This window comes from Meriones unguiculatus, chromosome X, assembly GCF_030254825.1.
Source record: "Meriones unguiculatus strain TT.TT164.6M chromosome X, Bangor_MerUng_6.1, whole genome shotgun sequence".
Lineage (NCBI taxonomy): Eukaryota > Metazoa > Chordata > Mammalia > Rodentia > Muridae > Meriones > Meriones unguiculatus.
The window spans coordinates 34,978,845-35,037,828 of NC_083369.1; the positions used below are offsets into that span (position 1 = coordinate 34,978,845).

The following is a 58,984-nucleotide window of genomic DNA, read 5'->3' on the forward strand; positions in this document are numbered from 1 at the left end:
AGATACAAGGGATTATTTCAATCTTCTTGTATCTGTTGAGGCTTGCTTTGTGACCAACTATATGGTCTAATTTGGAGAAGGTCCCATGAGGTGCTGAGAAGAAGGTAAATTCTTTTGTGTTTGGGTGTAAGGTTCTGTAAATGTCTGTTAGGTCCATTTGATTCATGACCTCTGTTAGAGATATTGTTTCTTTGTTTAATTTCTGTTTTGTTGATCTGTCCTTTGTTGAGAGTGGGGTGTTGAAGTCTCCCACTATTAGTGTGTGTGGATCTATATGTGGTTTAAGTTTTATCAATGTTTCTTTCACAAATGTGAGTGCCCTTGTATTTGGGGCATAGATGTTCAGGATTGTGATGTCTTCCTGGTGGAATTTTCCCTTGATGAGTATGAAGTGTCCTTCCCCATCTCTTTTTATTAATTTTGGTTGACAGTCTATTTTATCAGATATTAGAATGGCTACTCCTACTTGCTTCTTGGGTCCGTTTGCTTGGAAAGTCGTCTTCCAACCCTTTACCCTCAGGTAATGTCTATCTTTGTGTCTTAGTTGTGTTTCTTGTATGCAACAGATTGCTGGGTTTTGTTTACGTATCCATTCTGTTAATCTGTGTCTTTTTATTGGAGAGTTGAGTCCATTGATGTTGAGAGAGATTAATGACCAGTGGCTGTTAGATCCCTTGATTTTGATGTTGGCTGTGGTCATCAGGTTGTGTGCTTGGTTGCTTTTTGTTTTACTGAAGTGAGGTTATTTATTTCCTGTGTTTTCTTGAATGTAGCTAGTTTTCCTGGGTTGTATTTTCCCTTCTAGTGTCTTCTGTAATGCTGGATTTGTTTGTAGGTATTGTTGAAATTTGTTTTTGTCATTGAATATCTTGTTTTCTCCATCTATGAGGACTGAGAGTTTTGCAGGGTATAGTAGCCTGGGCTGACATCTGTGTTCTCTTAGGGTCTGCATGATATCCGTCCAGGCCCTTCTGGCTTTCATAGTCTCTGTTGAAAAGTCAGGTGTGATTCTAATGGGTTTGCCATTATATGTTACTTGGCCTTTTTCCCTTGCAGGTTTTAGTATTTTTTCTTTGCTCTGTATACTTATTGTTTTGATTATTATGTGGCGGGAAGATTTTCTTTTCTGGTCAAATTTGTTGGGTGTTCTGTAGGCCTCATGTATTCTAATTGGCCTCTCCTTTAGCTTGGGGAAATTTTCTTCAATGATTTTGTTGAAAATATTTTCTGGGCCTTGGAGAAGGGAGTCTTCTTCTTCCTCTATACCTATTATTCTTAGGTTTTGTCTTTTCATATTGTCTTGGATTTCTTGGACGGTCTGTGTCAGGAATTTTTCGGATTTAACATTTTCCTTGACAGATACATCGATTTCTTCCATTGTATCTTCTACACCTGAGATTCTTTCTTCCATCTCTTGTAGTCTGTTGGTTATGCTTACCTCTGTAGTTCCTGTTTTCTTCCCTAGATTCTTCCTTTCCATTATTTCCTCCATTTGTGTTTTCTTTAATTTTTCCAATTCTATCTTCAGGTCTTGAGTTATTTTGTTTACTTCCTTCACCTGTCTGATTGTACTTTCCTGTTTTTATTTTAGTTCCTTCAACTCTGTTTCTTTTATTTCATTCAGTGTTTTAAGCCTTTCCTTTCTAAATGCCATAAACTGTTTGGCTGCAGCTTCCTCTATTTCTTTACCAATGGCAATATTCTGTTTGAGTTTATCTTCCTCTATGTCTTTACGTATCTTATTTGTTTCCTCTGTTATCATCTTCATGAGCATAGTTGTTAGGTCATCTTCTTGGATTTCAGTTATGGTGGGGTGTCCAGGGCTACTTGCCCCTGGGTAACTGGGTTCTGGAGATGCCATATTGCTCTGTCTTTTGTTGCTTGAGCTTTTATGCTGGCCTCTACCCATTGTGCTATCTTAGGTGTTTGGGGTTATTTTCTGGTGGTTCCTGGGGATCCTGTGGTGGAGAGAATCCCCTTTGCAGAAAGCTGGTTTTTCCTGAAGGATGTCTTCTCAGCTTTTTGGGTATAGTCCCTGGATGGCTGGTGTTTTTTCAGGAGTTGCTCATCTCAGGGATATAGACCTGAGTGGTAACTGTGGTCTTTGTTAGTCGAGAGGGTTCTCCTCTCACCCAGGGAAGTCCTGAGGGCAGCTGCCCTGTTTCTGGGTTTCTTGTTGTAAATTTAATGATCAGCTGATGTGACCCAGTTGGACATCAGGCGCGCAGCAACTGTTTGTGCCTGTGTCTGGAGCACAGCTGAGTGGTGGCGCCTTGGCCCCACTGGTCTGCTAGACTTTTTCTAGGGAAGGATTGGGTGATTTAAGTCAGTACAGTTTCCTTCCTTCCCTGTGGATTCTCTGGAGACAGGGACTTCCAGTGTCTTTTTTTTTTTTGCCCTGGTGCACACTGCTCAGTGTCCGCCAGCTGGCTGGCCGCAGAAACTGCCTGTGCCTGGAGCACAGTTGAGTGATTACGGCTCAGTCTCCACCAGCTGTCTGGTGCGTAGAAACTGCCTGTGTCTGCCTTTGCGGCCTTTGGGAACCTGGGTGCCTCCCTAAGCTAGGTAATTTTCCAGGGACCTTTTCAGGCTGGGGGTGTCGGCTGAGTGCTCTGAGATCAGACCAGCCTTTTCCCTCCATGTGTGTTTGCACCGGACAGTGAAACTCATTCGCTGGTGCCCTGGTGCCCACAGTTCTATCTCAGGAGGCGAATCAGGTGCGCAGGCAGGCAGGGCTCCGTGTCGGAGCCTGGGTCTCGGGCTCTGGCTCTGGGCTGGCTCCTGGGGTGCCCGTGGAACCCGAGTCTTTTCCAGGGGATGTCTGGGTGACCTAAGGCCGGTCCCAATCGTTTCCTGTACCTTGGGGTTATCTCTCTCTGAAAATTCCAGTCTCTGATAGTGTGGTGTGCACGGTTCAGTCTGGGACCGTGACCAGAGACACTGGCTTGTGGCTCTGGGCTGGGGCTGGGGCTGGTGGCCGGCAGCCAAGTATCTGGCAGAACTGGGATCTCTTCCGAGGTTTAGCCAGGTGAGTTAAAAGCTGATTGAATCCCCCACCGTGGGGTATCCTCTCACCTGGGAAACACAATGACTGTGTTTTATGGCCGCGAGTTCTGATTGCTGGTCACTGTGCTGATCCTGCTGCTGCTGCTCAGAATGAGAGTCCTCCCGGCGCCGCCATCTTGCCCCTCCCGACTCCTCAGCTTTTTGGGTATGGTCACTGAATGGTCAGTGTTTCTCTGGAATTGCCACAGCTCACCTCAGGCTTATATACCTGAGTGGTAACTGTGGTCTTTGTTAGTTAAGGGGGCTCTTCTCTTACCCACAGAAGTCCTGAAGGCAGCTGCCCTGCTGCTGGGTTTTTTGCTTTGGATTTACTGAGCTGCTGCTGTTGATTCTACACTGTTTTCTAGGCAAAGCCCTCTTTAAGTACCTAGGAGCCCCACAGTTTGTTCAGTTTTGTTAGGTATAACTGGTTGCCCCTTGGAGCAGTATCTGAGGGCTGATCTTGGGGATCCCAGTTTTCTGTAGCTCTGAGGTTGGAGCTCTGTGCCTCAGTACTCAAGCGGTAATCAGTGACAGGTGAGCACTGTTCTCATGCATGCAGCAGGAGGCTAGAGCCTGGAGCTTGCAGAAACCCAGAAACTGCAGTCAGACTACCTGCTTCCCTAACAGGAGTGGTTTGTTGGTTTTTAAAAACTGTTTTAGGTCGTGGTGTTTAATATTTAGAAGACTAAATATAAAGGAACAATGAATCCACTCTTTTGGGGAAGGGATTACTGTATTTATACTTTCATATGTTTTATGTTACCAATTAGCAACTTATATTACAACTTAAAGTACTCTGTTTAACACTTATTTTTAAATACTTTTTAAATTTTTGAGATAATCACATCATTTTTTCCTTCCATATTCTCACACTAAACCTTCCCAATGTACCCCCTAACTTGCTCTCTTTCAAGCTCACGGTCTCCTTTTCTTCAATTGTTGTTAGGTGTGTGAGTGTGTGTGTGTGTGTGTGTGTGTGTGTGTGTGTGTGTACGTGCGCAATGGTGCCTGTGTTCACACTCATGCACACATAGGAATCTACATTTTTAAATATATACATACACCCCGCTCAGTCCATATACCCTAACTTTTATGCATATGGTTATGTTTTATGTGTACAGGATTGAGCATTTGCTATTGGATGCCCAATGGCTGTACTCTTCTGTGTGGAAGACTATTTCTCCCTCTCTCTATTATTCCTAGATTTTTATTTTGCTATTATGAATGAGAGTGTATCCATTCACTCTTCTTTTGTAGGTTTGTTGTTTGTGTATAGAATAGTTATTGATTTGTGCAAGTTGATACTATATCCTGACATGATGCTGAATTTATTGTTTTTTGAGGCTTTCCGGTATAATTTTTGGGAACTCTACTATATAGTATTATATCATTACATATTGATTGAGATAGCTTGACTTTATCTTGTCCTATTTGTATCCCTTTAATTTCCTCCTCTTGTCTCCATGCTACTCATTTCTTTTTCTTGTTGCTCCCAGTATGCTCTATTCTCAATTTTTGACCATTTTATTTTGTATCTGAATGCAGTTTGGAAGTTGAATCTGAAAAAAATTTTCCTGAGATTATTTCTTTTTTTCCCTTCACACATGAATACTTTTAAGTTTTTAAAGTCGCATCTAGCAACCCTATCACTATCCCACTCCAGTTCCTCCCAGATATCTCCCTTAATCAGTGTTCCTTGTGCCGAGCTCTGATGAAAATAGAATTCCCTTGGCAGATATTGACTATGTGTAGCTTCTCAGCTAGGTATGGAGCCTTGTTAGCCCTCCTCTATCCATGGTAGAATATTGACTAGACTGATCTTCTACACATCTTGTGTAGCAACCACATCTGTTGATAGTTCATATGTGTGCCTACCTTTTATGCTCCAAAATCACTGTTTTGCAGTTTTCCTCCCTGACTTCTAGCTCTTACTTTCTTGAGCCTTGTGAGGAATCAGTATGATAAATTTGAAATTTGTTCCTTTTAAGGATAAGCACCCAAATTCACTTATACTCTTCGTGTTGATGATTTGTGGTTCCCCATATTAACTTCTGTCCACTGCAAAGGATACTAGCACCTTCTCTTCTAGGACCTCAGTAGCCACAAGTTCTTGGCCAAGTTTATAGAACATGATATGAATTCCCTCCTACTGAACATGCCTTAAATCCAGTCAGAACGCTGTTGACTACCCTTCAATATTTAATACCACTATTGCAAGAATGGTCCTATTTTGCCAGATGAGTCATTATTGTAGTTCAAAGGGTTTAGAGCTGAGTAAGAATACTTTGTCCTTCCTGGCAACCTGCCTACAACCTTGCAGTACTATGAAAGGTGGCCATCAGAGAAGAAACTTCTGGGTCAGATCTAGCTCAATTTCTTCAAGTCCTATGCCCAACGTATATGCTGTCTGAAACAGTAATGTCCTACCCTGAACTTCTGGTGGGCACCCAAGTGAAACAATAATAGCCTATTGTTTGGGAAGAAGCCTAACTCAAAGGGAGCAATTCAAAGGGAAGTATGCCATACCTAGAACTGTTTTTTTTGTTTGGATGCCTACAGTTTCTGAGAGAGCTTTCTATCATTTTGCCCTTTTTGTTTCCTTAAAACCTACAATGCAAACACATGAACTTTGGATGATTGCCTCATATATCTTGTAGGTTTAATTTATTCCTTTGCATTATTTTTTCTGTTCCCAAGACTCAATGAATGTGTGTTTAAATTGAGCACAGCACCATACACCTATAATCCCAGCACTTGGGAGGTGAAGGCAGGAGAACAAGAATTTAAGGACAGCCTCACCTACACAGCAAATATGGAGCCACCCTGGAATACACAAGACTCTGTCTTAAGAAAGCCAAAAAATTATTAAGTAGCCCATTCTCTAGCTCATTGATTCTTTTTACATTTAATCAGGTCTCTCTGATACAATTACACTTTTCCCTTTAGATTTTTTTTTTATAATTCAATGACTAGTGTTGGTCAACTACTGCTTTACAGATTTCATTGAATTATTTCTCTGTGTTTTCCTAAAGTTCACTGAGCGTCTTTAAGGTGCCTATTTTGAATTCCTCAAAAGGCATTTTTAAATATTAAATCTCTTTTTCTTTGAGTTTGACGAATAGGTTATTGTTCTGTTTTGGTAGTTGTGAACTTTTTGGAGGAGTAATATAGTGAGTTGTTTTTGCTTTCAAGATTTGTACTTATTTTGTATGTATGGGTATTTTTGTATGGATGTGTGTGTATCACACTCCTGTAGTACCTGAAGAGACCAGAAGAGGGCACCAGATCCTCTGCAATTGGAGTTACAGATAGTTGTTATTTGTCCTATAAATTCTGGGAATCAAATTCTAGTCTTCTGCAAAAGCAGCAAATGCTCTTAATCTCTGATCCATCTCTAAAACCCCATAACTTGCTGTTTATATTTCTTGTGCTCCTATGGTGCAATGTGTGTTTCCATTAAGATGGATATTTCTTTTTTTAACTTATTTATTTATTTATTTATTTATTTATTTATTTATTATGTGTACACGGTTCTGCCTGAATGTCAGAAAAAGACACCAGATCACATTACAAATGGTTGTGAGGCACCATATGGTTGCCAATAACTGAACTCAGGACCTCTGGAAGAGCAACCAGTGCTCTTAAACTCTGAGCTATCTCTCCAGCCCCCAAGATGGATATTTCTTAAGGTTTTATGTAAGACCATCTTTTTTTATTGATTTAAATTTATTTTTTTAATTTATTCACTTTACGTCCTGATCGTAGCCCCCTCCTTTTTCTCATCCTGGTCCCACCTTCTCCTCACATCTTCCTTTCTATCCTGCTCCCCTAGCCCACTGATAGGGGAAATCCTCCTTCCCTGCCATCTGACCCTAACCTATCAGGTCTCATCAGGACTGGCAACATCTTCTTCCTCTGTGACCTGGCAAAGTCGCATTGCCAGAGGGAGGTGATCAAAGAGACAGCCCCTGCTCCCCTTATTACAGAAACCACATGGAACCTGAGCTGTCTATAGGCTACATATGAGCAGGGGGCCTAGGTCCTCTGAAAGGACCATCTTAATGTACAGCATTTGAGCCCCACTATCACTCAGAAGGGGAGAAAACATGCTACAGTAACAACACAATACATCAAACAAAATAATGAAAAGAGTAAAAAAAAAGTTGGAACTAACAACCACTCTCCTAGTAAGAATAGAAAAAAGGTAAGATAAACTAGAAAGTTAAAACTGTAATAAGAGTAAAAATATTAATGAGATGGCTTGTGCCTGATTCCGGAATTTTTGTTAGTCTATGGTTCATTGAGGGAACATTGTCAGTATAATTTTAACTAAATATTGATGATTCCTTACGGATTTATCAAACAACTTTGGTGTTGTTTATGCCTCATCCTTCGTTTTCTTTCTGTACGGATTTCTCACTCTCCTGACCCCCTCCCCATTCTTCTATTTCCCACTTCCTCTCACCTGTATCTTGCTATTCCCACCTAAAGCAAATCCTTCCCTCTCTATGATACTTTATGGTTTCCTGGTTTCTGTGGTTACTCCATGTTGTGTACTCACATCTAAGGATTCAGAGCATACACCAGACCAGAACAATGGCAATACCAATGGACTTGTTAATGTAAAATAAGTAAAGTTTCGTGGGGTCTTATCCCTAGACAAAGAACTAGAGGTGACTAATGACTGCTGGGAGAAGGATAATAAGCATCTCCCAGGGACGAGCTCCTTATTGGTTTCCAATACAAAGTGGTCAGCCCCGAAACCATTTACAAAGAGCAAAACAGACTCAACCGGTTGTATTTTTATATATTTGTACACAAGTGTGTGTGTGTGTGTGTGTGTGTGTGTGTGTGTAAAACATCAATAGAAAAAAAGAGACTATCAACTTGAATGACATAGGAAGAGTTTGAGGGAGGATAGCTGGGAAAGGCTGGTTAGAAAAAAGTGGGGGGAAGTGATGATAAAATTCTATTCCATTTTGAAAGCATGAAAATATTTTTAAGGTGTTAATAAAAAGTGGAAATTCAAGAAGAAAGAAAACAGATAAAAGAGGGGAACTGTATGAGATGAAGGTAAGAAATTATGAGGAAAAATTAATAACAATTACAACATATGTGTATATACATTATATATAATTTAAACCAGTCACTAGTCCATCTTTGCTGAGCTACAAGAAGGGAATCCTTCACTTTTTCTTTTAAAATTACTAGCAGTAGGTGTAATGCAGTGAGTCATTTTCTTTCTCAAATGCAAACAGTTGAAACCAGAAGACTTCATTTAGACTGAGCCCCATTTTATCTTGCTGGTAGGTCTGTGATCTAAGAATAACTGCTGCTAGAATGAATTTGTGTCCACAGTTTTTCTAACAGTGAGTACTAGAGCCACTTTTGCACGCTGAGCCCAGGTCCTCTCTTATGTGCTCCCTTGTACAGAGTCACTCTCAGTGTGCTCCAGGTATTGCAAATTCCCAACTAGTGCCTGTTTCCACAGAAGTCTGAAGATCTCAGACTAGAGAAGCCAATAAACCAAGGTAATCTGTACTCAGACAGGGGACACAGGATATGAGGCAAGGACATAGAACATAATGCACGCACCCTGAGTGATCTCTGCCACACCATGCTTGTCTGCACCCTAACACCAGCCCCATAGCTGCACAATTGCTCTGATTCCTCTTCCAAGTGGTTCTCCAATGTTCCAAACTGGAAGCAATGTCTGCTTTGCCCTGCATCCAAGTCACAAGTTTCCTGTGGCCTTCAGTTTAGTTTGTCAGTGAAGAGTAGTTGGGACTTGGAGTGAACACAACTGAAACTACCTTTGACCCCTAGGTATGATGGTGAGACTCCTCTTTGTGACTCTGTGCTACTGTGCCAGTGGCAAGCTGAAAACCCAGTAAACTCCTTCTCCAGTGTTCTCTGTGTTGGTCACAGGTGTCCCGTTTTCTTAAATTTTTTATTAATTACACTTTATTCATTATGTATCCCCCCTCTAGTTCCCTCCCTCCTCCCCTCCCAACCCCTTCCTTCTTCCCCCTTCTCCATGCTTGCCCCTCCCCAAGTCCATTGGTAGGGGAGGGCTTCTTTTCCTTCCTTCTGATCCTAGTCTGTTAGGTCTCATCAGGAGTGGTTGCATTGTCTTCTTCTGTGGCCTGGTAAGGCTGCTCCAACAACAGAACCAAAAAATCTGAGCACAGGAGTCTTCCCTGAGACTGATACTCCAACCAAGAGGCATGCATGGAGACAACCTAGAACCCCTGCACAGATGTAGCCCATGGCAGTTCAGTCTCCAAGTGATTTCCATAGTAATGGGAACAGGGACTGTCTCTGACATGAACTGATTGGCCTGCTCTTTGGTCAGGTGTCCCATTTTTTTAAGCTCTATTTTCACAGAATGCAAGAACTGTGGAGTTCACTGAGCTTCTTTTGCTTCCAGCCCCACTGAAGGGCATTTTGCCTTCTTGCCTAGGGTGTTGTCAAATACCAATGCAAGGTTGTTTCTTTCTCCTCTCCTACACCTCTGAGTCAAGGGCTCAAAATGTAGTCTCCCAGCTATTCCAGAGCTCAAAGTAATCCACCACTCTGCCTAAGTGCCAGGATTAAAAGCATGCAACACCACACCTAGCCGTTAGGGTTGTTTCTTTCACCGATCTAATGTCCAATAGTTCTGGATTTCACATGGCCTCTATTGTTGCAATCCAGTACCTTTCCATGCTACCCCCCCTCCTTAAAGACATATTCCTGCTTTATTTTAATATAGAAAAGATGTAAAACAAAATGCTATAAATCTCCAACCCACCACTTTTTGCCCTTGATACTGTTCTTTGAAACAGTGCTTTAATCTTTTGAATAAAATAACATATTTATACTATAAAAAACTACCCATATTTTTTCATTGTCATTTGTTCTTTTTGCATAACATCTAAAATAACTCATTGAAGCTCACAGATACTACCATTTCTTTTCAAGAATTTTATGTGTAGCCATTAGATTAATGTCTTTGATATATTTTACATTAGGTTTTGGATGTTATGTCAAGTGGGGATGTAGCTTCATTCTTTTGCATGTGGATGATCACTAGTCACAGCACCATTTGCTCAAAACACCATTCTTCTTAGTCTTGTTTGGCACCTTTTCAGAAACTGTCTATAAATATGACAGCTTATTTCCAGGCTAATCTTATTTCATCAATCAATACATCTATCCCACACCGTTTTTGCTCATTGAACTTCTGTAGCACATTTTCAAATCTGGAAAAATAATCTATTCTAAAAATGTTTTAGCTTTTTAAGTTCCATTGCTTTTCTCTGATTTTCAGATCATCTTGGAACTTCTTTAGAAGGCAGCTTGAACTCAGAAACAGGTTACACTGGATATATTAGAGACTGGCATCATCTGTAGAATACTGAGCATTTGGACCCATAACATGCCTATCACCAATTATCATTTGGTTCAAGAAGTCTGTGACTTGTGGTTGTAATGCTTGTGTTGGTTCAATAGTTTTAAAACTCAAAACTGCAACAAGAAATAGTGTCTTTAATGTACTTGCTCAGAATGTATTAATTATGCATAGTGTAACTCTGGAATAAAAATTATTACTGAATAATTGTGGTTTTGTTTTTCAGATTCCTTCTTTTTGGGGCCAGAGACTAATTTCAGTGTTCTGAATCAAATACTCACATTTCACACTTTTTCAAAAATATTTGTCAGCTTTAACTGCTTATTTGAACACATTATATGACCATTTTATATACGAACCAATAAGTGTGTTTATATGTTGCTTTCAGATACACTATGTACCCAGAACAATGTACTTTCACTTTATTAGAGTTCAGAAGATAAGATTCTCCTTTTCTTTCTTTCTTTCTTTCTTTCTTTCTTTCTTTCTTTCTTTCTTTCTTTCTTTCTTTCTTTCTTTCTTTCTTTTTTTTTTTCAAGACAGACTTTCTCTGTGTAGCCCTAGCTGTCCTGAACTTACTTTGTAGATCAGGCTGGCCTTGAACTCACAGAGATCCACCAGCCTCTGTCTCCCAGAGTGCTGAGATTACAGGTATATGCCCAGCTCAGGATTCTCCTTCTCATGCCTCTGGCTGACAGTTGTTACAGTGCATACACAACATTCCTTTGAATCTCTAATCCTGTTTCCCAAACACTATTTCTGCTTTAGGCTCTGGCAGTTTGGAAGATTAAGTCAGGAACTTCCACTTGTTAGGCAAGTGCTTTACCAGTCAGCCACATACCTAGCCCTTAAATCCCAAATTCATGAATAATTAATGAACAAGTGTAAGAATTCGCTTAATGTAAAGTTTGCCCATATTATGTATGGATTCTGCCACCTAATACTTATAAATGTTTATAATTAAAATACTGATTGTGTTTAATTCTGATCATTCTAGAAGTAGCAAAGTATAAAAACAAGCACATAAAACATCTTGACCAAGAAAATAGTTAAGATGTAGAATACAGAATGAGGATTAATATGATATGCTATACATGACATAAACAAATTGGTGATAAGGGGTTGCTTAATGGCAATCCAAGTATTTCACCCATTCACTTCTTGGCATAGTCACACTACAGTGATAATTAGATGGCTGTCTGTAGGAAGAAGGTCAGATTTGGGGACTAATTTTAGTAATATTTTATATTTAGATTTTTTATGAAATATGTACTTCAAACTCAAAATTTAGTGCATAATGACATATAGCTCTAACACAGCAATAAGACAAAACTTATTTGGACATAAACAGATTTATGCAATTTTAATGTAATACAACAAAGACTGGGTATCAACAAAAAAAAGCAATGATTGGCTTCTGCAGGACAATCTCAAGGGCATTACTTGCTTTGGTGAGTTTACCATGATATACATACACACCATGGCCTTCAGTCCTAGAAGTATACAACCTGATCTTGCCCATGTCCTAGATTCATCCAAATTCTGGAGGTGAAATCTGTCATTACATCATAATACTGAAAGATATAAAAAGAAGGATATTCATTTACAATGAGAAATGCAATTATACAGGTCAAATACACATGTTCAGAAGACTTCAAATTCCCTTCTAAATAGATTATGGGAGAAACAGATCATATGATACTGATAATTTGTGAATGCTTTGTACTTAATACATTTGAATGCAAAAAAGGCTTTTGTATCAACTAGATGTTTCTGCTTCCCTCAGCACAATTTTCTCCCAGAAAATGGCTGTAATGCATATTTCAGTGGCTCTTGCTATTCTGTGTATCAATCATGGATCACCTAGGCCCAGTTCACTGCCATCGCTAACTCTTACATTGTTTAGAAAATTCATATTTAAACAACGTAGACAAAAATTCTCTTGCCGCCATTCTTTACCATTCTTCAGTTTTTACCTTTCTCTAGAGAAAAACATCAGAATCAATCACTTCTTTACCATTGTCTAAGTCTTTAAATATATATATATATATATATATATATATATATATATATATACATACATACATACATACATATATAGTGGTCACAATAAAATATCTTATATTTGAGATTTAAAGTAGAGATTAGATCATCCATTCACATACTTCTTTACCATTTTTTTTTTACTCACTTCAGTTCTAGACATTTTTCTTTCTTTCTGTGATGATGTCTCATTATCACTGTACAACTCAGGCTAGTCTCAAACTCATAATTTCCTTCCTGCCTCTGTCTCCCAAGTGCAGGAATTATGATGTGTACCACAATGCCCAGTTTCCTTTAATGATATTTCTTTATAAAAACAGGCTCTCCTCACTATTTCAGTTGTCTCATAATGCTCTATTACATGACAGTATTATCTTTTAAATTATTCTATGAAATGGCATTGAGTGTAATTGCAACTTTTACTTATGAAAAACAATTTAGTCAACTTATTCGTATGTAGGAGCACTTTCATAAACTCTACAAAGACACACAGGTCCAAATACATACATGTAAAAATGTTGATACTTTTACAATACTTCAAATATTTATATTTTCATTGTATATAATTCACATATTTTATATTTAGCACTATCATTTGTAAAACTGAGCATTATGGAGAATTAATCTTTTCATGTGTATATACGGTGTGTGTGTGTGTGCACATGTGTGAGGGTACATGCCCACAATGTACATGTGGGCATCAGAAGATAATCTCTGTGAATGCTGGTTCTCATCTTCCACCTTGTCTGACACAGGGTCTCTTTGTTGTTTACAGCTGCAGTTGCCAGGCTAGCTAGCCCAAAAACTTCCAAGGATTCTCCCATTTCACCTCCCATCTTGCTGTAGGAGTACTGGGATTATAGCTGTGTGGTTCCACACCTAATTTTACCTGGTTTATGGGGATCCAAACTCAGGGCATGCGTCACACTCATGCAGCAAGCACGTTACCCACTAAGCCATTTCTCAAGACTCTTGACTACTACAAATGGAATGAACTAATTGTGATTTTGTAAAATTGAGGTTTACCTTTCCATCTCTGCTTACCAAATTCTGGGATCATGGCTGTATACTACCATGCCCACCTCACTTAATGAGCATTATTCATAAAAATAAACTAATATTGAACAATCTTTCATTAGTCTCATAAATATTACTTTATATGACAATGTTAATTTGTTTAACCATTCCATTGAATGGCATGGAGTATGATAAAGTTAGTACAGATTAGGAAATGATCTACAGTAGTTGATTTATGACAGAATTTGGTGGCTCCTGTTTGTATGTTCAGTTTTTATCTCTTAACTCTAAAGAAGTCACAAAGTCATTCATCGTGGCTGACCACACACATTCTGTCTTTGATGATCTGCCTTTTTTTTGACCACTTTTTAAAATCATGTTTTTGTACTAAAAGGCAAGAGTGTTTGATATTTAGTAGAAATAATTAATGGTATATCCATTATACATGATTGTATGTGAATTAATATAACCAGAGTGTAAATTAACTGTCTCCATGTTTGTTTATGATTTCTTTAATACAAGTCTGAAAGTTTTATAAAAACTATTTTAAGAAAGCTATAGTAATCAGGGCAAAATATAAAATATATAAAGGCAATATTAGAAACTGGGTGTGGTAGTGCATCCAGGCCTATAATCTCATTATTTGTGAACTAGAGACAGGATTATTAGGAGCTCAAAGCAAGCCTGGGCTAAATGAGACTGTATGTCTTAAAAACACAAAAGAAAGAAAAAGTTTAGTAATTTTTTCCAATAAGCCCCATTCACAATCTCTGCAGGTTGACAGATGTAGTCTAGAGTACCTGTTCCACATTTTTTAATTTTTTAAAATTTATTACAATTTATTCACTTTGTATCTGAGCTGTAGCCTCCTCTCTCATACACTCCCAATGCCACCCTCCCTCCCTCCCTCTTCTCTTCCCATGCCCCTTCCCAAGTCCACTGATAGGGGAGGTCCTCCTCCCCTTCCATCTGACTCTAGCCAATCAGGTCTCATCAAGCCTGGAGACATCTTCCTCTGTGGCCTGATAAGGCTTCCCCTCCCCCAGGAGGGAGATGACCAAAGAGCCAGCCACTGAGCTCATGTCAGAGACAGCCCCTGTTCCCATTACTAGGGAACCCACTTGGGGACTGAGCTGCCATGAGCTACATCTGTGCCGGGGTTCTAGGTTATCTCCACAAATGGTCCTTGGTTGGAGTATCAGTCTCAGAAAAGACCCTGGGCCCAGATTTTTTTTATTCTATTGCTCTCTTTGTGGAGCTCCAGCCCCCTCCAGGTGTTTCTACTTCCCTGTTCTTTCATAAGACTCCCTGTACTCTGCCCAAAGTTTGGTTAAGAGTCTCAGCGTCTGTTTTAATTGCCTGCTGTGTGGAGTCTTTCAGAGGCCCTCTGTGGGTAAGTCCTATCTTGTTCCTTGTTTTTACCCTCTACTGATGTCTATCCCATTTGCCTTTTTGAATGATGATTGATCATCTTACCAAGGATTCTTCTTCTTGCTTAGCTTCTTTAGGTGTATAGAGTTTAGTATGATTCTTCTATATTACATGTCTAATATCCTCTTAGAAGTGAGTATATATCATGCATGTCTTTCTGCTTCTGGGATACCTCACTCAGAATGATCTTTTCTAGTTCCCACCATTTGCCTGCAAATTTCATTATTTCTTTGTTTTTGATTGCTGAGTAGTAGTCCATTGTGTAACTGTACCACAATTTTTGTATTCATTCCTCAGTTGAGGGACATCTGGGTTGTTTCCAGATTCTGGCTATTACGAATAAAGCTGCTATGAACATGGTTGAGCAAATATCCATCTTGTATACTTGAGCATCTTTTGGATATATGCTTAGGAGTGGTATAGCTGGATCTTGAGGATACAGAGCAACAGTAATATAAACTGCAAGGTACTAGCATAGAAACAGGCTGGTGGATCGATGGAATCAAATAGAAGACCCAGAAATTAACCCACACACTATGGACACCTGATTTTATAACAATGAAGCCAAAACCATACAATGGAAAAAAAAAAAGATAGCATCTTCAACAAATGGTGCTTGTCTAACTGGATATCTATATGTAGAAAATGCAAATAGATCCATAGTTATCACCCTGTATAAAACTAAAGTCCAAGTGGATCAAAGACCTCAACATAAAACCAGACACACTAAACCTCGTAGAAGAAAAAATGGGGAATACCCTAGAACTCATTGGCACAGCAGACAATTTCTTGAACAGAACACCAATAACACAGGCTCTAAGAGCAACAATCAATAAATGAGACCTCATGAAACTTAAAAGCTTCTGTAAACAAAAGACACTGTTATCAGAACAAAACAACAGCCTACAGCTTTGGAAAGGATCTTCACCAACCCTGTATCTGACAGAAGGCTAATATACAGACTATATAAAGAACTCAAGAAGTTAAACACAAACAAACCAAGTAATCCAATTAAAAAAATGGGGTACAGGGTTAAACAGAGAATTCTCAATAGAGGATATGGAATGGCAGAGAACCACTTAAGGAAATGCTCAGCATCCTTTGTCATCTGGGAAATGCAAATCAAAATGACCCTGAGATTTCACTTTACACCCATCAGAATAGCTAAGATGAAAAACTCAAGTGACAACACATGCTGGAGAGGATGTGGAGAAAGGGGAACCCTCCTCCATTGCTGGTGGGAATGTAAACTTGTACAACCACTTTGGAAATCAATCTGTTGCATTCTCAGACAATTAGGAATAGTGCAACACATTTCTATTGCCATCATAAACACATATTGAGAAATATATATATATATATATATATATATATATATATAGTTCTTCATTTGCTATTAAAAATGAGTTTACATATTATACAATGTTTTCATTAGTATCTCATATTTAGTAAGCATTATAGATTCAATATGATCTTTTGAATATGTGTACAATAGTGTACCAAAAGATTTTTACAGTATAACCAATAATTCTGTAAGTAAAGGATACTGAATATCTTTCCAATTGTTTTCATAAATATCCAAATATATTCTCAGCCTGTTAGATTTCAAAGCAAACCAAATTTCAAGATTCCCAAAGTATTTGCCAGAAAATGGATCCCAAACTCTGTTGATGCTCCACTCCCTTATATAAAATGACATCGTATTTCCATATAAATGACATCCATGCTTATATTCTCACATATATAAATATCATAGATTACTTTTAATGCCTAAAATGATATGCATGATATGTAAATAGTGGTTATATTGTTTAAAACATCATATAAATTGAGAAAAATCTCCAAGAAAACCAATCACAGATTCACTACAATCACAGCGAAAAAGGAACCCTGTGGATCTAGGCTTGGGGCTAGTTGAATCCACAAACACAGAACCGTTAATGTAGGGCCAACTGTGGTCTCTTAAAATAGGTATAATAATCCATTCTCTACATGTTTTAGACAGATCTCAGATAGAGCTAGTAATTCATACTTTCAATTCATGAAATATAAAATAAACATAATATATTGATTGCTATGTGTCAGCACAATTATGAGGTTATATAAACAATTTTTAAATTTACCTTTAACTTTTTTAAAATGTAGTATTTAATGTTCAAAAATGCACTTTAAGCAGGGTGTGGTGGCACATAACTGGAATCCTAGCACTTGGGAGTTAAATATAGGAGGATCACGGAGTCTAAAATCAACCTGAATACCATAGTGAGTTCCAGGCAAGCCTGGGCTCCAGAGCAAGATGCTATCTGAAACAAATTATACTTAAAATCCCATAGGAGTAAAAGTTACACTAATCTACTAAATAGATTTAAATTTTCTTTCCAAATACAATATTTTAAAATATGATACAGTGGGGTCTTATGTTTATGTTTTAGGAGACTTTGTGGCACTATGAAGCAAACCCAGGGATTCAGACAAGCCAGGCATGGTTTTTATCAATAAACTACATGCTTAATCTATGATGCACTATTTTATGCACTAATATTTTAATATTTTATTTTGTTTTTCAAAAGTTGCAAAGCCAATAATGCCCAAAGAAACAACACAGAAAACAAGCAAAGGGAATAAAAGACTATTAAGAAACACATTGTAGAGACAATTAACCCAGACCCATGGGAGCTTTCAGAGAGGAGACATCAACTAAGGAGCATGCATGGTCTGGGCCTAGGCCCCTTGCACACATGTAGTCGATGGGTGGCTTGGTCTTCATGTGGGTTGCCTGGCAAGTGAAGGGGGAGGGGCTGTTTCTAACAGGGACTCTATTGCCTGCTTTTGGATCACTTTCCCTTGACAGCACTGCCTTGCCTGGCCTCAGGGGATAGGGATATGTTCAGTCCAGGTGTGGCTTGATGTGTTAGGGAGGGTTGATGGGGGAGCTTCCCATTTATGAGAGGAAAGAGAGAGGGGAAGGGGGAAAGAAGTGAAGGAGGGTACTGGGAAGAGAGGAGGGAGAGTGTACTTTGGGGATGTAAAGTAAATAAACTAAAATTTTTAAAAAAGAGGGAAAAAAATCACGTTGTGGTTGATGTACTAGTGAGAAACTCTCATTCTTACTAAGTAAATGTCAACCTACACAGGCAACATGGACAAATCAGAAAAAGTATTCTTCAAGTAGAAAAAGTATCAATGTGCACAAAATATATGGGATGAAATAAAGAGTAAGAGGTACACTAGAGTATGCTTTACACAAAAGCAGGATAAAACCATAAAAAGGATGCAGAGATCACAATTATTTTTAAAAAAGAATATGTGACACTGAAAGCAGGAATTCCACTATTTGTTTGTCCAGATCCCTGTACTTCTGTCCAACTCTTATCTCCCACAGCTAAAGTGATGGCCTTGGAACTAGTACAGATTAGGAAAAGTTCCTCCGTAGTTAATGAATGACAGATAAGAATGGCTCCTGTTTATGTGTTTAGTTTTAATCTCATCAGATTTAACTGCTATTCTGTTCTAGTAAAGAATGCACGGCACCCTTATTTCTCAATTCAAACAGTCCACAAACCGGTGCTGTTATGTGCTGGGAGGATAGAAGGAGAACTTTCAAATTTGCCACGAAGTTCAGTGCACTCCTGGCCTACATTTCCAAGGAGGTACAAGTGAAGAGAAAATGTTGGGCATACTGAAGAAGCCACCAACACTTAGTGTTATAGAGACAACCATCACCACCAAAGGCACTACCCTATAGTTCTCACTTCAGCCTCCACCCATTCCAGAGGCTAAAACATAGGAAGACCCAGATAACTGAACATAACAAAAGTGCATGTCCTTGGTGTGCATGAAAAAAAGTAACTGTCATTTCTCATCCAGTGGATACGGATGGCACAGACAGCAATGATATTTGCCTTCTGCCAAAGGCCAGACATTAGGCACTAGAGTGAAAGACAGCTAGAGCAGATTCCAACTAAGCCTGAGATCTCCTGAGTCAGCGGCACTACCCATAAGAATCCTGCATACCACTGTGGTCCACAGAGCCTGTAGGCACTGAAAACCCCTCAGGCAACACAGGCAGCAGCATGGAAGCCAAGCAACAGGGTTAGGCTATTGTCCAATGACTTAGGCATTGAGGCCATGACACTGGTATCCTTTAGGAAGATCTGCAGTGGACCCATTCCTGAGAACTACAGCCATGTTGGTCCAGGTGTCTCCTTTCCTCACAGGAACACAGGAGAGCTCATAGTGGTAAGGCATTTGTGCTTGGCACTTCCAGGCCTCTGCCAATGGAAGCCTACCACCAGGTCTGCCTGCTCTTTCTCGAAGTGCTCCCAAGCAGTGGAAACAAGGAGCCTTCCCATTTTGTGATAAGCACAGGTAACTGTGCAGGCCAGGGAGATGCATTCTGGTGCTTACTCTTTGCTTTCTATTGGTGGGTTTACAGCAGCTCTTGTGCTAGATTGGTTGTCTCCACTTACACTTTCCTCTGGATAGAGATAGATCATAGATCACAGCTAAAACTCTTACCCTGTCCATCTACTACTGTGGCTCTAGAACCTTTCAATCTCAAGAATAAGCCAAAAAAGTCCTGAGCAAGGAACTAAGAAACTAAGGACTAGAAGGCTGGAGGCTTTATAAGGAATCCTGTTCAGGCAGCAGACTCCCTCTAGCCCTCTCCATTTCCCTTGGCTCTTGCTCTTACAAGAAAAAAAAATTAAGTAACACACACACACACACACACACACACACACACAAATTCTGAGATAAAGAGCTCACTGTGACCCCATAGGAAAACACAAGTCGTAGTCACGGTACTGGCTTGATCATAATTTTGCTTCAGGATTTCTTTCCACTAGGCCTGTAAATTCCACTGGAGGCCACACCATCTTGGACTGAGCCAGCCAAACAGCCAGAAAAGGCACCCAGAGGGTAAAAGAAGGGAGTGTCTCCTGTGTGAATGAGCACCAGGCAGCTCCCTCTTGTCTGACTCTGAGTAGGATGAACTGATCATCACCAGAGAAAGTCACCAGGTACCTCAAAGGCCCATAACCTCTCCTTAGAGCATTTCTTCTGCCCTGCTCTGTCCTCTGACTAGTTAAGAGTCCCAATTCCTAGGATAACCAGAGGATGCTAAGTACAGGCCAGAAGGGAAAGAATGGGACTAAGAAGCTTGTGGGGGGCTAGTAAATTCATACTCACTGGGTGTTTCCTGAATCCAGTCCTTTTTAATGGGTGTTAACTCATATTAGTAGTGAAAACACAATACAAATAAGTGTCATAATATCAAATGGCCTCTTGTTGATGTGTTTCCCCTTTAGTAAGTACAAGGGCATTGATCCAGCTGTAGGCCTGAAAGAATTAAAAATGGCAAAAGACGAGATTGAATTTTGCTCATTATGTCATCAGCACACTTTAATGGCATAAAGACTGCTGTGTCCTTAGACCCAACTTTGAACTTCAGTGTAACTAAACAAACAAAACAAGTAGTATTTGGTTTTACCCTAGGTCACTGTACTATCTAGTCTTAGGTTCTTAGTCACCCAAGCAGTGTTGGGAATGGGTTCCATCTCATAAATGAGTCTTCAGTCAAATCAGGTATTGGGTTACTCTCACAGGCTTTGTGCCACGATTGTACAAGCATATCTTAAAGCCAGAACAGATTGTAGATCCTTTGATCTGTGGTTCAGCCAGTGTTTACATTGCTCCTTTGGTAGCCTGCAGAGTACCTTCCCATACAAAAGACACTAGCACATAGAGTTCTATGCAGGCAACAACTAGACCTCACCATGTTTAATGAGTAGTGTGTTTTCTTCAGTGATAAGACCTTGCTGTTGATTTGTGGAGAGCAACTTATCATCTTGGAAACAGCCTGGGATCTTTAGGAATTTCCTTGGGACTCCTTTTACTGGTCTTTAAAAAAAAAAGTGTAGTAATAACATAACTTCTAACAATAATCTACTAGATCAATCATCTACTAGATTATCTAATGATAATGCAGAATACTGTATAAATAATAATTAAATAAATCTTTAAAAATAGTGAAAATTATTCCAAGTACTACATCTTATATCTTAGATTTAGAAATCACTTAACTTCCCAAGTGATTTCACTTAATACTAGATTATCTAATGATAATCTACATAGATCAATCAGTAGCCTGCTCAGTCATGATCGGAGAAGCTTCCTCCTGCAGCAGATGGGAACAAATACAGAGACCCACAGACAGACATTATGCCGAGAGTGAGAAACCTTGGAATACTCAGCCCTAAATTGGACACCTTTATAAAATCTCTCCCTCAGAAATGAAGAAACCTGTTGAAAGAGGTGTTAAGAATGTAAGAAACAGCTGTTCTGTGGTGGCGCATACCTTTAATCCCAGCATTCAGGAGGCAGAGACAGGTAGGTGGACTCTATGAGTTTGAGGCCAGCCTGGTCTGCAGTGTAAGTTCCAGGACAGCCAAGGCTACACATTGAAACCCTGTCTCAAAAAATCAAAAACAGCACATGCAAACATCAACATTTGAGACTGTTTTAAACAGTGTAAGAGCCAGAGGGGATAGAGGATAACAGGAGAAAAGTTCCTCTAAAGTTCATATAAACTCAGAGACTGTGGCAGCAAGCACTGGGCATGCATGTGCATGGTTCTGCATCAAGTCCTCTGCATTTATAATATGACTTCCCGTTTAGTGTTTTTATGAGACTCCTGAGTGTGGAACAAATGGGTCTTTGACTCTTGTACCTTCTCGTAGACTCTTTTCCTTCTGATGGTTTATCTTGTCCAACTATGAAGTGAAAGTTTGTTTTATCTTATTGTATTTTGTTTTTGTTGTTCTTATCTCATTGAAACATGTTCTTTTCTAATGAGAGACAGAAAGGGAGTAGATCTGGGGGAGAGGGGAGGTAGGTAGAAACTGGAAGGAGAGGGAAGGAAGAATGTAATCAAAATACATTGTATAAGAATCTGTTTTCAATAAAAGGGTGAGAGGAGCAAAACCAGCAAAGTTCTGTTGTTTATATGACCAGTTTTTCAAAAGCAACCGGGTGGAATTGGCAATACTGAGATTTCAGAGTATGTCTATCATTTTGACTTCTGACAGAAATACAAATACTGGGATCAGAAGTAAAATAACAACAAAGATGTAACAAATAATGGCTTCTTGAAGAATAGGTCAGGGGATTACACATCTTCTGAAGACATAACAGATAATCAAGTAAAGTCAAAAGAACCATAGTAGGATAAGAAATACAACAAAAGGCTTATATACAGCTGGAATAAGTTGGAGAGCTTAATAGTCATACATAAGGCTTAAGAGACATGTTATATGTAATTCTGCAAGCCATTTTAGATTTTATTGTAGAAATAAAGAAATCATTAAAGGATTTTAAGTAGAGAAACAATATGGTTATATGTATATTACAGATATCATTTTCAAGGTTGTGTGAAAAGTAAAAAGGCAACATTGAAAATTTTTTCAATATTAAACCTTTGCCATATAGGACACTGTTGCTTTCTGACTTTTCTTTAAAATCAGGACATCAAACTCGACCAGAACCTCTCCTCCTCTTTCCCTTTGTTCATCCTTCTCTAGGTACTCTTGAAATGTTGGTAATCCAAGAGTTTTACTCATACAGTTTTCTATAAGAATTTGTGTTTTATTTACTCCCTTGGCTTTACCTATCATTCTTGATATTGGCTTGTAACCTAGTTATCAAACCTTCTCTTGCCATCTCAGATCTTTACCAGGCTTGCCAGGAATCTCCACTTAGACAGCTTAATTAAAATAGTGAAAATTAGGGGCTCGAGAGATGGCTTAGCAGTTAAGAGCATTGACTGTTTTTCCAAAGATCCTGAGTTTAATTCCCAGCAACCACATGGTGGTTCATAATCATCTATAATGAGATCTGGTGCTCTCTTCTGGCTTTCTGGCATATGTGCATGCAGAATACTGTATAAATAATAAGTAAATAAATCTTTAAAAATAGTGAAAATTATTCCATGTACTACATCTTATATCTTAGATTTAGAAATCACTTAACTTCCCAAGTGATTTCACTTAATACTAAATCCATATACTTGAGAATTGGCTTCCTTTATGTATTAGTCTTATCTGTCATGAATTATTTGTCAAGTTAATTTTGGCTAAGTTAAAATCCACAGTTACTCAAACAATGACCCCAGCTTTGAAGGTATTTTTTTTTGTACTTGTGATTGACATCTATAATCAGCTGGCTTTAAATAAGGAGATAAGAGATAATCTACATAGATCTGACTTAGTCTTTTGATAGGCTTGAAGAATAGGTAATACTGAGATTTCAGTATAGGTAATAGAAAAGCTTTCCTGAAAATGTGCTTATCAGTGTTAGCCTGTGACTGAGAATTCCAACCTGCCCTTCCTCTGAGCCCACTAAACAGATTTCAGACTTGTTTAATCAACACACAATCAATACACCACAATTGTATAAAATTTATTATTATGTAAATTTATTATTATGTATCTACTACTGATTATGTTTCACAGGTTAAATCCCAATTAATATACCATCTTATCAATATTTCAAAAATATTTCTAAAACCCATTTCTTTGTGTTTTATCCCAACTCTCAGTGGTTGAGCTCAGAGTTTTATTACTTGAAAAATTATTCACATTATTAACCATTTTTTTTCAATCCAGTCTCTTCTTATTCTATCTTCTGCATGAAGACTGGTATGATGTATACAGATATACATGTGAACACAGCACTCTCCTTAAAAGATTTTTGTTCTTTTTGAGGCAGGGTCTGACATCTCCCTATGTAGCTCTGGCTAGCCTGGACTTCGATATGTAGAACAATTTGGTCTTGAACTCACAGAGATCCACCAGCCTCTACCTCCCAAGCGCTAAGATTAAAAGAGTGGGCCAAACTTGCCTTTCCTTAAAAGCTTTTAATGACTTTGTATTTCTTATTGATTTATCGGGAAACTACTTAATAAAGAACATAAAGTCTTCATATTCATGTTCCATGTTACTCAGCAGGTTCATCCCTACATCCCAGGAAGTTACATGACTTGCAGATCTAGCTACTATTATCTGTACCCTCTAAAAGAACAGCTGTCTTGAGCTCTGTACTTTTGGTCACTACTGTCTCACTACTTAAAATATTCTCCATTTTACCTTGTGATGGTTTAAATGAGAAATAAGCCCTATATTTAAGTACTTGGTCCCCAGTAGATTGGTGCTGTTAGGAAATGTTATGGGCCTGGTGCTACTTGCCTACAATTCTATCAACTTAGGAGACTGGAGCAGGATTAGTGCTTGAGAGTTCAAGGCCTGCCTCCTGAGTTTCATGAAATACTAATGGAACCTTTTTGGAGGTAGGGCCTTTCTGGGGGAAGCAAGTAAGTAGGGGTGAGCAGTGAAGGGTAATAGCCTTGCCCACTTCCTGCTATCTCTCTCTGCTTCCTGTGTGTCTGGATAAAATGTGATCAGGCAGCCTCCTGCTACTGCTGCCAGCTGCCATGCATTCCTCACCATTATGGGTTCTACCCCTGTGCAACCTTAAACCAAAATAAACCTTTTCTTCTTTAAGTTGTTTTTGGTCATGGTATTTCATTGCAGAAACAAAAAATTAATATATTCTTTCACCCTTTCCCACACTTAATACTTAAGGCTACTTTTAAAGAACCAGCACAGTCATTGATCCACACAAAATCATCCATCTTGGTACTTCTAATCTAGGCAGAATAGCCTCTTGCATTCTATTACAGCATTGTTTGCCAATCCCTAAGGAACTTACCAAACCAGTTTATGGCTTTAGTGGGTAAATTAGACATCTTTTTTTTGTTTTTTGCAGTATCGGCACCTGATACAATATCTGTAATACATGTTCACTTCAATATATGTTTTTAAAACTATGTTGGTTGAATGAAAGAATGCATGATCAAACACTACGTATTAGATTATAGTGAGCTGCTATAATGGAATGTGAGGAAAGCAGAATCATAGCTGCATAAAGGAGTTCCCATCATAATTCCCAGACCTGGCAACTGTATCAACTTACAAGGTAAAAGAACTCTGCTGATGTAATCTGGTTATGCATTTCAAGAGAATATTGCTTCAGGATTTATTGGCTGGCATGCTCTGACTGAATGCATACTTAAATACAGAAGTCCTTTCCCTATTTGAGCCAGAGAAAAGTTGGATGAGAACAGAAAATGGGGAAATTTTATGTGTGAGAAGGACTCAACTTGTATTTGGCTTTGAAGACAGTGAAAAAGGATCACAAATGAAGGGATTCTAAATGCTGGGAAAGCCCATCACCAGATATCCACCACAAAAGGAGGTATCTCACTCTTACCTTCATAAGAAACTCAATTCTGCCAACAACTTAAGGAACAGAAAACAACTCCTCTTCCAGAGCCTCTGGAAAAGAATGCAGCTTGCCAGCACTTTAATTAATCAGATGAGACTTACACCAGGCTTCTGATCTATAGCAGTATAACATAATAAAGTTGTAGTTTCAGACTCTAAATTCATAATATACTAAAGAATGCAAGAAAATATAATATATGGCAAAAAAGGGATGGGGCAGGGCATGGTGGTGCACACCTTTGCTCCCAGCACTCAGGAGGCAGAAGCAGGAGGATCTCTGAGTTTCAGACCAGCCTTGTGTACATAGGGAGTTCCAATCCAGTCAAGGCTATGTCAGTGAGACTGTCTCAAAAAAACAAAAACAAAAACAAAAACAAAAAAGGACCCCCAAAGTTTCTATATGTTATGATAAAAGATCAGGAAGTATGATTGCTAGGAAGACCTGATCATTGTAAAGATAGTTAGTCTAAAGTTGCATAACGAAGTGAAAATAAATGGGCTGATGAGATGGCTCAGCTATTAAGAACATTTGCTGTTCTTCTAAAGGACCCAGATTCAATTCTCAGCACTCATATGACAACTCACAACTGTCTGTAACTCCAATCCTAGGGAATCTGATGTCCTCCTCTGGCCTCTGCAGGTACCATGTACACAAATTGGTATATAGACACATATGTAGCTCAAATACTCATACACACAAAATAAAATAAAAAAATAAATATTTACACAAAATAAAAAGTGTGTTAAAGAGACTGTGCATAACTCTGCTCTAAAAAAAAGAAGCAAAAACAAAAAAACTCTAATGCAACCAGTCTAAATAAAGCAGGAAAACATGAAGGCAGAATATGAGAACATTGACTGTGTCTGCAAAGAAACAACCAAGAGGAACGATACCGTATTAAATATAAATTATATTTCTATGTGTATCCCAAATGTTAAACTACATATGAAAGAATAAGATAAAAGTGCCTGCCTAGCTACACATGAGATTACCAAAAGCATCAAGATCCTTGTGATAAACTACCATTTGGCAACCCCTCATGCAATGTGATAGTAAAAACAGAACATCAACCATGTAGTCTTCTTTCTAAAAATGCTTAAGTTATTCATGGTAAATTAAACAATCAGACAAGCCCAGACTGTGGGTATATACGGACAACTACCTGGATACAAGAATGCCCATATCATGAAGAATTGAAAACAGGAAAATGTTATTCTAGAATTTAGAAGACTAAAGATTTATGATAAGTAAATACAATGCATGATAATGTAAACAAAAGAAGGCTACACAGAGCATTTTTAGAAAAACATGATATGGAAAATATCTTACATAGCAATACTGTAGAAATGTTACATTCCTTTAAGAGCAATAATGCCAATGCCCTTGTTCTTCAGAATCTAAAGAAGTATTTAAAGCTAAAATATGGTAATGTCTAAAGGTTACTCCTAAATGGTTTGGCAAATGTATATATGTATATATGAATGTATGAATATATGAATGTATGTATATAAGTTATGTATATGTCTATAGTGTATATTTAGAAATAAAGAAAGACTTTATATGGCAAATTGTAAGAAACTAAATAAAAAATTTTAAACATATAAAAAAGTTTGTCCTTACAGCTATATATAATTTTTTTGATAAATTAAAAGACAAATCACTGCATTCACATTTATGGCAGAATGTTTCTGAAAAATACAATAAACAAAATACGGTGTAGGTATTTTTTGAGCAAGATGGCTCAGCAGGTAATGGCTCTTACCACCAAACCTGACAAAGATGTGAATTTGATTATGTGGACCTATAAAGTGAAAGAAGAAAACATGTTTCTTAATGTTGTCCACTAATCACCACAAATGAGCCATGGCACACATGCCCTCACACACATATGCGCATACCCCTACCAAACACATACACACACAAAAAAATAAACAAATCAATGTAATCTAAAATACAGAATGGGACCAGGCATAGCAGTTTACACTTTTACTCTCAGCACTTGGGAGGGAGAGGCAGATGTATCTCTGTGAGATCGAAGCCAGCCTGGTCAACATAGTGAGTTTCAGGCTACCCAGGGCTACATAGAGAGACCATGTCTCAATGAAAAGGTGACTAAAAGAACTGAAAAAGAAATGCCATCTCAATAACAAAAACCTGCTCTAACTGTATCAATAGCAAACAAAATAGATTTTAAGATTTAAGAAAAGGATCACAAAAAATGATAAAAAAAGATGTATCTTATACTTTACTAGGGATATAGATTTATACAACAAAGTAATACATTTAACAGGTATTTATAGATCCTTATGTATAACAGTTGGAATATACAAACCCTTTACAAACACACAAGAAACAATAATGATTATGTTCTCTAAGACATAAGGCAAATTCAACAAATATGAAACAATGTTTGTACTCTGAAATTAAATGTAAAATGAGAAAAGATAAAAAGATGCATAGATCCACACCTCAGTTTGTAAATACGATCTCCCAGTAGTACAGTCAAATAGAGAAATGGTCAATGGGGTAGAAAATATAAGATGAGCCTGAAAGTAAGGAAGAAAAGAAATGTTAAAATAAATCGAAGTATCTGTCAAAGAATAGTGAACCTGCTAGAGGATAGAGAAGTCAAATTGAATAAAATAATTATGATAGCAACAGGCTACTTATGAAATAACACAAAAATGTAAGTGTCTAAATATAATAAATAGATAAATGAAGAAAAAAGCTTTCTCTTCAAGTAGATATAAACTAGTGAATTCACTAAAAATGATGGAGCTTGAAACATAGTTTTGTAGTCATAGTAAAAACATTTAGTGAAGAATAATCAACAGATGCAAGAACCACTAGAGGGCAAGTTGATGAGAAACAGAAAAACTATAAAATCTCCAAGTAATCACAGCAAAATAATTGACTGCAAAGAGAAAACAACAGTTTAATCTAACAAAACCCCCAAAAACTTGACCAAGAAATCAATGTTGACAGATATATGCATCATGAGCAAGCTATGAATATGATGCCAAGAGATAAAATTAAAGTGACTTCTGCTGTGGTCTTCTTGCCAACATACATCATCAAAATATAAAAATAAGGATATGATTCACACACCTAAATTGAGGAACCCTCTACAAAATAATTGTCTTATGTTTTGAAAAACTGTCAATGTCAACAAAGACAAAGAAGACTACAGAAACTGAAGAAATTTCCTGATCAAAGAATGGAAAGAGACAAACACAAAAACTAAGTGTAATAGATCATCCCTGGATTGCAATTCCAGCCAAGGAAAGAAAACAGGTAATATATGTGAAAGTATTTATTCCAAGTAAACACGGTGAAGCATTAAGAAATAAAGCAGAAATGCAGCTGCAAATTTCTTTTAGACAGCAGAATGAAAGAACAACTGTGGCAAAATATTAGTTGATAAATGTAGATAAAGGGCATGGAAAATTTTCTGTAATGTCCTCATAGTTTAACCAAGGACTTAAATAATCAATAAACATTCTAACTGTGATTTTTGTATTTAATGAAACGAAAAAGCTTTCAGTTTTTGTTTTGTTTATAGACAATGTGTCACTACATAGCCCAGGCTGGCCTGACTCACTATGTAAACTAGACTGTCTTAAACTCAGAGATCCACCTGCTTCTGGATACTGGAATTAAATGTATGCAGCACCGTAACTGGCAAGAAAAAGTTTTAATATTACCAAACTATATCGAGATGTACAGCAAACATATAAATTTCTTTTTTTGCTGCAAGAAGGATTAAAAATACTTTAAATTAGTGAACCTGAAATTTAATTAGTTTGGTTAATGGTTTCATAATAATTGTTTGAAAGAATGCATAAATAACTTGAAATTTAAAAAACAATAATAAGATGTCGTAAGCTGAGGCTGAAGAGATGGTTCAGTGGTTTAGAGTACTTGTTGCTCTTGCAGAGAATGGGGTACAGTTTCCAGCACCAACATGTCAACTCACAGCCATCTGTAACTGTTTTCTAGGGGATCTGACACTCTCTTCTGACATACATAGGGACCAGGCATACACATGGTACATACATAAGTGCAGATGAAGCACCCATACATATGAAATGCCCAAATTAAAAAAAAAATCATTAGCGACATTAGAAAGTGATAATTGTTGAAGTATAATAACAAAATAATATATACAAACCTGCAAGATTCTTACAAACTTTAGAGAATTTTTTGTAATTTTAACTTTTTATTTTAGAAAAGAATTATTAATGAGCTAGAGTCCAATCCACTCAATTAGAAAATGAACAACCAAAAGGACTAGAAGAAAAAGCAAGATAGATAAAATAATGAAAAGATAAAGCAGGTCTGGGAGATAACTCCATAAGTAAACTGCTTGTTATGCAAACACAAAGCCCTAAATTCTGTCTCTAGCACCGAAATAAAAGCTGGGCACGGTGGCCAGGCTTGTCAGCACTCTGTCTTGTCAGAGGAGACGACAGACTGATCACTTGAGCTCACAGGCCAGGCAGCCCATCCCCTGATCAGGTCTCAGTAATAGCTCTATTCTCAAAACAAAACAACAACAACAAAATACTCAATCTAACAAAAGACAAAGAGTAGATCTGCCCGGGAGGTGAGGGGTGTGTGTGGGGTGAAATGGTGAAAGGGGCTGGAGGTGCCTTTAACCCCAGGAGCCAGAGGAAGGTGGATCTCTGTGAGTTCAAGGTCAGCCTCCTCTACAAAGTGAGTCCAGGACAGCCAAGGCTACACAGAGAAACCCTGTCTCGAAAAATAAGCAAACAAACAAAAAAGTGGATGATTCCTCAAGACTAATACAGGAGGCTAATCTCTGCCCTGGCCACACCTCCAAATAATGTGAAAGCCTTGTCAAAATTAAAATAAGGAAATTCATTAAAATTATTGTAATTTATCACATTGTCATGTCATATGAATGAGGAAAATATGTTTATGCAAGTAGATTACAGACAAAATATTTGGTTGAAAAAAAACAAAAACCTCCATATCCATTCACAATAAATCCTCTCTGCAAATCAGGAACACAAACCAATTTTCTGCCAGACTGTGGTGGTCCGTGCCTTTAATGCCAGTACTCAGGAGGCAGAAGCAGGTGGTTCTTTCTCTGTGTGGAGGACAGCCTGGTCTACAGAGTGAGTTTGAGGACAGCCAGGGCTACAAACAGAAATCCTGTCTTGAAAAACCAAATAATAAAATAATAATAAAAAAATAAAAAACAAACTTAACTAATTTTCTTGGACAAACTATAAACTTAAAAAAATACATATTAGAAAACAAGGCAGTGCCATTAAGATATAATTTTAAAGTAGCTCAAGATAATTTATAAATTACTTGAAAAAATATTTCAGAAAGGATGTATATTATAAAATTGATATAAAAGTACCAATTATTTTCCTGTTTACTAGCAACAATTAGAAAATGGGGTTCTGGGGCTGGAGAGATGGCTCAGAGGTTAAGAACACTGCTTGCTCCTCCCGAGTTCCTGAGTTCAATTCCCAGCAACCACATGGTGGCTCACAACCATCTATAGAAATCTCTATAGAGATCTGGTGCCTTCTGGGGTTCAGGTGTACATGCAGACAAAACATTGTATACGTAATAAATCTTTAAAAAATAAAACAGAAAATGGGGTTTTAAAAGATTCACTTTCCAGTAACTACTGAAACTATAAAGTAACCTGGAGTATATTTGCCTTGCAGATCTACATGGTTATTTTTTTGGTGCATGATTTCATATACTCTAGAAAACATTTCAATTTTAGCATTAATGCTAGCTTTTTGCGTTCTGTCTGTTTATTTTGAACGTGCCATTATAGACTCCTTTCTTCCTCCTTTACCTGCATTTTCAGTTACAACAACAACAACAAAAGATTACCTTTAGCATCACGACTTCCAGGTGGTGCAGTACACCAGCAAAAGCAGGGTTGCATTGGAAAGAATCTTCATGGTCTTCAATGAATGAACTATTTTACAAATGCACCAAGAAAATGGAGTCATACTGCAATCCCTCAAAGACTGAAAAATAGCAAAACAAGGTGAAGTCATTTCTTCTGTCACATGTAGTCTGTCTCATTTTCTCCTGACCTTTTCAGTTCCTTATGTTCCTTTCAGCTCCCAAATCAATGGCATATTCCTATTAAATAATTGGGTACACGGTGTTAAGGATTATGTTCTGCACACATCTTACAGCATCAATTCTGGAAGTAAGCATTTTCTTTTTTAAGCAAATCTCAACATTGGCCAGTTAGTGTCTTCCAACTTGTGGCAATTCATAGGCCTACATAAATATCCTTTAGTGAATTTGTGATTGAACTCAAAAATGCAAAGCCCTTTAGAAAAATATGGCACACACACACAAAAAAAAAAATTCAGCAAGTACTTGCCAGTTCAATTTTCTATTATTTAAATCACTGGGGAAAATTGTGTCTTTCCTACAGACTTATTGCCCTGAATAGCCTCCTTTGTTTTCTAGGTGAGTATTTCTTTCCCTATAGCCTGCTAAATTACCACATTTTCCCTTTGAATAGAGGTAAAAATGAGGGAAGGAAGGGCCTATGGAATGACAATCAACTGCTTGTAAGGTGAAATGGGACTCCCTTTTTTTTTTATGCTTTAGCAACAAACCTGATACCCAGGACATTCCCCATTGCCAATGTTATTCACTGACTTGCTCAAATATCTATTGCTCTTATGCTATGTAATAGCCCCTGTGCCTTGGTCATCTATCCTCCACATCCCCTTGTGCAAGGCTTAACCACAGTAAGGATTCCACAAATGGCTCACGGTATGAGATGAAGAAGGGATTATGAGACTTGAGTCAAACTTGTTTTTTTTTTTTTAACATTCTAAAAGGCTCATTTGAACTGGCTATTGGTTTCCTGAAGGGAAGAATTAGTCTTAAAACACAAATACTACTTATTTGGAAATACTACGCTATTCATTCTTCAAGAATAAACTGCTAAGCAAAACAGTCAAGGCCTACAACCCTAATCTCACTTCTTTCACAGATTTAGAATTCCAGACATGCTGCCCCAGAACAACCCTGCCCTCTGGCTTTCCTTCTGGAAAACATTAGGCTTAAAAAACATTGCATCCCAGCTGTCACTCACCCTTTAAGGCCCACCCAAAGTTCCCCTTTCCTCTTTGATGGCTCTTGATCTCTAACAGGCATTGACTTGGTCCATCCTCCATGGTTCCTGAATACCTTGAACAAGCACATTTTTATGGTACGTGGGTTTGACCATCATATTATAACTTTTGTTTTTGCTTATTAAATCCCATCTTACAAAGAAAAAAAAAAACTAGTTCTCAGAGCTCACCTGTCAATCTCCTCTGGGCACAGGCATTAGGCCTTGAGTACATCCTTTCTCTTGGTCTTGAACTAAGCATTTTTTTAATGGAAAAAAAATTTCCAATATACACAAAAATAAAGAGTATAGTAAATCCCCACCAAGTTTTAACTTATCAGGCAGTGAACATTTTCTTAGTATCTCCTTACACCTTGGCCCCTCCACGAAAATCAAAATACTGCAGCTTATTTTTAAAATTACAATTATCTAATGGAAAATATCTTAATTAATCAGTGCACTCAAACACCCATTTCATTCAAGCATACTTTGTAAAAGGGCTTTTCAACCCCTGTTTGTTGTTGTTTCTTTTTCTTTTTTAATTTGTGGAAAGAACAGGAAACAGGGAAAAAACTGGGGGAAAGCATAATTAAGTTTCAGAGAGCCTGGATGTCCCAGATGAGAAAGAAAGAATCTGACCTGATTTAGGCTGGGGAAAAAAAAATCTATTTCACTACTTCTCCGGAGGAGGAGGGTGAGACTTCAGTCCAGCAGATGCAGGAGGAGGCGCCGAGGGGAGAGTGGTACTACCTCCACTGGGAGTCCCTTCTGGATAATCCCACCGCGGAGCCAGGAGACAGCGCTTTTTTGGAGGCTTGGGTTCCCGCGTATTTCCTGGAGGGAGCGTGGATCTCCCGGAGGCATAAGGTTGGTCCCCCATAGGTATGACAGGACCAGAGCGTCAGTTTTCTCTGGTGGGCCCTGGCAAGGCCGAGAGATGTGAGATGGCGGATCCCCTCTAGGCACGGGGCTGGCTTCCTCCTGGTTTCGCTGTTACCGTATTTCCTGTATCCTGAGACGTATATCCCTTCTCCGCCTCCGCAGCGCTCCGTTCCCCAGCCCATTTTAACCTTTCTACGAGAATGGACTGCAGAAAAAAAGAAGTGCACATTTAATAAAACGCTTTTTCATAGCACGTCTCTCTTGCAGGTTAATTAGCTGTATGGAGAGTTTTATACAATTTAATTTTGAAAATAACAATTTGCCTGTGTAACTTGCCAGCTGGGCATGTCTTAATGAATGGGTGTGTGGGATGGTCAACGGGGTGCTGTAACCAAAGAATTAAGCGTTTTACAGTACAGTCATGTAAGCACATCACAGAGCCATGAAAGCGGGTACAACCATCTAAAAAGCTGTATACAAACATATTAACTGTTAAATTGCAAGCTGTGGAAAATGGATGCACAGAAAATTGATCATGTGTCATACAAACCAAGAACACTGTGTTTACTTCATAGTTTTGAATTTTTGTCATCTTTGAACACTCACTGCAATTTTTTTTCTCATTCCAACATCCAAGATCTCTCTGAAAACAGATGTACCAAGTTCGTGAGACACCAAAAGACCACCCACCATATCAGGAGTCAGAAATCGTCTGCAAAAGCAAAGAGCTTTTATTTCGGGGTTAACTTCAGACTCCCAGCATGAACTGACAGAAGCCCGAAGCCAGGAGCCCCTAGCCTAGAAAGAAGCTGATTTTCATAGGGTTTTCAGTACAGGGAAGGGGCTTCCAGACTCGGTGGCACATGATTGGGTGAGATTTAGCAAAAGCAGGCTTTTTACAGTGATTGGCTAAAGGCAGGTTGGAGTAACTATTTTGGCAACCACAAGGAAAATAATTGTTTTAAGAATCATAAGGACAACAGTCATTTGGACCTGTTTCCTCATTGACTGGTGTCAAGGTGGGCACACTGTGTCTTCTGTAATGTTATGGTTTCCCTCAAGTACAAACATGTTTTTCAGGTTCTGGGGGTGAGAGCTAGGTCAATTACAAGATGGAGGCTATTACCAAAATGAAGTTTGTTGTGCTCAGATTCTTCACAGACAACTGCTGCTACTCCATTTTTATTTGGCAAGATTTTATTTCTTTCTTGGGGCTATGAAAAACAATGACTCCTCTTACTGTTGTGGTATGTTATATTCTATGTTATATAATAAGGAACCAGAAACAGAAAGCAGAAGGTGTTAAAAAACTGAGAAAAGGCTTCTGAATTTCTTTGATAGGCATCACTAAATAACCTTAGTATCTATGCTACTTTGCCTGTTCACAAACTAAAGCATGCTTTTCCACTACTGTCCTAATTGTTTTCTAATGGAGAAATGTCAATCCATACTGTCACTAGAACTCTCTTCACAATCTGTACCGTTTACAAGCTCTGTAGTATTTAATTCATTAAATTATTGGAATTTTGTTTTCCAGCTATGATAATTTATGCACAAAATTATACCATATTAAGGATAATCCATTTAAATAAAAAAATTAAAATCTAATCACATCATTTCCTACCTCTAATATGCCCCCAATTAAGCCCTATAACTATAGATAGTCATATCAATTAATACCAGAAATCAATTAAAACCAGAAATCTTAATGAAAAAAAGTAAGGGGATATTAAGAGAGAGAATGCTTTAGAACCAGAAGAACATTTAAGCCTAAACATAATAATATAGAAGTCAACATCATAGAAGTTGAAGTTATGGGTGTGAGTGCTACCCCAAGAAAAAAATATAGGGAAAATAGAACTGGCTGAAATGGAATTTTGGTAGATAATGGCAGATGGAAGAAGAGCTGCTGCAGAGATTGAGGAGAAGTGAGCAAAATCAGAAGTCTCTGGCTTAAGTTATCTGAAACTTGATGCTGTTGACCTTTAAGAGTAGATCATTTTTTATGATGATGACCTGTCAGTACACTCTAGGATGTTTAGTAATATTCTAATCCATGGTCTACCAGTTGCACTTCCTACACATCACTTATGATAACCAAAATACACGTGACATTGCCAAAGGTCTTCTGGGTAGCTGATACGACCCAGTGAGAATAATTAATCTGTGCCTTAACTTCTACATTTGCATTTCAGTGTTAGTCCTCCACTCAGCTGTACACTGCAGCTGTTATATTGTTCAAATTAAAGACCATGTCATTTATCAATATAATTAATGTTTTCATAACCCTTTTACACACGGTTCTATTACAAATATGCAAGATCAAATATGTCAGAGTTAAGCTGTTTTAAAGCTATAGTTTTAGCAAGTTTAGAGAAATGGGTGATAGTTTTGGTAATATGACAAGAATGAAAATTTATAGCAAATTCAGGAAGGTTTGATTTATCATAAATTTGACTTGAGGTGATAAAGTCACATTAGACTGCTATTATAACTCTGGACTATTTATACTACAACTAGATTTGTTTTGTGTTTTGCCTTTCTTTTTGAGACAGGGTCTCAGTAAAGCTTGGAAGATGACCTCGAAGTCTTGGTCTCTTGCCTGTATCTCTCAAGTACTGGTATTACAGGTATTTACCACCATTCCTGGATTATGCATTGCCTAAGATGGAACCCTAGGTCTGTTGAACTGCACTCCCAGCCTGTTTCTTGTTTCTGATTGTGGTAAAAAGCATACTCTATAATTTTCATTATCTTAACCATTTCTCTTTTTCCTATCAGTGAATTTATTTATTCACTTTATACCCTGATCACAGCCCCCCACTCCTCTCTTCCCAGTCCCACATTCATGTCCTCCTTCCTGATTGCCCCCTCTTCTTATCTGAGAAGCGGAGGTCCCCATGGATACCAACCAACCCTGGCATCTCAAGTCACAGCAGGATTAAGCCAAACATACCTTCTCCCACTGAGGCCAGACAAGGCATCCGAGCTATGGGGAAAGGATCCAGAGGCAGGCAAGAGTCAGAAACAGCCCCTACTCTCATTATTAGGGGACCCATATGATGACCACCTTGCACATTTACTACATATGTGTAGGGGATCTAGTCCCAGTCCATGCATGCTCTTTGGTTGGTGGCTCAGTCTCTGTGAGCTCCCATGGGCCCAGGTTAGTTTACTCTGTAGGTTTTCTTGTGGTGTCCTTGACCCCTGCAGCTGGCTCCCCCAATCCTTCCTCCCACTCTTCCACAAAACTCCCTGAGCTCCACCTATTGTTTGGCTGTGAGTCTCTGCATCTGTTTCCATCAGCTGCTGGGTGGAGCCTCTCAGAAGACAGTTCTGCTAAGCTCCTGTCTGAAAGCATAGCAGACTGTCATTAATAGGGTAAGGGACTGGCTCTGTCCCATGGGGTGGGTCTCAATTTAGGCCAGTCATTGTTTTGCAGTCCCTCATTCTTTTCATCCCTGAATACCCTGTTGGGAAGACCCAGGTCTTCCGTTTGTCTCAGAGATACCCCTCAATGATTTCCTTTCTCTCCCAGCCTCCTCCCTCCTCCTCTCCCCATATCTGATCCCCACCCAGATCCCTCCATACATGCACTTCCCATGTCTACTTTATTTCCCCTTCTCAATGAAATTCATCCTCCCTTGGGCCCTCCTTATTTCTTAGCTTCTTTGGGTCTGTGGATTGTAGCATGGTTATCCAGTAATTTATGGCTAATATCCACTTAAAAGTTAATACATAGCATGTATGTCTTTCTGGGTCTAGGTTATGTCCCTCAGATGATCTTTTCTAGTTCCATCCATTTGAATGCAAATTTCATGATGCCCTTGTTTTTAAGAGTTGAATAGTATTCTATTGTGTAAATGTACCAGTTTCTTTATCCATTCTTTGGTTGAGGGACATCTGGGTTCTTTCTAGTTTTTGGCTATTACAAATAAAGTTGCTATGAACATAGTTGAGTAAGTGTCCTTGTGGTGTGGTGGAACATCTTTTGAGTATTTCCAGGAGTGGTATAGCTGGATCTTAAGGTAGAACCCAATTTTCTGAGAAACCTATATATTGATTTCTAGAGTGGTTGTACAAGTTTACACTCACACCAGCAATGGCAAAGTGTTCCTCTTGCTCCACATCTTGCCAGCATGTGTTGTCACCTAAGTTTTTAATTGTAGCCATTGTGATGGATGTAAGATAGAATCTGAGTCAACTTGATTGACATTTCCCTGATGACTAAAGATGTTGAACATTTCTTTAAGTGCTTCTCAGCAATTAGAGATTCCTCTGTTGAGAATTCTGTTTAGATCTGTACCCCATTTTTCTTATTTATTTATTTATTTATTTAATGACTTCATTGTCTGATTGCAGACCTCTCCCTCCTTTTCTGTCAGTCTGATCCTCACTCTCTTTCCTCTCATTTTCCCCCTCTCTTTCTTCTCAGAGAAGAGGAGGCCTCCCCTAGGTACCAACCTACCTTAGCATCTCAAGTCTCAGCAGGAATAAGTGTACCCTCTCCCACTGAGGTCAAACAAGGCAGTCCAGCTAGGGGAAAGGGATCCAAAGGCAGGAACAGAGTCGGAGACAGCGCCTACCCCCACACGATGACAAAACTGCACATTTGCTACATATGTGTAGGGGGTCTAAACCCAGTCCATGCATGTTCTTTGGTTGGTGGCTCAGTCTCTCTGGGCCTCCATGGGCCCTGATTAGTTTACTCTGTATCTCTTCTTGTGATGTCCTTGACAACCTCCCCCTCCCATACCTCAATCCTTCCTCCTACTCTTCCACAGAATTTCCTGAACTCTCCCTATTGTTTGGCTGTGAGTCTCTGCATCTGTTTCCATCAGCTGCTGGATAAAGTTTCTCAGAAAACAGGGCTGCTAGGCTCCTGTCTGAAAGCATAGCAGACTGTCATTAATAGGGTAAGGGGTTGGCTCTCTCCCATGGAGTGGGTCTCAATTTGGGCCAGTCATTGCTTTGCTATTCACTCTGCTTCATCTTTATCCCTGAGTATCTTGTAGGCAAGACAAATTTTAGGTAGAAGGTTTTATGGCTGGTGTCTTCTTTCCTCCACTGGGAGTCCTACCTGGCTACACAAGGTGGCCACTTCTGACCCCTGCTGCTAGGGGTCTCAGCTAGAGTCACCCCATAGACTTCAGGAAGCCTCTTCTCTCCCAGATTTGCCCCCTAGGCCTATTTTCTTTCTCTCTCCTGGTCTTCCCCTCACCCCTGATCTCCTCACACCTGATGCCCACCTCAATCCCCCCCCAACTTCTCTCCTACCCAATTGCCTCCCTCCTTCTACTTCAGATGTCTATTTTATTACCCCTTCTGAGTGAGATTCAAGCATGCTGTTTTGGCTTCTGTGGGTGAATTGTAGGATGGTTATCCTGTACTTTATGGTTAATGTCTACTTGTAAATAAATACATACCATGCATGTCTTTCTGGATCTGGGTTACCTCATTCAAGATGATCTTTTCTAGGTCAATCCATTGCTTGCAAATTGCGTGATGTCTTTGTTTTTAATAGCTGAGTGGTATTCCATTGTGTAAATGTACCACAATTTATCCACTCTTAGGTTGAGGGACACCTAGGTTGTTTCCAGTTTCTAGCTATTACAAATAAAGCTGCTATGAACATAGTTGAGCAAATGTTCTTGTTTTATGGTGGATGCTGAGGTAGAGCTTATTCCCAATGTTCTGAGAAAGCACCAGATTGATTTCCAAAGTGGTTGTACATGTTTGCACTCCCACCAGCAATGGAAGAGTATTTCCCTTGCTCCATCATGCCAGCCCACACTGTCACTTGAGTTTTTTATCTTAGCCATTCTGATGTGTGTAAGATGGAATCTCAGAGTTGTTTTGATTTGCATTGTCCCTGATGACTATGCAGATGTGCAGCTTGGTCATCATGTGTGTCCCCTAAAGTTGAACATTTAAGTGTTTCTCTGAAGTTAGTGATTCCTTGCTTGAGAATTCACTGTTTGGCTCTTTACCCTATTTTTAACTGGGTTATGTGGTTTGTTGCTGTTAATTTCTTGAGTTCTCTATATATTTGGGGTAGGTATTAGCCCATTGTCAAATATAGGACTGGTTAAGATCTTTTCCCAACCTGTAGGTTGACATTTTGTCCTGTTTACAACATCCTTTGTTTTACAGAAGCTTTTCATTTTCATGCTGTCCCATTTATTAATTGTTAATCTTAGTGCCTGACGTATTGGTGATCTGTTCAGGAAATTGTCTCCTGTGCTAATAAATTCAAGGCTATTCCTCATATTCTCTTTTATTAGACTTAGTGTATCTAGTTTTGTGTTGATATCGTGATTCACTTGGACTTGACTTTTGTGTGTGGTGATAAATATGGATCTATTTGCATTCTTCTACATGTAGAAATCCAGTCAGAGCAGCATGATTTGTTGAAGATGGTTTCTTTTTTTTTATTGTATGGTTTTGGCTTTTTGTCAAAAATCAGGTATCCGTAGGTGTGTGGGTTTATTTCTGGATCTTCCATTGAATTCCACTGATCAACTTGTCTGTTTCAATGGCAATACCATGTAGGTTTTTTCTTACTATTCCTCTGTAGTACAGCTTGAAATCAAGGATGGTGATACCTGCAGAAGTCTTTTTATTGTACAGGATTGTTTTAGTATCCCAAAGGTTTCAAAATGATTTTTCCATTCATTCTTCAAGCTAATATTTTTTCCATAGCATAAAACCAATGCAGTATGAACCTCAGAACCAGTACCGGGTGATGTTGGATGGGTGGCCTATTAAGCCAGTTGTAAAAACAATAGCATGGACCCAATTTGCTTTCATACTTAACAGTGCTCAGAGAATGAAAATAGAGGAAAAATGAGCTTACCTTTGGACGATATCTGCTTTTTATTTAAAAAGTCTGCCTTTGTTCATTGCTTTTAAGTAGAAACTTAAGGACAAAACCCATAAAATTCATGTAACAGTCTCATGAAATGAAAAAAAAAAAATATTCAGAAGGGCACTACACAGTTGTTTTTCCTTTGCTCCATTTCATTGAACAAATAAAGTTTAAATATATAAAATATAGTTATTATGAGGGTAGGAAAACTTTGTTTTATTTTATTTTATGTGTATGAGTGTAAGTTTTTGGCCTGAATGTATGTCTGTGCACTATGTCCATGCATTGCCTACAGAGGCCAGATGAGGGCACTGTTTCCCCTGGAACTGGAGTTCTGAGCGTTGCTAGCCACCACATTGGAATCAAACCTAACTCACTGCAATAGGAGTAAGTGCTGTTAAAAACATAAGCTGTCAAAAATATACAAAAGGAAAAGTCTAAGGTTTCCCATTGTGATGACTTTTGAAAGTTTTTTTTCCCTTTTGGATAGTGAAAATATGTACATGTGCTTACATACATACATGAACACATTCTTATGTGTGAGATTCTTCTACCAGAATATGTTACTTTTTATTCTCCAATCATAGTGAGTGTTTTTAACAATGAAATTTAGCACTTTTCCATATGGCATATTCTGTCTCCTCACTGTTTGGCAATTCTTTAGTAGCTGCATATAATACCATTATGTAGACCTACCATAAAGGTCACTTACTTGAGTCTTGTTTGGCTGCTGTGGGTCCCTGGAAGAGAATTGTTCTGTGGACAAGCAGGAGCCATAAAGGAATGGACACAATCTACAAAAAAATAGTGAAAGGGCTAGAGGGAAAAAACCATGGGGAAATCAGGTCTGTACCATAACGCTGAGTACCTAGGGGATGGAGATGGGCTGGGAGAAGAGACTCCTGTGGACAGGTTGCAGCAAGACTAAGAGTATGTCTGAAGAGACCAGGATGAAGGACAAGAAGGGTGATAAAGATCACCTATATCATCTTAATATTTTTTATTGCTAAAATTTTATTACATTTATTTATTTGTGTATGTGTGTATATGTATGTGTATATGAATAAGCACACGCTGCTGCTCATGTATGGAGGTCAGAGAACAACTTATAGGACTTAATTTGGCTCTTTCTTTCTCCTCTGGTTCTGGGGCGCTAACTCAGGTTTTCAGACTTGGCAGCAAGGACTTTTGCCACTGAGCCACCTTGCTTGTCTTCATCTTAGTGAAATTTTAGTGTACAACCACAGTATTGTGTACTGTATTGAAATAATAAGACTCCTCACTATCCTTTCCACTCATATTCTCTTGTAGGGTCTGAGTGCTTAGTAGACCCTCAAGACCATAGCACAACAGATCCCATATGTAAGTACCATTTAGGCCATAAGACTCAGCATGTAGAGAACAGCACTTGCCAAAACTAAAACAAAGGCCTAATCCATCAAAGTTCATAGTTCAGGGAAAGTCTCTAAATGTACTACCTTGCTTTTTGGCTTCCGTAGTTCTGCTTTCGGCTAACTGCTCTTGTTAACTGAAGTATGTCAACCCAGAAAATGGTTTTTGTGATTAAATCTCATCCTGAAAAAGGCCCAGGGCTACACTGGGATCCTGAGCACCCAGTGTAGTCTCTGGCCAACCAATAAACACTTTCTATTGGTTTAAACCCATGTCCAAGCAGTCTTCTCTGGTAAATAGCCCACAATATTTCTGGAGGTTACGCCAACATCCCAGAGACCAGACCTTGAGATACTCTTTGCTCCAAGGGGCTTTCTTTGACTCCTGTGAGCAAGGAAGTGTGTGGTGTGGTCAGGGGAGTATGCAACCAACGATGTTCCAGGCCCCCAGAGCTCCCTTTGATCAATCGCTGCCTTTGATCAATCACTTCAGAAGAGCCTGTCTGACACCTCCATCCTAACAGGAAAGAAATTAGGAAGTCATCTTGTCTGTCACTTCTGGAAGTAAGTCTGGTTAAGGCACCCTCTGTTTAGATAGGAGAGGGTGGGTGCTGTTGCTGATCCAGTGTTTTGGATCCACGTAAGGCAGCATTAGATCACTCTGTCTGTATGAATGTGTGGTGATGATGGTTACCCTGGTTGTTTTCAGTGTGTGTGTGTGTGTGTGTGTGTGTGTGTGTGTGTGTGTGTGTGTGTGTTTATGTGTTTCTGTCAATTCTATTTCCCTGTATTCACCAGTGGCTTTCTCTGATCTGAGAACCCCCTGGCATAAGATCTGTGTCCCCTCCTGTTGAGAAATCAAATCCTTTTGGCTCTGCCAAATCACAGAAAGAGGATAAAAGTCCTTCCCACTGTTCCACTTTAAGAACCTTACCACTTGCTTGGTTCCTGCTCACTGTCAGGGTAGGTCACTATATGGATGTGGGGAAGAGCCAGGCCTCTCATCCATGGCACCTGCCATGTAAGTGGAATGCATACAGGAAGGAGCAAATAGTTCCTTGAAATAGTTCCTTGAAGTGAGCATTTCCTCTGCTCCCTGCTTGCTCCAAGCAGCCCCAAGGAAGGGGAAAAGTTCCCCTGGACTGAGCCCAATGAGAAGAGACAGTTTCACTCCTTTTTCATTCATGATTTGCATCTGATTACTAATCAACGATTTGTATAATTGAAAAACCAATTGAAAACCCCCAAACTCACCATTCTTTGGGAGAGAGAGAGAGAGAGAGAGAGAGATTGATCATCCCTGGGCAGGGAGATTGCTGCCAGACAATATAGCCTAGACCAAATGGATTTTCCCTTCTATTCACCACTCTCCAAAGAGACTTTAAACAATGTTTCCTAGGTCCTTTTAAAGGATTGAAGACAGCTATTAAAAAGATTTTCTTTGTCACCCAGTTGCCCCTAAGTGTTAGAAAAAGTTATGAAAGTTAAAGGTATAAATAAGTAGGTTCCACTTGCTGGGGTAGCTCAAAGGGTGTTTAGTAACAGAGGGATGTCTGTTGAAAGTTATTTTTTATCTTCTCTTTTCTCCATAAGACCATACACTTAAAGTGTACATCAGTAAGTTAAAGGTCAATATGAAATATGGATTGCTTGTTTGTAGTCACACTAGAAACTTCTCTGAGAGTTGTGTTTTGCACTATGGGTATGAGTATATGGTGATGGTCCAACCCCCACTGTCTTCCACAGGCTTGGACTGGACACTGAGGAAGACAAATAAAGGGAAGGAATTAACAACCCATGTTCCGTATTGACCTTTACTTACTGACGTCCACTATAAATGTCTGATTGTACTGAGAAAAGGAAAGGAGTGGAAGTTTTATCTTTTGAGATAGGAATGCAAAGTTTACAATTCTATTTATGCCCAGTGTCTGGATCCCCTAGTTGCTAGAAACAAAGAAGTTTCCATTACAAAAATTGGGGTTGTAAAACTGAGGCTTCCTGAAATTTTCCTTTAAAAGATTCTGGCCTTTGGAAAACAGGAAAAATCTGGGGAATCAGACTCTATGCCACAGGAAGGGACCCTTAAGGTTAGAGTTAATCACTTCCAGCCAAAAATCAGCTGGGATTGCTGGTTATGCTTAGACACCCAGTACCCATACTACACAGGGGTAGGAACAAACCAGACTGTCAGCCCATTGATCGACAAAACTCACTTTGACTAGGGACAGCCCAAATTAATAACAGAAGACTTATAAGGGGCTAAAACTTGTCTAATGTCTAAATCCTGTAACCTAGATATTTCTCCTTATTCTGATGTCTGTTATTCAGTCTTGTGGGTTAACTCATCTAGATAACAGCAATATTGCCAAGCCCTGAGACTGCTTGGTGGGCATATACCAGTTGTTTGATTAAATGTTGCTCTTCTGATGCTTCCCAAACCAAGGGGACAGGATGATCAGGACCTAGAGGTATTAAAAGAAGTGAGATTCCCTTGCAGAAATAATTCTACAAAATTGAAAAAGTTTAGACTTCTAATGAGATTTTAAAAAGTAAAACTATATATGGCTTTTGGAGAAGCCTTTTGTTCTGTGCTAATTTATCAGAATAGTAGAAAGAGTAGGTGGAGGAGAAAATTTTCCCAACTTAAAGAAAGAGATGTCCTTAAACATACAAGATTCTTACAGAACACCAAATTGGCTAGACCAGAAAAGAAACTTCTCACATCACATAAAAGTCAAAACACTAAATCTACAGAACAAAGAAAAAAATATTAAAAACAGCAAAGGGAAAAGGCCAAGTAACATACAAAGGTAGACCTATCAGTATCATACCAGAATTCTAAAAAGAAACCATGAAAGCCAGAAGGGACTGAGCAGATGTCATGCAGACTCTAAGAGAACACAGATGTCAAACCAGACTACTATACCCAGAAAAACTTTCAATCAACAGGCATGTGAAAGACCTGTATGAAAAAAAAAATTAGTCTCTGAATAAAGAAATTGAAGAAGATATCAGAAGATGGAAAGATCTCCCGTGCTCATGGATCGGTAGACTTAACATAGTGAAAATGGCCATCCTGCCAAAAGCAATCTACAGATTCAATGCAATTCCCATCAAAATACTAATACAATTCTTTACAGAACTTGAAGGAACAATTCTCAATTTCATATGGAAAAAAACCCTCAAAATTGCTAAAACAATCCTGTACAATAACAGATCTTCTGGAGGTATCTCCATCCCTGATCTCAAGCTGTACTACAGAGCAATAGTAATAAAAACTGCATGGTACTGGCATAGAAACAGAATGGTGAATCAATGGAACTGAACAGAAGACCCAGAAATAAACCCACACACCTATGAATACTTGATTTAAAAAAAAAAAAAAGCCAAATCCATACAATGGAAAAAAGATAACATCTTCAACAAGTGGTGCTGGTCTAACTGGAGGTCTACATGGAGAAAATGTAAATAGATCCAAATTTATCACCCTGCACAAAACTAAAGTCTAAGTGAATGAAAGCCCGCAACATAAAACCAGACACACTAAATTCTTTAGAAGAAAGTAAGGAAGAGCCTTGAACTCATTGGCTTAGGACACTTGCTAGCTTTTTGATCACTTTCCCCTGGTGGGACTGCCTTGTCAAGCCACAGAGGAAAAGAACATTCTCAGTCCAGATGCAACTTAATCAGCTGGGCTGGAGGGAAAGGGATCTCCTTTTTTTTTTTTTTTTTTTTTTTCAGAGAAAAAGGGGAGGGGGAACGGGGAAGGTGGAGAGAGAAAGGGGTTGGGTAGAGAGGGATGGGGCTACAACAAGGATGTAAAGTGAATTTTAAAAATTTAAAGAAAAAACAAAAAACAATATATATGGGAAAATATCAAAAACAAACAAACAAACAAACGTTTCTTAGCCACACTTTGGGATCTAGCTTGAGAGCTACCAAAACTGGATATAAGGCTTCTGCCAAGGGAGTCAAGGGAGTTAAATGTGATTTTTCCTTTAAGAATCCTCACTCATGCTTGGGTGTATCTTTTTATTTCCCCATGTAGCTCTCCTCTCAATCCCCTACCTCAGTTTCTGTTAATAGATCTTCTTAATGATTCCCACCTCTCCCTCATACTGACTCACCCTGAAATGCTTTCCTGTGGCAACAAAGTCAAATAAAAAAATTTTAAAGGAAAAAAAAGAAGAAGAAAGAAAGAAACTGACAAGAGAAAAGAAAATCCCTGCCATGAAAAATAGATTGGACATTGGAAAAAAAAAAAATACAGGTTTTGCCCAAGAAGAGGTTTCTTCAGGCTGCTGCAGGTGGCAGTGTGGAGCTATGTCTCAGTCTCCTGACGCACTGCCACTGCTAGGAAGAATTCTTTAGTTTTATGTTACCCCAATCAAACTTAGGACTTTCTTACACAGTTTTCTACTCCATAGCTTGCCTTTTCACTCTGTTAACTGTGCCCTGTGCCCTGTGATGCGATTAAGATTTTAATTTAATTTAATCCAATGTGGCTATATTGAGAAAAGGAACAAAAATCCAGTGACATGCCCCCACCCCCAGGCCTATACATAGTAAAAGAACAAAGACAGTCAAAGCACTATTGAAATCCTTTGGTTGAAATGCTTTGTAGGTAGGTTATAGTCGAGTAGGCAAATCTGTTATGGGCCTCAGATAGTATCTGATGACTTTCTTTGCCTTTATGATGGTGAAAGCTAAGGGGTCTTCTTGTCCATTCCAAAAAGGATTTCACCTGATAGTCATCAAACAGACAGAGGTGGGCAATAATGATTATTTTGAAGACTAAAGACAGTTTCAAATAATTTGGCTCCTTACTTGAAACATTGTAGGCTTTTATAATCACAGAAGTTTTAATCAGTCCATTGGCCTTGTTTAACAGAGATACCAGTTGTTTTTACTCCCCTAGGAATTTCATTTACGTTCATAGTATGAGATGAGGCAAAGTCTGGCATTTTATTAAGGATTAATTTTTAGTATAAATTTAATCCTAGGAGTTAAGAAAGGCTCTTAGAAAGACTCTTAGAAAACATGGATATGGGCTTCTGCAAAACTGTCATAGAAAGTAAGATGTACTTAAGTGTGGGTACAGGCTTCCCAAGGGAGGGACACAGTTAATTGTCTTAAAACAAGCCATGTTTGTGGGTCTCAAGTTAAATCACACAAAGTGGTTATAAAACATTCATTTTCTTTCTTTTCATAAGTGATATAAGGGAAGTGGCTCTGAAGATGGAATTATAATCTGATAAAAGGAGAGCAGGAGCCACAAGGGTTGCACAAGGAGTTTAGTTCTTGTTCTTTAATCTGTCAATGGAGTTTCTGGGGGAGATTCCTAGAAAATTTAGCTTTACAGCTGAGAAAGAAGAAAAACTTCAATTATTTATTATTTGTGCTGGAATTCTTGTTATTCTTGCTTCTCTACTGCCAGGAGCCCAGGTTGACTCCAAGGTGAAGGCTCCCTAAAATTTTTCCTGCCTTTTAATCCTGCCTTAATAAGATCATCAGAACAAGAGGTGGGTTGTTTGTTTGTTTGTTTTTTGTTGTTGTTTGTTTGTTCCTTTCAGTTGACTATGCCACAGTTTTCACTGGAACTCATATCCCCTAGCCTTATACATGCTGTCCCCATGTAATCTCAGGTCATACCAATCATAGTGTAAATCTTATTTTTGTAAGAATAATAAAAAAAAAGAGCCAGGCAGTTCCTGGGCAGGAAACTAGAAAATGAGGAAATCTGATTCTTCCCATTAACAACCAGTTCTGTCTTGGCTGGAAGCTGGAAACATCTTTGATTCTACAGAAGCCAGAAATGCTTAGAGGCACTGAATCTCCTTCTGCTTTCCTACTTGTATCTTTCTTCTTCTTTTACATATAATAGCTACCTGGTACCATGAATGATTAGATACTTTTATTGTCCCATTAAGGTGTGACAAAAAACTCTAGTCCAGCCACCAGGATGGAAAAGGACATGAGCACCTTGGAGGTAAGAAAATTGGATTTACTAGTCACCCTCCATTTTTTTTTCTTTTGTTTTGTTTTTGGTTTTGGTTTTCGTTTTTTGAGGCAGGGTTTCTCTGTGTAATCTTTGCTGTCCTGGACTCACTTTTAGACCAGGCTGGCCTCAAACTCACAAAGATCAGTTTGTGATGCCTCTGCCTCCTGGAGTGCTGGGGCTGCAAGAGTGCACCACCAAGCCTGGCACATCCTCCATTTTTCAGTTCATTAAAGCCTTATTGACTGTGGTGGGACATTCAGTGGCAACCCATTCTTGGAACCCACTTTAGCAATACACGATCTCTGCTTACTTCCTTTCTGTCAGTCTCTCAGCTATAATAAAACTTCATTCTGCTAGACATCTTTTCATTGTCTGTGAAATAGTCTTTGAGCTCCAGAGACAAATGATCTGGATGTCCGTGGCCCATTTAGTCTAGTGTTCTGTTGGTTGTCTGACACCCTAGCTCCCTAAGTTATGCTCACCCAAGTTGAGAAGGCCTCTGTTACACTTAGGAATCCCCAGCTTTTCTCCCATATTGCATAACAATTAGTGTGAGAAATAATGAGAAATCACCCCACACACTTTGAGGTCCAGCTCTTTACTGAAAAATGTGTACTGCCTAAGTTGTTTCAAATAGACTAATTTACCATCTAAGACACACCTTAGGCTGTTAGCCACATACACTGTTATCCTTAAATATCTTTCAGGTCCTGGCTCCTGGTTACAATCTGAACATTTTAAACAGAGACAGTTTAAACAGAGGGTGGATGGGAGATTTACACAGCAAAGATATCGCCAGAATTAACTACACCTGTGTTGTCCTTTCCAATAATTGTCACCCAGGTTCATCTACTCACCTGACAGAATTATGATTTTCCTGATAAGGGCATAGACAGACCAGGACTTAATGGTGGTTGTGACCCTGCACTGATCCCTTGAACTATCTTTGGCCTTTTTTTTTTTTTTTGGATGGTCAATCAATCCTTGTAAACAAGCATTTACATCCTAGCACCGTAAATTTCACTTATCATTAACAGTCTCGGTTAGCATACTACTGATCTTAGAGGTATTTGGGGGGAAGTGTTCCTTTAAATAAATTCTACTTTGTGTGACTTAATGTCTACTAAGCTAATCTATTAGTAAATGTTCTATGACATCAATTGTATTACTTGGAGTTTCTCTTAAATTACTATCACATTTTCTCAATTCCCCAAAAAATTCCATTTTCACCAGACATTGTTTGATTCAGGTTTTTTTAATCAAATATTTCAAAGAACACAATGAATAGGTCAATTAGCCTTTTTTTGCTGTCTTTCAGCTTCTTTTCCTCTTGTCTCTTCTTCACCTTCCCTTTTCTCTTTGCTTCTCAACTTCCTCTTCCCACCATCCATCCATGGTGCAAAATTCCTCTACCTTCCTTATATAAATTAATAAACATGCCACACTTTGTAGGAAGACTGGATTCTACATATAGAAGCTGAGAGGATCCCTTTCCCTGAATCTTTCTCCCCCAAAGGTATTCTCTTTCTAGTTGTTAATAAAATAATTTTAGGCATCTAAGAGTCTCTAGTGAGGAGCAATGGGATAAATTATAAATCCTAATTTCAGTGTGTCACCTTTAGTGCATTAGAGATCTTCTGGCAAGTTTCATGTTCCCTATGATCTGGCTATTTGATACTTCATAATAGCAAAAATCTCAGAATTATAGAACATTCAAAAGTGAAGACACTTCAACATAAAAGAACTAATCACACACATATAACTTTTCTTCAGAATCCAAATTAATTTTACTTAAACAGCCAATACAATATAAAAACAGGGATGATCAGTCCAAGTATGACATTTAGAAAATTCAGAGCACATGACTTTCACACATAGAATACACACACGTCTCAGCATCATCCAAGTTATTAGTGAGGGAACTTGTAGAATAACAAATGATTTCAATGTCATCTGGGAAACTAGATATTTTCACACATCAAATGAAAAATGTTAAAAAGTATGCAATTCTAGATACAATACTGTTTAATATCATAGATACCATACATACTTGTTGGGGTCATCAGAAAGAAATTATTTGTATGTATATAAGACGAAAATATGCAACTTTAAAGTCAGGGCTCTAATTAACACCAAAAATCAAAAACAGATCCACATTTTCCAAGAGAATTGGATACTTATTGGGTGGGCTTGTTCAATAATGTTCCACTGCAGTTGTGTTGAAGTTTCTGAGGACCAATGGACTAAGTAGAACTATGAGTTTGTGAAGAGACAGGATGCTGCACATGGAGACTGAAACCCACCTCGGGCTGCCTTTGCTCTTCTTGATGGTGAATGTTGCAGGGCTTCTTGGCTCTTGTTTCCTTGCAGGAAGGAATTCAGCCAAGAAACACAGATGTTTTATTTCTTTTCTTCTGTTGTCTTCTTTCAGATGCTACCCTAAGTATGGTTTTTCTGGTCAGGAATTGTCACTCTTTGATAAAGTTCTCCTCCCCTGATATGTGGCTGCTTGTCTGCCACATGGCTGACTTCCAGGCCTAAATCAAAAGGCATGGCTCTATCTTTCCCTATGAAATTTTTCTCTAAAACTCATCTTCTATGGTTTGTGAATTTCATTTTTCAAATTCATGAAACAAGAACCCAAAAAGCCATGAGCCCAGAGCAGCTTTGGTGGCTGTGGAATTTTTTCAGGACCTCAATAAAGACTCCATCATTCTCAAAGATACCCTAATATTTCCATATGATCTTGAGGAGACAATTATATAGCAAAGCAACAGAAACAAAGTTAAAAAAAGAGAAACTGGGAAGCATCCTAAAAAGCAAAAAAAATCCAGGGCTTGGAAGAGGGGGGTGGAGCAGGCTTCTTCAACATTAGGAACAGGATTGTAAGTTTTACACCATGGATGGTAAAGATATTTTAATGAGTATTTGTGAAGTAATTGGCATATTCATGAGGTAAGGTGGGTGCTTTTCTATCCCAAATGACTGACCAGATCCTCCTCTGTTATTTTCTTCCATAATCTTCACAAAAGAAGGTGTCAAAACCACAATGCAAGTGGTACTATAATGACATTGGGTTATTATATTATTGTTAGAGGATGTGTTTGGTTGCATGGCCTGATTACTTAGTTTCTGACATAGTGGAAACAATTTAATAACAACATTAGCAGTGTTTAACAGCAAAGGGGAAGTCTGATCATCAGGAAGCTACTAACATTCAACTAGTTTGCTTTGATTATTTGCTATTTCACTTGTCTTTGGTGTGGTATGCACCATGGAATAGGTAGAGGGTTTTTCTTTAGAAGCCATCTTTACCCACAGCTTACTCAATTATGATTAGATGCATTAGAAGAATATGTAAAATGGCAGCAGGGCCTTCTGTGTGTTCTTTGGGGTGGATGGGGATGTGTCTGTGAGTGCCACTCAGAGCCTGACAAGAAAGACCTAGACTAACTTTCTTGTTTTTTTCCTAGAGCCCTGTTCTCCCTGTTCTCCTGGTCAGCTTGGCAAGCTCTCTTATTTACCTTCCTCGGGGTTCATGACCTTGCCATTTTAGCTGTAACACTTTAACATGCACTTTTAACTCTGACATTTTTCCTACCATAACAATACCATTCATTGCCAATCTCTCTATATTTGACATAACATCCTTATGATTATTGGGTATAGCTTGTGGAATGTATTACTTAGCAGACCACTAGCTTCCACTAACTCCAAAGCTAAAAATGTTGTAAGAAAGCATCAGAAACATATAGAACAAAAATTCCAGTCTACTGTGACCCCTGACCTGATGTGTTAAACAATGCCTTTCGTAACTGCATTGATTTATGACTTTCTTTTGTTAAGGGACTATAAAAGTTCATGTTATCTCAGTCACGTCATTTAGGGGAAACCGAATATGAGTTCTTTTTTTTTTTTAACTTTTACAACTAAGGGATTTATTTATTTATTTTGAGCAAGATACATAGAAGTTCCTTAAGGGAAAATAATTCTCATAAAACTAAAGAACTAAATGGAGTCAGATTGTCCAAAATTGTGTCAATGTTTTAACCCTTTCAAGGATCTTCACCACAACTGAGGAACAACTAGTCCTCTAATTGTCTAGGGACTAAATATTGTTTTTCATTTAAGTTAAAAATTTTATAGATATTAATTACAGTTCATTCACTTTGTATCCCAGCTGTCACCTCCTCCCTCATTCTCTTCCAATCCCACCTTCTTTCGCTTATCTCCTCCCATGCCCCTCTCCAAGTCCACTGATAGGGGAGGTCCTCCTCCCCTTCCATCTGATCTTAGCCTATCAGGTCTCATCAGGACTGGCTGCATTGTCTTCCTCTGTGGCCTGGTAAATCTGATCCCCCTTTGGGGGAAGGTGATCAAAGAGCCAGCCACTGATTTCATGTCAGAGACAGTCCCTGTTCCCCTTACTAGGGAACCCTCTTGGATACTGAGCTGCCATTGGCTATGTCTGAGCAGGGGTTCTAAGTTATCTCCATGCATGGTCCTTGGTTGGAGTATCAGTCTCAGAAAAGACCCCTGGGCCCAGATTTCTTGGTTGTCATGCTCTCCTTGAATATGTGTTCTTGAACCATAGACATTCATACTTGATTGGCCCAGAATAAATTATTTTATACTGCTTTGAAATATGAGCTGGTTTCGGTCTGGAAAGAGAGGCATGGTATGTTCCTTTTACCCTATACATATATACATACATACATACATACATGTATACAGACATACATAATCATATATTCTATCAGTCCTGTTTCTCGAAAGAATCCTGACTAATACACTACTTTTTTTTAATCTCATGCACAAACCATATCTTTCCACAGTTACTGCTACAATCTGTTTTATTGCCTGCCTTTGTGTACTCACTACTTCAACATTGGAATTAACAAAACTCCATTCTTGAGTCTATGTTCTCCAAACATGCCATGTATTCTATAGCTCCATGTTTTGTACATGATGCATGATTCAAACATTTCTGGATCATTATACTGAAATCTTTTAATATAAAATTAGAAGGCACTGCAGTTTTTCTATTCAAAGAAGCTCTACGACTGGTTTCAAAGATATATATGTACAAAATAAATGTCACTGTAGTATGTCAAGAGTAGTAGCAGAGATATTCACAGAAAGATGGAGGAAATTTAGGAAGAAGAAAATTTAACATAACCAAAGGTAACAGGGAAGCTCTCTGGAAGAGGTAAGACAAGAAATAAATTTGAAAGAATGAATAAGATTTTAGCCAGGTACACACAAGAAAGCATGACAACTATAGGTAATTACAATAATATAACATTTCTAGAACATTAAGTATCAGTTATAATGGAGATCATTGTAGTCATCATGGTGCAAAGAATCTTGAGGACCACACTACTTTATCTTATATTGTGCCATAACTACTTTTCTATAGGTGTGGTAAACACCATCACCAAGGCAATGTCTAAAAGAAAGAGTTTATTGTGGGCTTACAGTTTCAAATTGTTAGAGTCAGTGACACTGTAGTGAAGGAACAATTTTGAGCTCATATCTTAATCCACAACCATGAGATAGATTGAGAGAGGGCACTGGGGATATCATGAGTCTTTTGAAACTTCAAAGCCCACCCCACCTTACCCAGCAACACACCACTACAACAACGCCACAAGTCCAAATCCTTCCCAAACAGTTTCTCCAAATGAGAATCAAGTATTCAAATATATAAGCCTATGTGGGACATTCTTTCTGTTGTTGTTGTTGTTTGATTTGTTTTGTTTTTCAAGACAGGGTTTCTCTGTGTAGCTTTGGCTGTCCTAGACTCGCTTTGTAGACTAGGTTGGCTGCAAACTCATAGAGATCTGCCTGCCTCTGCCTCCGCAAGTGCTGTGTGCCACAATACCCTGCTTATGGGCCATTCTCATTAAAACCAAGTATGCTATAGAAAGGCATAAAAAGTCTTAAGAGAATGGTATTTTAAATACGAGGAACAAGCCAGACATGGTGACACATGCCTGTAATCCCAGCACTCAGGGAGGCAGAGGCAGGTGGATCTCTGTGAGTTTGAAGACAGCCTGGTCTACAAAGCAATTCCAGGACAGCCAAGGCCACACAGAGAAATCCTGTCTCAAATAAACCAAAATAATAATAATAATAATAACAATAATAATAATAATAATAATAATAATAATGAACAGGTAATTCTGTCAGGGAATGAGAGATGAATGATGGGATTAGTTAAAAGCAAGATAATACCAAGAACTAACTGTTATAAAGGACACATGGTTTACAGTGAACCCTCAAACAATAAGAAGAATAGCTGATGATGAAAGGAAAACATGAGATATGGTATGGTGTCGTAGCCATCAAAGGAAGAGAGTATTTCAACAAGAAAAAATGTCAATTAAGTACTGAAATTTTTGTCCCTTAGGCATATATATTTAATGATCTATGTAAATGGGCAAAGCCCATGGGGAAGCAGTGCCACTCTTAAGCAACGGACTGTTACCTAGAAGGGTAAAATGAAATAAATTTTTGTTTCACAAGTTGCATTTGATGATGTTTTATTACAGCAATGGAATCCCTAACTAAAACAGAAATTGAATTGCTTCTCCACAGTAGAGGTAAGGAAGATAATGTTTGGAGTGCAGAAGATCATTTAGGGCATCTCTTGTTATTAGTAGGTCCTAATTTTGGAATTAACAAAACTCCATTCTTGAGTCTATGTTCTCCAAACATGCCATGTATTCTATAGCTCCATGTTTTGTACATGATGCATGATTCAAACCTTTCTGGATCATTATATTGAAATCTTTTAAAGTCAATAGGAAATTGCAACAACCTAGTCCAGACAGGATGACAAAGGGCACAGACTCTTCAACAGTGAATGAATGGGTCACTCATCCAGGAGAAGAACCACGAGCTGCTAAAGTGTTTGCTGGGGTCAGAGGACATACACAATGGGCAGTGGAGGAAGGTATTATAAAATGCAGCCAAGGTCATGAGACCAGTTGAAGAAAGAATTATAATTGACATGAATATTTGTCTTATTTTGTTAGGAATGTGTTTGTGCATATATACACACATGTTTAACAAATTTTGTGTTTTTATTGCTCTATTTTTTATCATGTAATATAATATAGATTGAATCAATCTCTTTGGGTTTTCAAGTAACATTTAAGTTATGAGATCTAAAAAAACTAAGTATTCCCCCAAGGATATTGCCATCTATTCTAAAATATATAAGGCATTTCCAGTTGTACATAGGATAGTTATTTTATTTTAGGTGAAATTATGAGCTGGTTCTTATTTTCATTTGGAAATTAAACATGGCACAAGGAGATGTGTTTCTATGTCAGGTTGACAAAGGGTGTACTTGTAATGGTTAATCTTGGTTGTCAACTTGATTGCATCTGAAATCAGCTAAAACCCAGGCAGCTAGCTTGGGGGGGATTTTCTTGATTGGATTACATTGAAGTGGGAAGACTAAATCTGAGCCACACCTTCTGGCGGCACCTCACAAAAAAGGACCTGGAAGAAGGAATCTTCTGTTTTTTTCCCCTGCTTGCCCTTACTCTTGCTGACAAGTTCATCTATCCTATCCCTGAAGTGATTCTTCACTGGATTAGAAGTGGATTAGAATGTACTTCTTTGGGATTCCAATGTAGACTGAAGACCAACAGTTCTTTAAGAATCTTCTAGGACTCTAGCACCAGATTCATACATGCTATATTGTTGTATGGTTCTCTCTCAATCTCTCTCTCTCTCTCTCTCTCTCTCTCTCTCTCTCTCTCTCTCTCTCCCTCTCTCTCTCTCTCTCTCTCTCTCTTTCTCTCTCTCTCTCTGTGTGTGTGTGTGTGTGTGTGTGTACTTCCCTCTATTTTCCTGGGTGTAGTTAAATACTTTCAGTTGGAGTTTTCCTTCTAGCTCCTTCTGTAGTACTGGATTTGGAGGAGAGAGTCAGCCTACCGACTTCACAGCTTCTTGAACCAGTTGACAAAATCCTAGTTGTCCATGAACTTTCCCTTTACTAATTTACCCACAGAAATTATTTTGTTAATACTCATTCTTTTGAAAACTAGTTGTAGCAATTTGAAGCTCTGGATATATTTGTGATATAGCTTAAATTGGAGTTTTACTTTCTTTAAGACAATGGAGCCTTGGAATAACATGTCCAAAAACTGAGAGTAGGCCACCACCAGCACAACTCTTTTGTGTCTGATTCATCTGCAGAGCCTCACTAATTCAGTACATGCAATATTTAATTGGGTTATCACTGATGACTGAAATAGAGTATATAGTTACTGCCATCTTCAGTCCCAGGTGAATGGCATCTGCTCCCTATGCCTGATTCATTTGGTTTTCCTCTTGTCTAGTTTTAAAACTGGATTATTTGGGGCTTTGTTTGTTTGCTGGTTTGCTGTTGAGTTGAATGAGTTACTTGTGCACTTTCTGCATTTACTCTTATTGGGAATATGTTTTACAAATGGTTCCTTCCATTAAGTAGTTTGCCTTCCATGACTGTTCCCTTTTCTATGCAAAAATGTTTTTCACACTGTCACTGCTTTATTTCAGCTTTCACTGTGTCTAGGGTGTTGAATCTGAAAAATCATTACTAGGACAAATGCTCAGGAATTTTTATTCTGTTTTCTAGTTTGTGGCCTTATATTTAACTCTTTATTCCATTTGAACTGATTTTTCTGTATGATGTATAGAAAGATCTAATTTCTTTACATATGAATATCTTGTTATCCCTAAATTATTATTTTTTTATTTTTAAAGAATTTAATTATGTATACAGTGTGTTTTTTTATTTTTATTTTTTTATTTTTTTTATCAGTTACATTTTATTAACTCTGTATCCCAGCCGTGTCCCGATCCCTCATTCCCTCCCAGTCCCTCCCTCCCTCCCTCCCTCATCTCCACCGTGCCCCTTTCCAAGTCCACTGATAGGGGGGACCTCCTCCCCATTCATCTGATCCTGTTTTATCAGGTATCTTCAGGACTGGCTGCAAAGCCCTCCTCTGTGGCCTAATAGGACTGCTCCTCCCTTGGGGGATGGGTAGGCCAAAGAGCCAGTCGTTGAGTTCCTGTCAGAAATAGTCCTTGTTCCCCTCACTTTGGGAAACCAATTGGTTACTGAGCTACCACAGGCTACATCTGAGTGGAGGTTCTAGGTTATATCCATACATGGTCCTTGGTTGAATGTCAGTCTCAGAAAAGACCCTAAAGGTATTGTTGTCAACTTGATACAAGCTAAAGAAACCTGAGAAGATAAACCACAGTTGAAAAATTATTTCTATAAGATTGGCCTATGGGTTAATCTGTTCTTGACTAATAATAGATGTGGAAAGGCCCTTCTCACTGGGGTTAGTACCAATCCTAAGCTGGTGGTCCTACTATAAGACAGAAGGCTAAGCAATCTAGGGAGAACAAGCCAGTAAGCAGCATTCCTCCATGCTCTCTACTTCAGCTTCTTCCTCCTCTGACTTCTTTCATTAATGGACTATAATATAGACCCATAAGGTAAAATAACCTTTTCCTCACTAACTTGCTTTGGTCATGATGTTTTATTACAAGCCACAGAAACCATAACTGAGATAGTTACTCATCAGAGAAAATATAATTTTTTTCTGTGTATTCTTGAGATACATAATACACACATACATGCATACATACATGTGTGTGTGTGTGTGTGTGTGTGTATGCACACAAAGAGAGAAAGAATTTATAAATCATATACACTGGGGTCTGTACCTTGGTTCTCTATTCTGTTCCATTGGCTTACAAATCAGATTTTATGCCAGTACCACACTGTTATGATTATTAGTGATTTTTTTTTTTTTGGTTTTTTAAGACAGTGTTCCTCTGTGTAGCCTCGGCTGTCCTGGGCTCACATTGAATTCCAGGCTGGCCTTGAACTCACAGAGATCCACCTATATCTGCCTCTCTCAGTGCTGTAATTATAGGAGTGTGCTACCGAGACCAAAGACCAGCTAGTAATTTCTAATATAATTTAAAATTAGAAAACGTGATGCATGCTGTATTGTTCTAGATCAAGATTACTTCAACTATTTGGGATTAGATATATGACAAAGAGTTAAAGCCAATGTGATGGGGCAACAATGAACTATGCAGCAAGTGCTCCTGGAAAAAATTGACACAAACATATCAAAGCCTGAAACTTGAAACAGACCTTTACACCACTTACAACATTTAACTCTTTTACAAATGTGGGTGCCCTTGTTTGGGGGGCATAGATGTTCAGAATTGTGATGTCTTCTTGGTGGAACTTTCCTTTGATGAGTACGAAGTGTCCTTCCCCATCTCTTTTGATTAATTTTGGTTAAAAGTCTATTTTATTAAATATTAAAATGGCTACTCCTGCTTGCTTCTTGTGTCCATTTGTTTGGAAAACTGTCTTCCAACCCTTTACTCTCAGGTAATGTCTATCTCTATGAATTAGGTGTGTTTCATGTATGCAACAGATTGTTGGGTCTTGTTTATGCATCCATTCTGTTAGTCTTTGCCTTTTTATTAAAGAATTGAGTCCATTGATGTTGAGAGAGATTAATGACCAGTGGCTGTTAGATGCTTTGATTTTGCTGTTGGTTGTGGTAGTGTGTTTGTGTGCTTGGTTACTTTTAGTTTTGCTGTAGTGAGGTTATTTATTTCCTGTGTTTTCCTGAATGTAGTTAGCTTTCTTGAGTTGCATTTTTTGTTCTAGTATCTTCTGTAACTCTGCATTTGTGGGTAAATACTGTTTGAATTTGTTTTTGTTGTTGAATATCTTGTTTTCTCCATCTATGATGACAGAAAATTTTACTGGGTATAGTAGCCTGGACTGACATCTGTGTTCTCTTAGGGTCTGCATGATATCCATTTAGGCCCTTCCGACTTTCATAGTCTCTGGGAAGTTCAGGATGAAGCCTAACCAGAGCTGTGGTCCCTGACCAGCATGTTTGACTGTGTGAAGATCTAGCTGAAGCAAAATATAGTGAGGAGGACAACTTTTTTTTTTTTTTTTTTGAGAAAGAGTTTCATGATGCAGCTCTCTTTCACTAAGAGTTCAGGATGTAGGTGCCAAGGTGTGAAAATTCCCTCTACAAAAAATGGCACAGCTTTGGTAGGCACACATTATCTATTATGAACAAAAGATCATTTTGTCAAATGATTTAGAAGTTAATGATTTTACTCCATTAATTTTAAATTCAAATGAGCACTATGGGAATTTTGCAAATCCGTTTTCCCCCATAATTTTTTCATACAAGACTCTGTTCAGAACACCCACTCCTCCAAAAGTAACAGCAATTCTAAGAGATGTTCTCCATATTCTATCAAAACACAAGTCAAATCTGGCTGATTTGGAAGCAGTTAAAGCAGTGCCAGCCAGGAAAGGATTTCTGGAAGCATCTAAGATGCTGGTGTTGTGTGGGAGATTTTTTCCTGGGCA

The 58,984-nt window shown here is 38.5% G+C and overlaps 1 protein-coding gene across 2 annotated transcripts; it reads right to left on the bottom strand.

The window, feature by feature from the left end:
• Positions 1 to 11,788: 11,788 nt before the first annotated feature.
• Positions 11,789 to 33,420, bottom strand: Nbdy (negative regulator of P-body association). Of its 2 annotated transcripts, XM_060375438.1 has the most exons (4): positions 33,048 to 33,420; positions 32,391 to 32,485; positions 31,157 to 31,296; positions 11,789 to 12,015 (listed from the first exon to the last, which is right to left on the bottom strand). In XM_060375438.1, exon 1 carries the CDS (start codon positions 33,286 to 33,288, stop codon positions 33,082 to 33,084), a length of 207 nt encoding a protein of 68 aa, XP_060231421.1. In that variant the 5' UTR covers positions 33,289 to 33,420; the 3' UTR covers positions 11,789 to 12,015; positions 31,157 to 31,296; positions 32,391 to 32,485; positions 33,048 to 33,081. The 2 variants fall into 2 exon arrangements, with proteins under 2 accessions (XP_060231421.1, XP_060231420.1); XM_060375437.1 differs by lacking the exon at positions 32,391 to 32,485 and having other exon boundaries at positions 33,048 to 33,417.
• Positions 33,421 to 58,984: the final 25,564 nt, after the last annotated feature.

Bases quoted from the DNA above. Each gene is read 5' to 3' on its own strand.
- Nbdy (XM_060375438.1), bottom strand. From the start codon at position 33,288: ATGGGGGACCAACCTTATGCCTCCGGGAGATCCACGCTCCCTCCAGGA.